The 72089-nt window shown below is 22.4% G+C and overlaps 5 protein-coding genes and 1 pseudogene across 7 annotated transcripts in view; 2 read left to right on the forward strand and 4 right to left on the reverse strand.

Moving 5' to 3' along the window:
* LOC105360821 (histone-lysine N-methyltransferase, H3 lysine-79 specific) overlaps positions 1-7238 on the reverse strand; it is a 76909-nt gene extending 69671 nt beyond the window's left edge. Inside the window, exon 1 of the mRNA XM_011497821.1 lies at positions 6858-7238. The gene's annotated coding sequence lies outside the window, so the exon portion shown is untranslated. The remainder of the gene's footprint in view (positions 1-6857) is intronic.
* Positions 7239-21614: 14376 nt separating this feature from the next.
* Positions 21615-23906, reverse strand: LOC105360822 (quinone oxidoreductase-like protein 2). The gene is made up of 9 exons (XM_011497823.1): positions 23663-23906; positions 23346-23579; positions 22747-22938; positions 22352-22533; positions 22205-22296; positions 22013-22139; positions 21826-21955; positions 21720-21753; positions 21615-21631 (listed from the first exon to the last, which is right to left on the reverse strand). Exons 1-9 carry the CDS (start codon positions 23882-23884, stop codon positions 21615-21617), a joined length of 1230 nt encoding a protein of 409 aa, XP_011496125.1. The 5' UTR covers positions 23885-23906.
* Positions 23907-26618: 2712 nt separating this feature from the next.
* On the reverse strand, positions 26619-27136 carry LOC105360823 (aldose 1-epimerase-like). Its single transcript, XM_011497824.1, has 2 exons — positions 26828-27136; positions 26619-26699 (listed from the first exon to the last, which is right to left on the reverse strand). Exons 1-2 carry the CDS (start codon positions 27134-27136, stop codon positions 26619-26621), a joined length of 390 nt encoding a protein of 129 aa, XP_011496126.1.
* Positions 27137-29461: 2325 nt separating this feature from the next.
* On the forward strand, positions 29462-30908 carry Mtp (microsomal triacylglycerol transfer protein). Its single transcript, XM_011497577.1, has 2 exons — positions 29462-30756; positions 30833-30908. The coding sequence occupies exons 1-2, from the start codon at positions 29533-29535 to the stop codon at positions 30839-30841; spliced, it is 1233 nt and encodes a 410-aa protein (XP_011495879.1). The 5' UTR covers positions 29462-29532; the 3' UTR covers positions 30842-30908.
* A 7604-nt stretch (positions 30909-38512) lies between these two features.
* Positions 38513-39854, reverse strand: LOC105360824 (aldose 1-epimerase pseudogene; annotated as a pseudogene).
* A 17397-nt stretch (positions 39855-57251) lies between these two features.
* LOC105360625 (choline/ethanolamine kinase) overlaps positions 57252-72089 on the forward strand; it is a 19555-nt gene continuing 4717 nt past the window's right edge. Inside the window, exons 1-5 of one of the 3 annotated variants that reach the window (XM_011497580.1) lie at positions 63597-63763; positions 68376-68488; positions 69592-70071; positions 70284-70530; positions 71902-72089. The exon at positions 71902-72089 is cut by the window's right edge and continues 13 nt beyond it. In XM_011497580.1, coding sequence (XP_011495882.1) covers positions 63692-63763; positions 68376-68488; positions 69592-70071; positions 70284-70530; positions 71902-72027 — 1038 coding nt within the window. In that variant the 5' untranslated portion in view covers positions 63597-63691 and the 3' untranslated portion in view covers positions 72028-72089. Of the gene's footprint in view, positions 58042-63596; positions 63764-68375; positions 68489-69591; positions 70072-70283; positions 70531-71901 lie in introns of those variants that run through there. The other 2 variants (XM_011497579.1, XM_011497578.1) reach the window with 2 other exon arrangements.

Raw genomic sequence — 72089 nt, forward strand, 5'->3', positions numbered from 1 at the left:
ATTGTTATATTTTAAAGACTCACAATTCAATTTTCAATGTGAATTGCATTTCTAAATATAATACATTTTAATTCAGCGCTTTATGCATAAATGAAAATTGTTAAGCGAAGAAAATTTACATTAAAAACTTTGTTTTTATTTTTACAATAAATTATTCATATTGATAAATATCAGAGATACACTTATATTTTAATTTAAAAATTAATATCATAATTGTTCTCGATTCATTAACCAAAATATGTGTAATATATGCCAATTATAACAAATTATACATATATATATAATAAATTATACTGTTATTGAATGAAATAAATTCATATCATAAATTTAGTAATGATTTTTACAAAAATTACTAAATCTAAATATATTTTTATATTAATAATCGCATTCATAAGTTAAACCTAATTAATCATACAGAATTTCTAATAGCAATGAAAATGAATATTCTGAATATTAATGTATAAATTATATAAATAACAAATATATAAAATATAAATAACCCGTATAAATTTTTATTAACTTTTACGGAATATTTAAGGCATACAATTTTAAAATAAATGTAATTATCAAATATAATCATTGTTTTTAATCAATACAACATTTTCATTAACTATACTACTATGTTATACAGATGAATATTATTCTATTAACATATATATATATTTTTTATTATATTATATAATATATATTTTTTTTTTAATTTTTAATATAAATTTAAAAAAAACATAATATTCAATATAATGTAATTATACAATATATAATGTATATTGTATATATATATATATATATTCAAAGTATTTTATGAAATAAATTGATTGTACTATATATATAAAACAAAATATTTATATGAATTATAAAAAACAAAATACTCAATACTTTATTTCTTTCTAGGAAAATATTATAGAAAAATTCAATGTATACAATATACAGGGAACACAAAATGAGAAAAACAGGAAAAATAAATTGTGTCGATCAGAATGTAAAGTGCTACTTATTAGTTCTCAGTCAGAATTGTAAGAATTTCTATAATAAATTTAGTACTTTAATAGCATAAATTTTCCCAACTTTCGAAGATTGAACTTAAATATCTAAAAGACCGAATAAAAACTGGATTTTCAACACATTCAATCTATATCAAATTGATTTGGGATTGGATAAGAGAAGAGTAAATCATTTTCTTTAATTACTTATCAAATGCATTCATTGGATCTATATGTATGTAAAAAAAAATTATTTAATTAAACGATTAATTTATTAGAACTTATATTCATAATTGATTTGAATGCATCTTTTTTCATTTTATAGGTATGATCCATATAAAATAAATATTACAAGTGAACATTAATATTCATCAAGAACTTTTATATAGTAAAAAGTATATATTGATAAATAATTGTTGCTTTATGCGTATAATAAAAAAATAAATATCAGAAAACAAAATATTATTTATTAGAATATCAGTTGTATTTACACTGTTACATATTCAGTAGATTCTTTATTCGTCTTTTAAATAATCAAATGGTAATACGATACACGAAAATAGAAGTTATCTATATACAAATTACACACTCTTTTATTATGAAATAAAAATTTATAATTGTTATGTTTAGAAAAAAATTGAGTTACAATTACAAAATAATTGCGTAATAAAGCTAAAATAGTGAACGCAACGTAAAAATATAGTCAAAAAAATTAATTAATAATAATTATTGTATTGTGCTAGAAGTCACGATTTTTATTGAATACAAAATTTGAAAGTGGATTTGTCTCACACTTAACATACCATAACTACACTTATTTATAATATTGCGAGCGTGCGCGTACACACACGCATACACCAATACACTCATATATCTATATATATATATATATATATATATATATATACATACATAGAACAACCATTTTTATCATGTAACATTAAAAAATTGTATCAGTGCATCAGCCAATACCACATATTAAAGTATGAGCAAATGAAAAACATATTGAATTACAATAGTCTTGTTAATATATTACTCATTTCAAAATATTTGATTGATAATTGCCTAATAAATTGAAGAATTCTCAATTCAACAACTATTGTTAGGATTGGAATTTCTTATTTGTTTATAATCTTATAAATTAAATTATATATTCTTTTTATCACTTAATTCTCTTTTGCATCAGAATGTGCAAAATTCATAGCTACTATTGCATGATTACAATAAATTTATATATCATCAAAAGATATAAATACGCTATTTATTAATTATTCTATTTAAAAGTAAATTAATCTTATATTTAAAGCTTAATAAATTTATTGAATATAATTGCAAAATGCAAAATGTAAATGTATAATGTATAAGTGCAAAATTTAAATTTTTCATTAATAATAATTGTGGAATTAATATTTATTCTGCAATTATTTTAATTCTTACAATTATTTTATTTTTCACTATATTTTGACCTCACGAAACAAATATTATCAATAATTGAGTATGAAAAAACTAATTTACAATTGTACTATTTTATTATATATTTGAATTAACTTCATATGCACATTTAATCGGTTTCTTATGACTTCTTTTACCGTTTATCTGAGTTAAACATGTACAGTTAAGAATTCGTCATCTCTAATAATAGTATTGATTTTATGTAAATTTAAAATAATATTTCTATTCCCTTTCTTTTGTAGAAGGTGATTATTCAATATTTCAAAATGTTAAATATTTGATTTCGGTAATTATGGATATTAACTATTTCTATACATACGTACGAATATATAGATAATGAAATATTTTACTATATAAGTACTAATATGAAATTTAAAAAATACAAGAAGAAAAGAACATTAAAATGATAAGAAAGGAACTGCGTCGCTGAAAAATGTTAGCATTTTCTTATTTTGCAACCTTCTTTTTTATAATTCTCTATTTTTTACCGTTGGTTGCATTTTCTGTAATTATCAAACAACATATTTTTCTCTCATAATTCGGTATTTGAATCTAAAGCATTATGCGAACTGTAACAGAAAAATGTTCAAGAACTCAGGTCGGTAACGTGTACCGAACAATTGTGGAGGCTGCATAGACCGTAAAAATAGACTGTTCGACAGGTAAGAACGGGCAAGAAAGATTTTTGCGTCGCTTTCTTGCGGTATTTACAGGTCGTTTACACCATATGTTTTCTTATTACTAATTTATTATTTACTTACGTAAATGTCTGTTCATGCACCTATATCTTTTTTTAATAAATAAACGAAATATTTACCCATTTAATAATAATTAAAAAAAAAAACTATTAAATCTATCATGTACCCAAATAAATATTCTTATTGAATGAAATTATAATATAAAAAAATAGAATGATTAGCAGTATAGCATAAAATATTAATAGAATAGGATAAACAGAAAGATATAGAAAATATTTCAATATGTGCTATATAAAAGTGTAAAAACTTACAATTGCATGATACATGTGTTCATATAAGGTTTTATTGTTTATAAATTTTAATTAAATTATAAATTATATATATAATTCAATATATATAATTCAATTATATATGGCATTATATTCGAACTTATCAATTATCTTAATCAATTGTTAAGTATTAGAATGGATGAGTTTTACTTTATAATATTGTACTTTACTAATTATTTGTGTAATTAAAAATATATATCTTGCTCTCAAGTTACCAAAAAAATTAATAAAAATTCATTTTAAAAAATTCTTTCAAAGCGCATATACACATTCATCGATACATAGATGTCTATCATAATAAGATATGACTGTCGTTAAAACGTGTATATCCTTCATGTGTAGAATGCAAAATATATGAGATAATCAAAAATAGATTGAGTGACTTCGCATTCTACCAAAAAGATTAATTGTACATAATATGAAATTTTCTGATAGCGATACAGTGTCTAAAGTAAAACACATATGTTACAATGCAAAACGAAAAAAGATGAATAGTAATTGTAGATACTACAATTTTTATTTTTAAGAACGTGTTTATTTATTTACTTTCTTTGCTAATTTATCTTATTCAAATTTCATAAATAAGAAAATGAAATTTTCAACAATATATTCATGCTATATATAATATATTACAAAGTTATCTAATTTGTGAATAGTAAATTCAGTTCAATAATTGACTTTTTTAAATTTTTTATAAATTTTTTATGGAGTTTTTAAATCATTATAATTTTTTAAATAAAAATTATGAGTTTTTATTTATAAATATTCGGCAAAAAGAATATGATTTTCTTTCTTTCAATGCTCTAGATTAAATTACAATTCTAAGGTAAGAAACTCAAAATGATTTGATATGCATGAGTTATATTAGAAAGACTAGTTGTTCAACAATTTCCTTGACAGTAATTGGTCAATAATATGCAATTATTCTGTCTTTCAATATAGAATAATAACAAAAAATTGAAAAAAAATCGTCTTAAATTCTTTTCTCTCACTTACATAAAATAAAAATGAAATTTAATTAATTTCTAAAAATTAATATTCCGTTTTTTTTGTATGAATATAATTTTTTATGGATACAATTGTAATATTTGTAAATTAAATTATTTTTATTCGAAAAATAAATTTTTTATTAAATAATTTTTTATGTAAATATACAAATAAAATGCTTAACTTTATACACATATGTTAACAATATTATATTGATATATAAAAAAGTTATATGTTTTTGAAACTTGAATCCTTTTTTTACAATTGAAACTTTTAATACAATGTAAATTAATGAAAGATATCGATATAAAGAAATTAAATAGCTTTTACTATGCGTTTTATTTTTCTTATTTATAAAAAATTTAAAATCTTTTTTGTATTAAAAATTGAAGTAGAGTAAAAATTAAATGATACTGTAAGTTGAAAGTAAAATAAAAAATCGGAAAGTGTACTCGAATAAAAATTAATTTTACGACGTTTATTACAAAGCACGTTCTTTGACTTGGGGAAAGTCCTAATGTTTTCTTATAAGGCCGTATTTCCGCATCACTGAGAAGAAGCAACAGGATCTCCGTAAATTTAAGATCTTTTGTCTTGTCATCGCCAAGGACACTGACACACAATTTTTTTTTAATTAAGATAGTGAATAGAAATTAAGAATAATAATTCAAATTTATTTGTATCTATAGTTCATTTACAAAAGAGGAAATGCCTGTTTAATTCTAATTCTATAATCACTTATGGATTTAATTGTCATTAAATATCAAAGAATACAATGATGTATTAATTATTATATAAATTCGTTTATTTTTTTAATTTAAAAATTTTTTCATCCATAATAATATTAAAGCTACGAAAGAATTGAGATTTTAATTTTTCTTTTTGATTTCGTTCCCTTTCATTGAAATATTTACTTTCATAGCATGTAGACGTAATTAAATTATCATTAAACTCATATACAAATCAACTTTATGTACTCGATTGTAAGAGTTGTATATTCTGAATAATTATTAGTAAGATAGAATTGAGCATCATAAGTAATTAGGATGTGATCACCTAACTTTAGATGAAATATATTTTCTTTCTCTTTTTTATTTTATTTTATCTCTTATTCTTATTACGATATATCAATATAGATACTTTGTAATATATTTAAGTTCATACAATATACGGACAACTTTTATTTGCTGAGTTCATACCAACCCGAAAAATATAATCAATATTCAAACCCTAATTTCTTAAAGTTTTGGAAATACTTTGAATTTGCAATAACGAATACTATATTTATTTTCCGAATTACAGTAAGCTTTGATAAAGTTGTTAAGACAATATAGTTTTTTTATTACTATAATATTGACATATTATTAATAAATGAAATTCTTAAAATAAAGTTTCTCAGAAGATATAAAAATAAAAATTGGAATAAAAATTTTTATAAAATGAAGAAAATGTTCAAATCTTAAAAAACTCAGCAATAATCAGCATATTATTTAAACTTACAGTTTAAACTTAAAAATGCATATTTTATATTAGATTAAATAATTAGATATAATTGTTTATTCATCTGAAAATATTAAAATTTTTTATCATCAAAAAAAAGTATCACGAAACAATTTTGTATAATACAATATATTTGCATCTAACATTTCCAATTGAAATATAATTTGTGCTTGAAAGAATTTTTATTTTATTGTTTTGCTTAAAATTGGAATATAAAAGTAATGTATGGTTTTATTTAATCCATGAATGATATAACTATAAATTTATATTCAAAATAATAATTTTTTTTTATTTTTTTATTATTAAATTGTACTTTAAAAAGTTTAACGTATATTAATAAATATTTAGAAAAGTCCTATCAATTTACATATTTCTATGCTTCAAGACATATATGTTTAATTAAATGATCATAGCAATACTTAATTTATAATTATTTTGCATAGCAAATGTACGCCCATTAAAATTAAGCAAAATATATTTGTAAAGATTTCTGCTTTTATTTTCAGCAGGCATGAACTAAAAATATGTTAGATCATCTTCATAAATTTTTATCGTTATATTATAAATGATCACTCCCTTGTATTCATGACACATAAATGAAAAACAAATAATATACATTTTAAAATGTTTATTTTTCCTATTAATGAACTAATTATAATTATATATTCATGAATTTAACAGAATATAATGCTAAGTACAAGTTTGGAATTTCAAAATGTTGTAATTTTATGAGCACTTTCCGAACCAAAGATGCGCAGATTTCAAAACTCAAAGTTTTACATCATCACGTATCGATCAGAGATTTTTGCGTACGCGCTATAAGTAGGAAACACTACCGCGTAATTATTTCCTGTTAAAAAGAAAAAAAGCAAAGCGAGCGTATCGATGTGCAGTTTTCGGCTTTCACTCACCCGCGTGCCACGGCGTCGTCGTCTACGTCGTCCTCTTGCCGCCGGCGTCGCCGCTGCTTCCGAACCTCCTCCACCTTTCTGCCGTCACTTTGCTTACTGATCCTTGACGGAAGGGTCGCGCTACAATTTCGTAATTCCGAACGTATGTTTATCTTCCACGTGCGATGCGCTGCTGGTTAGTGAAATGCATGTTTCCGACTTAACAGATTTGCTTCTCCTGGTCCTTGAACGTATCTACGATTTTCGTTTATGTTTCCTTTCCGTATATATTTTTTATTACGTATCGCTCACTTTCTACTCTCTTCTTGCACAACTTTTTACCATTATGTTAAGGTATTCATATAAGACGGTAAAATTAGATTATGCACCTATCCCCTAGAACATAGCATTATTCGAGCTTTAATTTATGCTGATTATTGTTTAGATTAATTTGTTATTAGTAAGGTAAGCTTATTCAATATCTTTAATGATCATAAAGTTATTTCAGATATTCGTATATTGATAGTCGAATACGATACACTTCTTATATTACACCAAAGTTGTCGGTGCATCTATGAATTAACCTATTTTTTATGTTTTTATCTTTTTAAGATATCCCCCCCCCCCTGGATATTTTTTTATTTCAATATTAAAAGCTACGTATATTTAACTGAAATACTTACTCGGAATTCGTTAAACCCTTATTGAATTATCTAGGAATTATAGTCGTAAAACGATTAATAAACGTGAACTCTCTTTTATCAATACCGCTTCATCCTTGCCAACACAATTAGCACTTTCCCTTCACTCGTGTAATACGATAAACAAAAAGAAAAGGAAATAAACACACGCGCACAAACTGAAAAATAGTATAAACGCAAATTCAGCTTGAGGCCAATTATTTAAATAACACTCATTGTTTTGCAATCATTGCCACTCCACGTTTCCAAAACAATCGAATTCCTTACGAAACTTAGTCATCGTGATAGTCGTCCTTGTTTAAATCGATATTCAGGGTCCAGTTGTACGTAGTCTATTGCGTACTATATAAGAAATTAAAAATCCACGGAGCAAATTGGTCGTACAGTGTGCGTATTGTACATGTATAAGCGCCTTCACTCTAACACGAAGTACTCTTTCTACTCACTCTCTCTCTCTCTCTCTCTCTCTCTTTCTCTCTTATCTCTCTTCCTCTCTCCCTGGTTCTTGGGTTCGCTAACCTTCCCGCAAGAAGGCGATCGTAAGACTGAAGACAGCAGCAGCCTTGCGAGTGCGAGTCGCCGAGACTGCGTCCCTCCAACGCCTGACCGGTGCACGTCTTTCTCTTCTTTCGCTCGATCTTCTTTGCCGCGGCGATCTCTACGTTCATGTAATTCTTCTTTTAATTCCTCCCTCTTCGACTACCCTTCCAATCATCATTATTTCTAGTGTAGTGACACCACTACTGTTCCACCCTTTATTTATCTTTCGATATTGCAGTGCAATAGGTAACTATTTTATATACAAGGTGTATGTAGTATTCATGAATCGAAGTATATTATAGTAATATACCATACTAACATCTAATAAAAAATATCAGGTGGAGCCGTCACAAACCATGCACTCCTACATTATTTTCACATTTGTAACTCGCTGGTTGCTTAAGTAAACTTAGCTGAATCTCTGATATCTAAAACTATGTATACAAAATTGTATTTTTTTCGTTACAAGCTGTTCTTGGTCAATATAGTAAGGAATAACTGCTTCATTTAATAAAATTTATTGGTTCAATTAAAAAAATCTACTGGCTAACAATGCCATTAATAATGTTAAACAATTCGTTGTTAAATAATATTTTCTGTAATTTTACACGTTATATATATATATTAACAAAATTTATTAAAATCATTAATTTTTAATTTTATTTAATTCACGCGTGCACACACATATTTACATATTGAGAAGAGTCTTGGGTAATTAATTCATTTTAATCTAACGTATTTAAATTAATTAAAATATTTTATATAATTACGATTTTATAAAATAAAAATATTACAGGCTATTTAAATGTGCAAGGAATTCTACTATTAAGTAACATTGTTTTTTTTAAATATGGTAAAAAAGAATTCTCAGTTGTCTATTAACATTAATATATTGTTGAGTTTTTCGAATCTGTATTAACTTGTATACAAATCCAACATAATGTTAGTATTGGTCTTACTATATTACTTGTGGCATAAAATTCATCTCTTGATGTTTATAATTATTAGCAGTTGCATGGGAAAACAAAATAAAAATTACGTGCTGGATCTCTAAGACAGCTAAAAAGCAAGCATTTGCATATTATATAATAAGAATCCAATCAGAATTAATTTAATGGTTAGATGGAGAGAGATGGGGATGGGATGAAGAATTAATGAAATAGGCGCGAATAACTAAATATATTCATGCTGTTCGTGTTTTCTCTCTTTGATATTCTACCTTCGTATTAAGATTTCGAATTCATTTTCTACTTACTTTTTACATCCAACTTCGAAAGTGACGATAATCCAAACATCCAACTGCATGAAAGATTGAAAAATTACTTTTAATATTTCAATTCAATCGAATAGTATAAACTGATTCAAAGTACTGAAGAATATTTTTTGTATTTATTATTATAAATTTTTAAACTTAAAAAATTTTTTTTAATGAATTATGTAAAATTTTTTTAAATTAAACCACAGCTGACTTGATAAAACATTAAATCTACAACATTTTAATTTAATGCTTCATTTTAATATCTAATATTAATTTTAAATTATGAATAATTAAGCAATATATCTACAATTACATTATATTTACACGATTAAAATTTGTAATTAAAAATTAACTATTTTATTTTATTCGTTATTGCAATGAAAAACTAAAATTTATTCTAAAATCTTACCTATTTTAAATCTATATGCTAGAAACTTTTTTTATAAAAGATGTCTTTAATTGAGTGTATGTCCGCGTGAATCGAAAATCATAGTGATCGAATAAGAAGATAATAGCATAAAAAAGTTGTGAAAGGTATAGGTAAGAGTATTAAAAAACTACCAATATATATGTTATAGATATATACAATATTATTACTTGTGAATATAAATTATATTAAAATAAATTATTTAAAAACAGAACAGTCTGCCGTTACATTTAAAAAATTTATTTATAGTTATTATGAATAACTTAAAAACTATGTTTTATAACTCATATTTCATGATATTATGAATAATTAATTTCATTAAGACTTACAATCATGTATATATAAACAACTTTGTAGAAAATTATATTTTTAAAATTCAAGATAAGATTTTATAAATACAATTTTGACATTGCATTTACTAAAACTATTAGATATTATTTCATTTCTTTTCCTCTTAATCTAATATCACTTTCCTAGTTTATTTGAATCGATTCGGTTGTGCATTATTTTTTTATGTTTTACTATATTATACGCATTCATTTCCTAATATTGTATTTATATTAAAAAATTGTAATATATAATAATTTGGATTTTAAATTCAGTTAAATATATGTTCTTCAACCCCATGGCTATGAATTTTTTCTATTATCTTATTACATTAATAATAGTTTAAATGTTTTAACGTTATTGTTTTTATATTATATAGAAACAGAACCTATATTTGAAAAGAGTTTTATTTGAATTCGTAAAAATTTGTATACCTAATATTGAATAAAAAATATGTTTCCACATTATTAAAAGTTTTATTAATTAATATTATCCAACTATATTTAGTCTCACAAATCTAAACTAGTAGTAAATATATTATTATTTATTTCTTGATATATTTTCAATTATATATTATCCTTGATTAATTTCATGTAGTATATATACACATTTCATGTGTAACGATATTTTATTTTTACAAAGTTAGTCTTATCTAAATCACTCTAGTTTTCGGTAGTATTTCGTAATATTATAAAATCTTTTGTACATTGAAGTTTTCATTGTAATATTTTAAGATAAAATATATGAATATGTTAAAATTAGAGCGAATAAACAATACGAATTTACTTAATAAACAGTATTGCATTATATGTTTAACTACACTAGACAGAATTTATTGAAAGAATTTATTGAAAAATTAAATTTCATAAATTAATGCTAAATAATTATAATAAAAACATCCTATTATCAATTTAAAATTTTATCAAATCATTAGATACGAATTTTTATCCAAGAAAAATAATAAAAAAAGCAATTTAGTTCAAGTTTTAATAGCAACCTTACTTCTTTCAACTCAGCCTTGAAAATCAATGCTCGCATTATAAAAAACTCATTGAAAGAAAGAAAGTGAAAGGTATCCTCTCGCAATAAATATCCCATCCGTGATCTTCGACGAACAATAGATTACAATAACGGAATCGCAACAACTGCCGTCGCCTCCTTTTAACCCTTCGCCGTTAAATTCACCACTGTTGCCGACGTCGGCGGCGTTATTGTCATCCCTATTATTATGGCAAGTATTAGGCAGGTTTTACCGAAATTGCCACGCTCTCACTTTCACACGATCACCGTAGATACGATATACTCTTGGCGGTACCGCCGACACAGATGTCTCTCCGGCTTAATTGGTCCGCTTAGATCGCTAAGAATCAGCGCCGTGTTGCTCAACGGTGTTAGTTTCATGTAAATACTTCTGTAGAAATGAGCCGGCAATTCCGTTTACTCTTTTATCTAGCTAAGAGTTCTGTTCATTTTTTTTTTAGAAAGTTTAAGTATCTGGAAGCAGCTAGTCTGTTTGTAAGGAAGTTCTTCAAAAGTGTGTAATCCGGGTAAATTTTGTTCGTAGTAAAAATAATACTTTGGAGGAAAACTATTAATTTTGTTCTTTAATTATCATCTACCAAAATTGTTCTACGCAGCATAATTTTTTGGTCTGATAAAAAAACGATTGTTGTAGTAATTTGCATGTATATGAACATCAACTCGTAAAAACGCCCGTTAGTACGCAAATGGGTGTGTATATAAATATATATATATATATATATATAATTTGAGCACAGTTAATATATTTATATTTTTTACATGAAATTCTCTAGGTTTAAAAGTAATTATCAAAATCTATTATCATGAATTCAAAATTTTAATTTCCTATAAATCAATTTTACATATAAAATATCTATTTACATAGATCCATTAAGTTGATCTCCACTAAAGGTCGAACATAAAAAAATATTTAAAACAAATTTTTAGCTATAAAAAATAAAATGAGAAATTACTAGACCATTACTGTATGTATAATCGATACATTAATATTACCAAAATGTATGACTTTCACGTATCCATAGTATATCTTTAAATTTCATCGTTTTATCTAAAATCAAACTCAACATATCTATATGAATATGATAAAACCGAATAATAAAACTTTTTTACAAATAATATACTGATGCCTTTTTATCACCTTCATGTTGTTCATATGATAATTACATATTCTACTTGATAGGTAACATCATACAATAAAAAGTAATGATTCTAATTTTGTAATTAAAAAGATTCTTCGTGTTTTGTGTTCAAATCTGGAATTAAAAAAAAAAACTAGGTATAATATATCAATACATGCTATATACATATAAAACTTGATAAAATAATTGCAACGATATTGAAAATCTTATTTATAAACAAACGTTTATTTAAAATTTATTTAATAAGAATATTTACTGACGAATGCTCTTACTTTTAAGAAAAATCTTTCATTTATACTTTTAATCTATTTATGTCTAATGTAATCAAATCTTTTATTCTTATAAATATATATAATATGTAGAAAACAATTCTAAATTAAAATTATAAATTTTTTTACAATTTTACAATGTAAAATTTTGCAATTATCAAATAATGTTGTAAGTTTATAAATGATATAATCTAATCACCCGAGAAAATATTTCAAGTTTCAAGTTGTATATTTTTTAAATTTAATACAATATTGAATTATGATTTTGCATTTATTATTTATACAATATGAAATATTATCTAATAATTATAAATAAATATATTTATAATTTATGATTACAATAAATGCGGCAGATGGTATAAAAAAGTAAATATTTTTAAAGTATCGATTACAAAATAATTTGTAAAAATTATAATAAAAATAATTAAATATACTCAATGTTAAATTAATTTATAAATATTACAAAAATTAAAACCGAGTAAATCGACAAATTTACTAACGTAATATTATAAATTGAAGCTTATTATTACTAGTAAACAAATATTTAATTTATTGTGTCTTATATTGTTTTTACTAAAATTGTTGAAATATACGTTTTAAAACTACAATTACGATTTTATGATTTTTGAATTTTTCCTATGTATATTATTAATTAAAATTATAAATTATATAAGTTGAATAGTATAAAATTATCTTTAAAAATATTTGAAACAATAATATTTCTTATTTACAATCAGATTTTAATTTATTAAAAAATTTAAAATCATGTACCATAATAAAATTTTATAAATATTTTATGTTTACTTTTTTTACTTTTTATCTAATGATTAGAATATTAATTATTTGGTATTATTTTAATATGAAAGAAAAATTTTTGTTAAATTATATTAAATTTTTATATAATAAATTATATAAAAAATTGAACACTCATATACTAAGTTTTAATATTCAAAACAAATTACTAGATGCCTATAACGTGGTTGAAGAATACTTTACAAAAGAAGTATAGATTGAAAAATGGAGGACATTGCCAATTGCTAAACACAAATACGATACAAAGAGTGAAATTTGAGAAATATAAAATATTTTAACGAAAATTAGATTTAATAAATACTCTATTATTCCTAATGGCATATTTTTAATTTATTCGATGAGATACTACGAACAATTTTGGAATAAGTGTAGTTTAAAAAACACAAACTAAATATAAAATAAATATTGTAATACATTACAAATAAAATGCATAGAATATGCAATACGTATGTGAGTTTTATTGGCATCAAATATTTGCATTCACACATATGTATGACTGAGTATTTCACAAATACTTTCATTTTTTAAAATGAAATTTATGTTTATTTATGTTATAATTTAATTTAAAATTATTTAAAGTTGTTAAGAAATAATAATTAAATTAATATACTTTTAAAAAATGAACAATAGTGGTATATATATATATATATATATATATATATAATGTAAGAATAAATAATATTTCCTTATTTAAATTACTATACTTATACTCAAAATAAAATTTGCTTTACGAAAATTGAATAAATATATTATTAATTAAATTTGAATTCTATTTGATGTACTTGCTAATACCATTTCTAGCTTGATTTCGATTAAACACATGTCTGACCAAATCTCGTTATTTTCTACTTCACAATTTAAAATCTTTTTAAAATTCAAAATCGATATTATACTATTACTTTTCGTTTTTTCACAAATTAAAATTATAGTTTTAATATGTAGAATAAAAATTAATCATGATTTTAAATCCATATAAAAATATAATAGATGAAATAGAGACAATATATAATACTAATATAATAATACTATAAAGACAAAAACAGAAGTAATATACTTAAAATGGCAATGAAATATAAAGTTCATCCAAGTTAATGATATGAGTTGTATTGCATAAATTATGAAATAATATATATTACAATTATAATGAATATATAAAAAATGGTTTCGGCTGAAATTCAGATATAAATTTAATATAAGCTATTTGCCCCATAGTAATTACTCATAAATATATTTATAATAAAGAAACTCCTTGCTTCATATGTAAAAAAAAAGACTTATGAATATATGTGAACATTTATTTATCTATTTCGTAATATACTTCAACAAGAATGCAGTTATACAGAAATAAATTATTCCGCGTACATATTTCAATAGAAAATTGAATACGTCTTATTAAGATTTTTTTATTAATAATCACTAAACATTGTACATTTTTTTAATTATTATCTCTGCACAAACATAATTGTTTAGAATATAAAAAAATTTATAAAACATAAACAAAAGCAGAAAATATTAAAAACAACATGCAGTATGATTATCGTCCATTAAAATACATTTGTTATATTGAGTGTTGCCATAAAGTGTCACATATACTAAATACAAGTATTCCATTATATACATCACTATAAATTCTTATAAATCACTATAAATTCTATATAAACAGCGATTAAGATATAGGATCATAATACAATAAATACCTCCTTTTTATATTTCATACATACATAGTCCAGTAAAAATGCATGTTTACGCAGTAACAAGTTTTGACCGCCTTTCTTTCTCTCTCACTCTGTCTCTTTCTTCATTTTTATATATTTATTCATACGTATGTAATGATTAATGTTTGACTGTATGTAATTGTATGTATTATATTATATATTATATAATATATTATATAAAACAAATTGTATGTAAAGGAATCTATTCAGTTTCAAGGAATCTTATAAACATTCAATGAATATTATTATATATATTAATATATATGTAAATATTAATTGCTTAATTATACCTAATAATAAATGTATAGAATAATTCAATTTAACAAAATCAATAACACTTTGGTATAAATTAATTATTATTGCCTTATAATTTTGTCGTTTTTGTATACATTATATACTTTTTATTGCATTCTTCATGCTTACACATCATTAGCTGCATATGTAATTTTAATCTATGAATTATTAATTTTATTATTGACCAAAAAGTATTTCTATAAAAAAATTATCTAAAATACAAAATTACAATCGTAAAACAAATATTATGAATATTGGAAAATTAAAAGAAGTACATTTCACTTCCTTGAAAATATAAAAGCATTTAAAACGGGAAAAATTAAAAATTTTAAAATGTGAACCTTACAATGTTTTTTTTATACTAAATGAGATTATTAATTTGATAAATTTTTATATACTAAAAACTTCAAGTATTTTATGTATAACTATATATGAAAATTAATAATATTTAAAAATAATCAAATTTGTTTAAATTTGTTTTCAATTTTTTATTATTTAATATATAGAATATATGGGATATAGTCCCTGCCAAACTTACACAAATCATAAAAATAATTGATGATAAAGCTTAAAAAAGAATATACTAATTTTTATACTAATACAGCCCACCAAGTTCTAGAAATAGAATGTTAATGGAACTCAGACATTAAAATTCTCGATTTTATTTTTTTATAATTGTTATAAACTCAAGGACTTGAATAAAATAAAAAATTTAATTACTTTAACGAGTAAAAATTTTAAGAATTATTAAGTTAAGTTAAATAATTTTTAGAAGAATATAATAAATAATACTTGTGACAAAAAACATTTATTATTTATAAATAATAAAACTGATTAAACTCAAACTTAATAAAACTGATCAAACTCAACATCAGTAAAAATTTTTTTTATAATATAAGATTATATTCGCAATCTATAATTGAAACAAGAAAAATTATGATAAAAAAATGTATAAAGCATATTTAACTCAAAATTGTTAATGCATTAGCTAGGGTAAATTTAGTTCATTCAAATTAAATTTTAATTTATTCAAAATAATATATTTCCATCATGAATATTGTTAATATATATTGTATATAAATAATGTGATTCAAGAATGATTGAAGAATATTTTATTGTTTTCTACATTATAGATGTAGATAGATAGATAGATATATTGATTATATGAAATTAAATATGATTTAAATTTTATAAGTGAATTAGAACTATCAATAAAATTATTAGAAAAATTAATACAATGGAGTTATGAAATTATTTCATAAAATATTTTAAGCCTATAAATTCAAAAATGTAAGTCCGTGATAAAAATTTTAAATAGGTACTGCCTCATATGACATATATTTAACATATGGTACCTAAAAACTGTTAATAACACATGTAAATTTCTAAAATTAAATCAGAGTAATTGCATTGTTAGTCTATTACATTCTAACTACTACCTCATACAAATCTTACCTACGAATCGACATATACCATGTACACATACAGATAAAAAAAATAGTCACTAATTAACTATACGGGCAACAAATGTAAGCATTTCATACCAATTGTAAGCAAGCTGAAGGATATTTAAAATATAGCGCAGTGGAAACGATGCAAAAATTCATTTTAACGAAAAATATTCTCTGTGCATGTTCATATTTAAACTTTTATCATTCAATAATATAAATGGATGCTATGTATATTTCTCAAACTTGTTCTTACAAAATTCTAAAATGATACTTTCAAGCATTAGTAATTCCTTTCACGGTGATCATTAATAAGAGAAAAAAACATATTGTTGAAGTTCTATAAAACAATATTGTCATACCTTTTAATTAAATTTTTTTGTTCAATTGTTTAAGCTTTGACATGATCATTCTTTAAGAAAGGTTTTTGATTTTCAATATTATAATATTGAATGTAATGATTCATTCATCTAAAATATGTGAATATAATAATATTAATCAATAATAATAAAAAATACATATGTACATTTTAAATTATTGTCAAATATGTTTATTAAAAAAATTTTTAAATGTAAACGTATAGTATTAAAATTTAATTCAGCAATTAGTATTTTACAAAAATATAATTTTTATATGATTTTATATTTATTTATACAAAAAAATAATATCTATACATAATTAGTTTTTATAAAAATATTTTTATTATATACAATTTTTAAAATTCAAATATATATATCGAGATATATATAAATATAAACTTTTATTAATTATAAAATCAAAGGATACCTACATTAAATATATGGTTGAACAATAGAAAAGATGCGTATGAATTGTGTTTTTTGATATTTCCCAATATTTCAACATTTATTATGATATATTTATCAATAATTTTTTCAATACTCGCATTATTTTTGGTATAATTATAAAAATTTATTTATTTTTACTACAAAATCACTGCTCATATAAAACTACTTAACCATTTTATATAAAATTTTTTTTAGAAACTTCTTTCATTCTATGATTTAACTTATTTAACGATAAAATGAAAAATTTATAAATAAATAAATAAATGGATTTTTGTAAAAAAATATCTAATTATTTAAGCAGTTATTAGACATACATGAGTAGATTTTTTGGTAATATAGTAATTCATAAATTAAATATAAATTCTGCATGCAAATTTTTTTTTCAACTATTTAGTAAAATTTTTATCAGATTATTTGATTTTAATTAATATTAAAAATTAAAATTTTTTATGAAAATATGTTGCTTTAATTTTTTCGTACCCGTTTTAGAAATATTTACAAAGCAATATTATCAAATTGTATAAAAAGATATTGAAATTTAAATAAATCGATTTTTTTAATATCTTTAAAATATTCATATATAATATGCAAACAAATATTATTTAACTATCAATACCAGAAAAAAAAGAAAAAAAAGAAAAAGAAAAGTTTTTTAATTCCTTTTAAAAAATTCTTCAAACTAATTATTTCAACTCCAATTGGTATAAATCTATGATTAACTCCACAAAATTCTGAATATTTCCCGAAAAGATACCTCATATCAATAAAAGATATATAGCTCCAAAAAATTCCTTATATACAGAACATTAATAAATTAATTGAAGCTTTTAATTATTTGAAACTCTTCTTTTAATAGTCAATCTCAGTGTACAATAATACAGGTTAATCAAATCTGACTAAATGGCTGAATTTATTAAAAGACCTGCATGATTTGAGAACTATTTTTAAAAAATTATTATTGACATGGGCACTATACAAAAAGTACGTTCAAAAGATTCAGTAACTTACATATTACATCACTTACAACTCAAACTCGATAATTCAATCAACTGTCAAATTGTCGTACTTAAGCATTACCATACGTCAACGTCACTTTTACTTCCTTTGTAGATTTTATATCTATGTTTACTACGTTTTATAAGTATTTTATTCGAAAAATATATATTTTCATAAATACCATTTTTTATTATATTTTTAATTTTAGGATACAAAACTTTAAATTAAGCATATTTTAAATTTATAAAAAATTTAAAACATTTATAATTATAAGTTGATTCATTTTATTATGTAAAAACTAATTTACATTTTATATTCTCTAAATAACTTTACAGTTTAAATTATTATAAATGTATGATTTCTTATTAATATAGAATAAAGATTTATTTTTTAATATAAAAAACATATTATCTTAAAATAAGAAAATTATTTAATACAATGTAAAAATTTTATTATTTGAATTGATTAATAAAAATTATATTCAAATTTTTGTTAAATTTAATTTAAAAAAAGTTTAATAAAATATCTGAAAAATGATGTAAAATACGTAAAATTATAAATTATAAAAATCTCTTTACATAATTTGTATTACTATAAATTTTAACAAATTTCTTTTATAAATTTATCTAACATGTATAAATTTACTTATTTTACAATTATTGTTATATATTTGAATATAATTTTCTAAATTCTCTTACCAAGTATTTATTATAAATCATTTTTATCTTATATACTAGAAATTATTTTATTTCGAAAAAATTTATTTCAAAATACAAAAAATTTCATAATTATTTTCATTATATAAGAACTTCGTAGTAAAATTAAAAAAAAGTATACTTTTAAGATCGATTAAAAATTCTGGAAACTTCAATCTCAAGTTTAGTTTATTTTTAACTTCAATTATTAAATCTTATGTCATTATTTAAAACCAATCAATATATTCCCATTGGCAATATTTATTAAATTTTCATGCACAGTACGAATACAACATATATTTTAATTTGTCATAGTTTTACTTTTATTTACGATTATGAAATGTTTAAAATTTATTTATTTATGTACTTAAATCAATATTGTTCGAAAAAAAATATAAAATTGTAATAATTTTTGTCAGTTTATATATTTATAATAGTTGTTTTAAATATTAAATTCTATTATAATATCAGATTAATTCTAAATCGGTATAATAATGAATCTTTCATTTCGGCATATATTTTATATTTTGAAACCGTTTATTTCTTATCATTATCTATGCGTATATAAATTTAATTTATTATAAATGCCTTTAGTAATCTGTACTTTTTATCAATCGTAAAATTATTGATAAAATTTGTTTTATCTACATTCATTTTCTTACAATAATGATTATTACAATGGAAGTTTTCATGATTGTATAACTAATACGTGTATATGATTAATTTATATAATTTATTATTTATAGACTGATTATTTTACGCAACACATACAGCTAGCTTTCGATTATTTAGCAATTGATTTTCATAATGTACTAAATCATTTCATGTAGAACTTATGTAATGAAATTAAAACTAAATTAAATTGGCTAAGAAAATAGAATTTTTTACTAAAAAAACTACTAATAATTATTACATAATAATTCAATTCCATTTAATAATTGTAAAAAATTAAATATTAAATATAAATATATTTTATATTTTAGTAATACATACATATTTTAATGGATTATTTTATTGATAAATATTGTAAGATTTAAAATATAGATGAATATATTTCTAATTTAATAATTATTTTGAGAACTTAGTAATTTAAGATACAATTATTAAAAATTGTATTTTAAATTAATTAATTAATTAAAGTTCGACTACATTTCTTATGTCAAATATATAAAATATTTTATTTTTAAATATATGTATAATTAGTGCTGTACGATCGTTATGAATGGTGCAACTATTAAATGGCAGAAATTTCGTCAGTTAACTGCTTATTATGCTTTCTATACCAACATTAAATGGTATTCACATTTATGTATTATTCATTCATCTTTCAATTTAAATCAATGATTATGTTATGTCATTAATGAATGAATACACGATTTGTAGTATGGTATGGATATGTGTATGGACAAATAAAATTGTAATTAATTAACATAACCGTTATCTCACTGAGTATCCGAAGATTATTATCATATTCTTTATTCTGCTTGATATCCACAAGTTTTCTTACTTTAATATATAAAGATTAAATTGTTAATCATATAAAAATTAAAAGATTAACTGATTTAAAAATATAATCGTCTATTATTTTGTTTTTTATGCAAAATTATTTATTATAGCACATGTAATAATAATATTATTATTTATTAATATTTACTAATAGTTATTTCTTGTTTTATTAATTATCTACAGCAGGTATACATTTTTACTTTAACATTCCAAATATACTATTAAATAAAGTAATAAAAACGAATGAATTCTTATAAAATTTGATAACTTTATAATGCAAAATATATATTTTATTTTACAATGCATTGTTAATATAATAAATTATAATACAATAAATAAATGATACTTACTGTTTTATTAGTAGCAATTTCATCAAATGGAAACCATATAAATATTTTAATTCATATATTAATAGTGTTAATTTTTTCTAAATAGAATATTTCAATTAATATTAATTTATATAAAGTTTGTTTATAAAATATTATTTAAGCAGTATTACATTAACAGAATCGTAATTGTCTAATAATGTAAAATATTAAAATTGTGAAATAGTATACATTTAATTTAAGTATTCAAGTTATATGTTTTTATAAATTATATATTATTTTATTACATAACGATTAGAAAAAGTATTAAATATTAGTATTAAAAACTATAGCACTGAATATTTAAAAATATTAATATTAATACCATTAATATTATAATAAAATTGAATATATTTATTAAAAATTATTATATAAATAGCTTCGTAATATTTGTAATATTTTTAAAATATAATTTTCTCTTCAGTAAATAAAACAGTCTTATCTCGCTTGCATGTCTATGCCCATTATTCATTAAAGATAATTTATCATTTTTAAATCTGAATCATTAATAATTTAATACCGTAAACATGTATTATGTAATTGTTTCTGCTTCTTTATTTTTCATATCAATAACAACCTGAAAATTAAATAATATATTCTAATATTATCATTTTACATACAAATAAAAGTATTAGTATACTTTACACACTTTTCCACAAGCTTTCATGTCATAAATGAATTTTTTCGCTTCGTTTACTTTGTAAAAACCAGTAACCAATGAAGGTTTTGGCTTAATAAGACCTTCTTCGAAAAATGATATTACATCATCGCCAGTTTGTCTATTATTATAACAAAAGATAAAATAAGCGTAATTGATTACAGAAATAAATTCTTACCGATAAAAATCGTGTTTTCTTTTTTTATAATCCCTAAGATTGACACCAGTAATGACAAATGCATTATCGTTTTCTTTTCCATTTATTTTCAAATTTACGTCGGCTACTCCGGCAATTATAATTCTACCTTTTTAATATAAACACTAAATCAATTAATATTTTACAATAATTTTATTATTTAAAATTATATACCTTCATAAGATAGATGTTGAACAACCACTCCAAAATTATCATCTCGTAATATGCTTTTAGAAGGAGTTTTCGATTTATACACATTCATGAAACTTAAAACAATTACGAATTAAAAAGTAATTGAAGACATATTATCATATATATTACCTATTAAGAACTTTCTTAAAATTCTCACCACTATCACCTTCAAAAATATTTTTGATATCACGTTCTTGTGCAATATTTTTTATTTCATTTATTAGCTTTTTCTCCTTGTAAGTAAAAGCATGAAATGCACCTCTATTTCTTATTTCATCAGCTCTATCTTCTGAAAATCCTACTCCAAGTACCTAACAAGAAACTTTTTATAAATTTTATATCATATTTTAATAAAATAACTTAAATTAGGGACACATTTCTTACATTTTATTAATTATTGTACATTAATCACATGGAGAGACATAAATTAATTAGAAATTAAGATTATTTCAAATAATTAACAATTTTAAAAATAAAAAAGCTTATTTGAGTATATAAATATAAATGAAAAGTATAATATTTACTTTAGCTTTGAAGATATTTGCAGCAATATCAACTGCTGACAGTCCAATTCCACCAATACCTACATTGACAAGAACCATATCATTTTCTGAAATACATCCAAATTGTTCTAATCCAATTAATGCTGTCATATAGTTTTCTAACAGACACACAGCATCAACTGATTTAATAGAGGTAGATATTTTCCAAACATCCTACAGATTTATATCATTATTCAATTTAACAAAAAAATTAGACATATACCCAGTTACTCATTTTCAGATCAAATCCAATAATTGGATTTTATAAAAATAAAATATTTATATACTTTTTTCTGGAAACTACTTATTATATTTATAATATTTTTTAATTATTTTATAATTTTTCAAGAATATTGTCAAAATCAAATGCAAACAAAATAATTACGATATAAACACTATGATATCGAATTAAAATTTATAAATATAGAAATTTTTTTTGTAAATAATAGGAATATAAATGTTTTTTATATAATAAAAATTATACGATAAAACCTTGAACTTCAAATGCTTATAAGCAAAAAATAGTGCAATAAAATTGTTAATTACAAAAATATAATAGTTTACAATATTATTTTATTTACGCTCATTTCTGCAACACATCGTTCAGCTAATCCACCAAATCGTTTTTTATTTAGTGCAACAACTTTATCCCCTACATTATAACCTGCTTTTCCAGCTTTTTCACCAACTTCAATTAATTTACCAGCTATTTCATACCCAGGTATAAATGGTAAATTTTGTTCATATGAATATAGGTTTTCACAGAGAAGTACATCCAACCCATTTAATGCACAATAATTTACATCAATAATAACCTACAAAAAAAATTTAGTAACTATATCAAAATACTTTTAAATAATAGTTTCTGTAATAAAATTAATAAATACTATTATTTAACCTCTTCAGAATGTGATATTTTTGGAAAATCAACACGTTCAATTTCTAGTGACTCGGAAAACTTGTTAAGAACAGCAATTTCCATTTTTGTTGATTTTTCTTTGTCGCTCTCTTTTTTATCTGAATATGTTTTTAATCTTACATTGTAAAGGTATTTGATAAATCGATTATTATTGTTATTAAATACGCGTGAAAATAATTGGCGACTTGATAAAAATAACATTTTTAATATTTTCAGAAAACTTTTTAAATGTTTTTAAACACTATACCATACACGTGTGGAATACCAAAACCACAAATAAATTTGTATTTATATCAAATTGTCAATAGATGGCACTTAAATGGTATAGTTTTTTACTTATCATGACTTGTATAAAAAATCTGGCCGATTTAATATTAACAATTACTATAAATCATACAAAATTTTTATATTAATATTTTTTATAAAATTATTTATTGAATATGCATTTTCAATGTTCTAGTACATATCATATATTTAATATTATTCTTTACATTATTATCGTCAAATTAAAATATTATTAGTAAATTTATTTATACGTAATGATATACCTAGAAATGTACTTTTTCTAAAAAATTATTAATGTTCCTATGCTTTTTTATTAAAATACCTAATTTTCCTATATTAAACTGAAATCGATTATTAATTATATTTATAAAATATATGAAATTACCGCTCTTTCTTTCGTTGGCTTTATAATGTTAAAATTTTGTTTTGAAATATAATCTTATATCACTCGTTGAATAAAATATTTATCACTTGGGTAATCATTAATAAATTATAGAATATATATATATGTTAATAATAATAGTTGACCTTAATAATGCATTTAAATTTAAATTCATGTTTTATACATTAAATGCCAATCTATATTTTCAATTTAATAAATTAAAGTCTAACATATATTTTATGAAATTTATTACTGATTTTTCATAGAATATTTTATCATTATTTTGTATAAATTCTGAAAAAGATATTCGATAAAAATATATTTAGAACTTGTTTATTAGGCTTTATTACATATATTTCATTTTATCTAAGCACGTAATAACATACATTAAAATCAACAAAAAATTTGTTATATACACAATTTTTCATTTTCTTCTATTTCCTTTGAAAAATTTCAGCTAGATTTTTTATTTGTAAAAACTTATAAACTAAGATAAAATTTTATTATTAAATAATATTAACAATTCTGCCGCCCCGAGTTAACTTATTGGATTTGCTAGTTTTGTTAATAAAATAAAATTACAATTGTATATAAGATCCTGCTTTACCAAATATGAATAATTGAGGATTATATATTAGTCCTGATATTTTCATTCCATTTGTGTAAAACATTTATTATATTGTAAAACACATAAAAATATAAAGATCTTATAATAATTTCTACACTTCTTACTATTCACTGCAAATTGTTGCGCTCTCGCTGACCCATTCCATCTTCCTAACCTACAAATCACTAAATCATTTAATTTAATAAAATTTAAATCTTTTTAATTTACTTTTTCTATAGGTCTTTTTAAAGATATACACTTTTTAAAGGTGCATTAAATTATATAAATATCTTATATAAGATATATAAATATTAACAAATAATTTACGTGAAATACTATATACTTAGAACTTTCCAATTGCAGAATATTAAATAATTGAACTTCAAATATTTAAGTTAAATTCACATTAATTTATTAGCAACTTTTTATTCTGTGAACATCATTTATCACATAAAAATTACTTTGACAATGTAATCAATTATCAGAATAATGTCGATCTATATCGCAATGAACAAAAAAAATTTTCAATTAAACCGCCAAAGGCTTGTGTGATCTGATAATCATAGCAAATAAATTCTGTAGTCTGACAAATAAGTTTAGGCCTTAAAATTGTATAATTATCGACTATAAATTAACAAGTATAGTAAGTATTTTAATTAAATTAATTTTTTATAAAAACAAACGAATATTTAATTATGTTAGTAAATTTTTTATAATATTCGGATTTGAATTTAGGTTAGTAATAAAATTATTTACTTTGATTATATGATACATATAATAGTTACATAAATCCTAATGAAATGTAATAAAAATATTTATATCTATAAATTTATTTATATATATATTCTACAACAAAATAATACTTATTTAATTAGTCTTTTGGAATAACAATAAAAAATAAAGGAAAAATATAGATCAAAAGTTTTATACATAATATGTAATATTAGAATATTATAGAGAAAATGTGGCTCATCGTACAAAAATTTTTATTAAAAAATACGCGATTCATCAGTCTACCAATTGCTGGAATTTTTGGATTTATTGGATATCATTTAGAAGGTTATATATCTGACAGACATACACCATCATTCGATTCAGTAATAAAAAAACGTCAAGATAGATTATTAAATAACGATACAAATACAACAAGCAAGAATCATAATCCTTTGGATGTGAATTTGTCACCATCTTTATCTTCATAATTCATTGTGAGATAATAAACTAAATGACTGTGAAACAAAAAATATATTTATAAATATATATTTATATATATATATATATTTATTTATTTGTTCATTTATGCGTAAACAGAAAGATACAAATTTATATATATATATATATATATATATATATATGTGTGTGTGTATTTGAGTATATGTGATATATGTATATATATCGGATAAAATTGGTATAGTTTAATAAAATAGATATCAGAAATTTTTTGTAAATGATTTAATGTATAACAATTTTAAAAAATGTATAAATCATTCACAATATACATTGAGCTTCTGTATAAACTACATTAAAATAAAATAATGAAGGTACATAAACTAAAATATAATAAATTCTTAATAATCACCATAGTGAAGGTAATTTATTAGATTATTAATTATACATTGTTAATGATAATAAAATAATAGTGTTTTAATTATTCATTTGATTTAAGCTTGTACTCCAAATTTATAAGTTACAATATGGTAATACAAATGGTGAGGTCGTAAAATGCTATCTGGAAAATGTTTCTGTAAATAAAATAATATTTATTATTCTTTAGATAAATAATACAAAAATTCAAATGTCTTATAAATTAATTCTATTTCATAGTATTAAAATTTTAAACAAAATTTAATTTTTATTTTAAAATATTTACATGATTTATGGCATCTGGGAAATTTTGTGTTTCCAAACAAAATGCTCCATGTTTAAAGTATGTTATTCCATGTTTTCCTATAATACCTCTATTATCTGTTCCCGATAAGTTATTTGCGGTATAAAATTGAACTCCTGGCTGATTTGTAAATATCTCTAAAATTCTTCCAGTTTGTGGATGAACAACTTTTGCAACAAATTTTTCTGAAGTTGTATCAATATAATCAGTTATACAAAAATTATTATCATAGCCACCTCCTGGAACATCTAGAATAACATCACCAAGGACTGTTGGTTTTCTTAAATCCATAATGCTATTATTAACAGAGCGAATTTCTCCAGTTGGAATTCTATTTGCATCTGTAACTGTCCAATGATCTGCATTTATAGTAATTTCATGTTTATAAATTTCCACAGCATGAGTACCCTTAAAATATAATAATTGAATTAATTTCAATAAATTAAATAATACAATATATTTAGATTTTTACAATATCAAGATTAATTAATAAATTACTTATAAAAAATAAATGATAATTTTACTTGAAATAATGTAGGAAAATTAATTTTTTATTTTTATTAAATGTCAAAAAAATTAATTTCACTTATCCTTCATTCACATCAACTTTAAATATAAATTGATATACCAATATTAAGAGAATATAATATTACTAATGCATTTATATGCAAGTTTACATTGTAATTTATAGTCCTGATTGCATATGTATATTGTGATTTTTGTTATTTTATTCTTTAAAAAATTATTAAACAATAGTAGGTATTATTTATAAATATTTTTACCTACCAAGGCTAATAGACAAAGTTTTATTAAATAATTAAATAATATAAAATGTTTTACATAAAATTTGTTTTAATAATGGTACATTTTCCATATCTATTCATTTTGTTTCAATTTATAATTAACAAGCAATATTATTCCTGTTTAAACTGCCGGGACAAAAAATGCCGATGACCTCAAGAATCGTTTGTACGGAAGTACCGTACTAGTCAACAAAGATGTACAATTTTCACACGTGTTCAAAGGCCGATTCCATGGAAAGTCGCTCATTCCGTGTGAGGCTGTGCATGAGAGCGTTTCGAGAGATAAGTGGTTAAGATAAAGAGAGAGAAGCGAGCGAAACAAAGATCGAAAATTATGTATTCTGAATTTTTATACTCTTATTGAGGGTGTAGTTCTTTTATTAACAAGAATAATCAAATTAATCGGTGAGTTGTAACTTTACTATTGTGCCGTTTATCCGGTTTAAGTTTTTTTTACGCGTGCTCGTTGCTTTCAGGTGTTGTGTGTGTGTGGGTGTTAATTTAGCTTGCATTTGAACCTTGAATTTTCTTATATTTCATAATATACATATAGAAGCATTTCTCAAATTCGTCTAAACAATTTGCTTATTTGATTGCGTTGTTCTGCGGTTTGAACGCCATTTAGTGCGTCGGCGCAATCAAATATTGAGAAATCGACACGTGTAAAATCATTTGGCAGTTCCAGTTCCAATGACAAAGTTTACATTGTACGGCTACTTTGTATTTTAATTCTGATTTTGTAGTTGTTTTACATAATTATAAATATATAATTGTAAGTTAATTAATTTTTTCAGAAAAATTTTACAAACAATTTATTTTGTATAAATTTATTTTGATTATTTATATACTCTATTCGTAAATGAATAAGTAACTAACTCAAAAAATAAATTTTAAACAAAAACGCAAGTACCAACTCACACAAACATAAACTAAAAATAGTATTGACAACCTTTCTCCGTTTTATTTGTGCCATCAAAATTGCTAAATTAATGTCCTGAAACAGGTATAACTTAAAGGAAATTTCTTTTCAGTAGCCGAATTTTTTTTATTTTGCATGGTATACGTATTTAATCATTGTAATTTATTTTATTTTTGCATTATCTCTTTGCGTAATTGTGAGTACTTTTGTTTTAGACACATTTTGTAATGAAGCTTAACTCCCTCTGCTTTTTTTGCACTATAAATTAAAGTTAACAAAGCTCCTAAAGTTATAAATGTTGAGAACTAATATAAAAATGTTGAAGCATTGAGATTAATTATTTAAATATAAAAGTTAGATTTTTTATATTAGTTTTTAGAAATATAAAATGCTGAGTAATAAATAATGTTATTTATACCTTTGATAAAAATAATTTCATTTAATAGTGATAACAACCACATAATTGATTATCCAAACCAATCTTCGTTTGTCATATCTTTAAGTTTTATTATCATACGTTTTAAGATTATTGTTCGTTTTGTTTACGCCATTGAGTGCGCACTGGATCCATAATAATCTTTACATAGCAAATGCATAAAACATTTATAATACTTAACTAAACCGATAAGAAACTATAGGTGATAATAAATACGAGTAATCAACATTAATTGTAATTAATATTTCAATAATTTTTTTAATTGATATAAGTGGCGTAAATAATTATATTCGCATATTTATAAAATAAACAGATTTTTTTTAACGATTTAAATATATAATTTGTTAATTTATTTAGTTCATTTTAAATTTATTGGGCGTATAAAATTTATTTTATATCTGTTTTTATTTCTGATTGAAAGTAAACAAAATTCATGATGTTCATAGTAGTAAAAAGTTTTATTTTTTTACTTTTTATTTCACTTGTATCTTCGAAAGGTTGGGATATTGGTTCAGAGTTTACTTATGATATGAAAGCAAGTATTTTGCTCGGAGAAATTCGTCAATTCCAATCGAAAAATGGCAGTACTGGTGATGTGGGTTTTCAACTAACTGCTAAACTTAAAGTCTTGCCATTATGGAAAAATCCTAACAATCCCTTAACTATTCTTATATCTATAAAAATGGTTTCGCCCCAATTATGGATTAAATCGAGAAAGGCCCCAAAACCTGAAGGCTTCATAGAACATAGCTCTCGATTAGTTGATATTCCAAAAGATCCAATTTTAATATTGTGGAACAATGGTCAAATTTTGAATACCTTTGCTATTTCTACAGAAAGTGTATCATCTTTAAATTTAAAACGCGGAATAGTAAGTATTTTTCAGTATAAAACTGTTGAAGGAGTATTTCAAGAAAAAGATGCGAGTGGCTTATGTAACGTAACATATAATTCGTTAAAACCAAGATTATTTAAAAAAGTTAAATTTTCTTGTAAAAAAAATAAGAATAAACATCCGAATCTGTTTTTAGGTGTGAAACGAAACAGTATTTATACAATTACATATGATTTAACAGAAGCTTTACTACCTAAAGAAATTTTGGAAAATGAAAAGCACGAAACAAGCTTAACTGCCAGGCCAGAAGCCGGTACATCAATTACTGCCCATAGAATTTTCCTATTACTTCCAGGTGTTTCTAAAGAAAATCGAATAATTGCATCAACTTATACAGAAGCTATGCATAAACTTGATTCTCGCTATGTAGAGATCCCGATTGAAGCTCAAAATGAATATGTTTTTTGTCCCGAATCAGGATGCCTTACTCTAGATGCTGTTTTAGATAATAGTCGTAGTGCTTTAGAAGAATCTGCTTTAGGTACAACTAAATCTGCTTCTGCATTCTTAAAACTCGTACCTTTAATCAGAGATGCTTCTGTTGACAGTCTTATAAAAATTTTAAAAAGCCCACGTAACCATGATATTTTACCGCAATTGTGTGATTTATATGGCTCTGCATCGACTGTTGCTGCACATCAAGCAGCGATGAAAATTCTCAAACAAGATGAAATTGGAGATAATACTGAAAGGTATTTATGGGCGCTTTCGATATCACCTTATCAAAATACAGATATTATAAAAGACATTGTAAGACGCTCCGAAGAAACAATCCAAAATAATAAAATTTCTGAAACATTAGCACTTACTGCAGCAATTATGGCAAAACGACATGGCACACCTACTCTTATTGAAAAGGTAAAACAAAGTTTAGAACTTGGCCTTTACAGTTGTACTGGAGAAGAATGTAAAATAAAATTTTTACGCTCTTTAGGAAACTTAGGGAATAAAAATGTTATTCCAATTTTACTGAAATATGCTACAAACAGTAGTCGTGCAATGAGCGTTGTTGTGTGGAAAGTTATAGGCTCCTTTTCTAGTGATTATATAACAGTTGAAATAAAAACTTTAGCTCTGAAAACATTTCTTCAACTGAATGGCCAAAGAGTAGATAGTACCGTTAGAACATTGGCATTGAATATAATTTTAGAAAATAACCCTTCGGTTGAAAATTTGCAACAATTATTATTATACCTTACTGATGAAGATCCAATTTACGAAGTAAAAAAGTATTTGGTTCAAAGATTGCAGCAATTAATTAGTACTAATTTACAATTTCACGAAAAATTCAAAGAAGCGGCAAAAAAAGAATTTATAAAATTTGTCAATTATAATACTTTTTCACAACGAGGTTTGAGCACAGCATTTACAAGAAGTTTTCTTCAATCTGCTGGAAGTAATGGTTCACTTGTTACAATTCAAGAAATTAGTTCTGGTCTTTTAAAGCGTGGAGTTGTCGATGTAGTGCTAGAAAATGAGTCATCCAAATACACATTTTTTTCTCTTGGATTATTCGCAGGAGGGCTTAATAATTTCGTAAATACAAATGATCAAGAAGAGAATGATAGTTTTGTTGAAAATGAAGTAGCCACGGCTGGTATGGAAATTTCTTTTTTAGATGTCAATATTCGTCCATTTGTTTTTTTTTCCGGTCAAGGAGAATTAATGGGACATATTTGGTCCGGAACAGCTTCAGAGCGTACACCAGCCTTCCAGACTATTGTTAACCTTCATCGTCACCATGAAATTATTGCCCTGGGTTCAGGATTTATAGCAGAAACACATATAGAGGGAGCAATTAGTGTAGATTTAGCAGGTCAAATTCAATTAAGCCTTTGGTCAAGAAATGCTCAATCTCTCGTTGAGATAGAAGCTGGAATAGCCATACAAGGTAATACTAAAATAATAACAAATTTTGTACAAAGTCGAATCGAATTTACATTAACATTAGAGCCAAAACTTGAATTAGCAACAAACGTTGATTTTTCTGGACCTATATCACTGTGTATGAGACTAGGACAACCACAAAATATGATTAAACATAACATTTATAAAGTAGAAAGAATACCTGGCAGTCGACACAAATTAAGAAAAACGAGAAGAATTACAATACTGTCAACAAATCGATCTTACCTCCTTAATACAAAAAATAATGAAATGTGTTCGAAAATTTTTAACTAAGAAATTTTAATAACCTATTGAATTACATATTTTATGAGTCATAGATGGACACTGAAATATTTCTCTTTAAATGCATAATTTATTCATACATAAATTATTAATTCTTTTTCCTACTTTTACTTAATACTACATAATTTGAAATGCTTTATGTATAATGAGAATAGATCATTAATAAATACTTTATAAACGTTGGTATTGTTCACGTCATATTGAAATTATTTTCCATAACTATTTAGTAAATATTTTGTATTAATTATGCAGTTTGTAAATATTAAATCATCAATTCTACTTAGATGCATAAATTTGTATTATCCGATAGACTTTATTTTATTGTTACAGGCAGCCTTTCATGATTTTATTTTAATACTCACTATAAGATAATAAATATATTTGTGCTCATCAAAATAAATTATAATTTTATATTTTCGTAAAAATAGTTAATAAATTTTCATGATAATTACCAATTTTATACAAATATTATAACAGAATTATAGTTATCCTTCCGTTGTAGATTCTGTCAGGTTACAAAATCCAATATTCATTATAAATTCTAACTTTCTTAATTTAAAATTCTTCTTTACATTCTATTTATGTACATAAGCGAAAGCATAGATATTTGTATAATAATCAAAATTATATTCAATTTGATATAAAACATATTTTTTCCTTACAAGTAGTTACAAAACAAGTATCTATTGAAATTAACTTTTATTTATGTGTTAAAATCTTTAAACAAAGTAAGGTAAGTTGCCAATTTCCTTTCGTCGCACTTTTTCTGATATTAAATGCAATTAATAAATATGATAATTATACTGTTCTCGTATTGCTTCAATATAAGTATGAAAGATAAATTTAAACAATTTTCCTTTTATTGTTCATGTTTTTCTTTAAGTATTAATAAAGAAACTAAGTATTTTTATTCCAGATGGACATAGATATTTATTGGTATATTTCTTTAGTCATATTTTAATTTACTAGTTATGTATAAATTGAAGAATTTTTTTAAAGATAGTTGCTTTTAATTATAATATAGTTTGTCATATTCAATGTTTTATCCTTCAATACAATTTTAAAAAATTTTTTAAAATTTAAACTTTTGGGAGCATAAGCTAAATTAATACCTCTTTTTCTAAATTTTGTATCAATTTGTTTTCATCAGTTTTATTGTACTTTTTGTTTGACTCTACTATTAACTGAATATTAGAATTTTTTATATACAATTTTATGCATCTAATCATGCTCTTATAAAAAAAATTATGTGTTTATTTTGTAATTTCAGTAATTTCTAAAACTTTCATATTCTAAAGAATATTGAATGCTTAATTTTTCTTCACCAAATATAAAATTAATTAGATTTTCAATAATATGTCCATTTCTATGTACAATAACATTTCCAATTGCATGTTTTATAGCTTCAACAAAGATATTTTAACAATATATAATTTACATAAATTTCTACCAAAAGCTATATATTATATATTATATATTATATATATATACTATATATATTATATATTGTATATATATATATATATACTATACATATATTATATTCCACTATGACATGGTTGGTATATTTCACCAAGTTTGAATGTATATTACGTATTACCATAACGTACTATACAATACGCCGATTGAAAAATGGAAGGCCTTATCTGTAGATACATTTTGATATTTCTTAAATGTGTTTTATTTCGTATGTACCACCAAATATTTAAATAAGCTATCCTTATTAGCTTTAATGTAGCTTTTTACAATAATGAATTCATCTCTGAATTAAGACAGCCACATACGAAAGTGCCCTTGCAATTTTGTATACGGAGGTAAATTGATCTCAATTTTTACACTTTTAGCTTTATTTAAATTTCATATTTACATTTGCATACACAAAGATACCAATAGCACTTTCATAAACCAGTTAAAAATTATAAGGGTATATGTCTACAAATAAATAATCCAATTAATGATTAAGAAATTATTTATATCATGAAGATTTTCTGCTATATTGAAAACACTTTGAACCTCTAAGTTTCTATCTGCATATCTCTTTTTAAGAGAAAAGGATAATAATGATCTAATATCAAATAAATTTAAGGGTTTTACTGTTAATTTTCTGTTTTTCATTAAAGTAAATAATTGTTACCTTGTTTAAAATATAATATATATCTTATAAATTTAATTACGGCTTAATATATATAACTTGCTGTAAATTTTTATTATATTATATTACTTTTTAATGTTAAATTTAACTTAATACAATATAAAATAACTTAATACAATAAAATTTGGATTTTAGTGTCAATTAGTATATATAATTAAAATGTAATGTTATAATAAATATATACTGTTTTTATATGTACCTCATAAGGGTTATGAAAGTTCAATATTTAGCTTAAATACAATTTTGTGATGCTCAACATTGATTTACTTAAAATCAATTATAATTGATTAATACTACATATATGCATTTTTTTGAGTCAAAACACAAAATGATAAAATATTGTTATTTTAAGAATATTAAATAATAAATTTAATAATCATTTTTAATTTTAATATAGTAGATATTGTAATGAAATTTTAAATAGAGTTAAAATTAAAATAATTATTTTAAAATAATATAAATGTATATATGCAATGTTTATAATCATTTTATTAATTATATATTTACGTTTACTATTGTGTAAGATTAATTATAGATAAAAATTATACAGGATAAATATTTTCGAAATTAATATATACATTCAAGAATTAATTACTTGGATTTGAGATCTTCTTATACAAATATTGATTATGCAATATTATTTAATTCCAATGATATTTTTAATAGATTATAGATAATTCTATAACTTAGTAATTAATTTATAAAAATATATTAAAATAACTATACTGATAAATAAATAATTGATAATCTGCAACAAAAAGTTTTAAAGTATATGAATTTGCATTAGTCTGACAGTGTATATATCACTATTTACTATAATTACTTTTAAAAGGTTCTAAATAGTTATATTATATAAATGCTCTATCGTAATAGTCATTTTTATATTTTATAGCCTAAGATGTTTTTAAGAATTCAATTATTTTCATTAGTTTAATGAGAAAAATTCATGGGTTAATACACCAAATTAAAATCGTTTAATCTTATTACATCTTTAACTACAGCATAATTATGTAAAATAAACTTGATATATTATAGTATTGTTTAAATAGCCTTTATTTGAATAAATGTATTGAAAAAATTATACAATTTACCGCCTGAACATGATTTTCATTTAGATTATTAGAAAATGTTACATTATTAAAAATTTTATATTCATTTGTTTTTTATTTTGTTTTGCAACTTTATCGTTTTCTGCTTTATTAAAATGATCTGAGTAGTATGTGATTATAACTTAACATTGTATTTTTTACTTGTGTAATTCAATAGATTTTAGTGTTATTTTTTAATGAAATCACTTGAATCTGTGATTGTATCTTATCTATTTTAGTTTTAAAACCATTTGGTAAAATTGTTTAAAAAAAATTTTAAATTAGGATACAATACAAATAATTATCAAATAACAACATTTTCTGAAAATTTACTATTAAAAAAAGTTTTTAATTTAATAACTTTGTATCAATTAATACTGAACACTAGTATAAAAATATCAACTAAGTAACATGAAACCGAATAAATAAAAACTTGTGATAATTCAGATGAAAAAGGAGAAACCTATTATTAATTATTTTGATTCAAGCTTGCTGGCTATAGATAAATATAAATACGAACATAAATGTAGCGTATACGTGCGCATGTGTTTGTAAACAAACATGTCGCAGTTCGATTCATAATTACAAGCAATGGAGTTAAAGTTCAATACCGTAACTTTTAATATGTCAAAAAAAGAAAAAAAATACTCGCAATATGATCATTGAGAGATCATGCATAAAAATGGAAATAAATTTTTCTGTTCAAACAGAGTCGCTTTAACGTAGAAGTTCCTTTCTAGTTTATAAAATAATAATAGAGTAAGTATGTTATATTACTGTCGAAGGCATTTATATATTTTACAAATAATTACGATAAAATACTTTTTTAGCTGCAGTAATACGGCACAAAGGTAATCCAACTCATATTTTTAAGTATAAATGAAAAAATAATATATTGCAAATTTGTAAAAACATCTGTTGCGAACTACATAAAATGCTCTTTTACCATTACAAATATTTAGTCATAATAAGTAGATTCTAAGTTATATATACTCGTTCATGTTAAGTACTAAGCTAAGCAATTATAAATAATCAATAAATAATTAAAGAACTGATAACTTGAAATAATTTATATTTTTATTTTATAAACCAAAAAGTGCAATTTTTATTTACATTCAATCTATTTGTTATTCAACTTTTCAAACAAATAGTAATCCGTTTGTATTTATAACAATTTTGTGAAATAAAACTTCTAGTTAGAGAGTAAACTGTAGAAAAAAAATAATTGTAAAAACTATAATGAAATAATTATGTAATCATCGATAATATAAAACTTACTTTTTTTTATTTTGTGAAATTGAAACAATAATTGAGAGCAAATCTCTATAATAGAAAAATTACTTAAAATGAAATTAGATTTACAAAATCTTTTTTAACAATAAAATTTTATTTAATAATAGATTACATTTATAATACTCTAGATATTTAAAAAATCATGTATAATTTTATGAAAATTTTATTACATTACAATTGCGAAAATTTGGAATCATTTTTTCATGGGTTATAAAAAAAACAATTATTATTATTATACAATTCGATAAAAGAATGCGAATATATTGATTTATGTTTTAAGAATGTTTGATTTAATAATATATTATAATATAATGTAACCTAAGAATATATTGTAACTATGAATATTCTATTATGTTGAACACCAACAACAAAAAAATAATAAAATCGAAATTTGTAGTAAGCTCTCTAATTAATATAATTATTCTAAAATGTTGTAAGCGTATCAAACATGCATAGAAGCCTCACACGGAGAAATATAATATCTATAAATTTCATTCTACATTTAACTAAACTTCCGACCGGTCACTCGTGTAATTAAAAATTTGATGTAATTTTTCTTACTTTCCAAAAATTTAATTCTTTTAAGACAAAATATTTTTAAAATCCAAAACCTAGTCAACCATCATAGTTCTTCATAAATTACAATTACATCTTGGACGTTTGTCATATTTATTTGTTTACCAATGGCTTTTAATTTTGTCCTTTGGAAAACTTAAAGTAAACCGATGATTGTTCAAGATGATGAATACTATAATGTGGTGTCAACAAGAACAAACAATTTTACGGAATTACTTTAAATCTGCAGAAATAATCTACTTGAGATGCTACTATTCGGAAATAATAATGAACAGCATTGAAACTATTTTTAATTTATCAAATATATACAGAGTATATAAAATTAACGAATTTGAGATCGAAATGAAAACAACAAATTCGGCAACCATCAATGTACATGAAGCATCTACATGTATCTACTAAAGAAGAATATACTTTCCATTTTCTACTTCAAGTTTCTAACGCATTCATGTAGATTATATTCAGTTTAACAAGCAACATGAGAAGTTTACGTAGTGTTATTTGACAAAACTATCGCAGTAACTATAAAGTTTATACATTTTGTTTAATAAGTGCAAATTATCTCATTTGTATAATTCCCAGCATTATTGTAATTTATAAAAACCAAGTGACTTACATGTATATGAATAATCAGCGTATACTAGTACAGATCAGTATAAAAATGTACAGATATATGTTAATACCTATTCAATTTAAATTAAACTGTTTATTTCTTCCTTATCCTATTTTTTCCTAATCCTATTTTTCCGTTGTTCTTGTAAAATATCACTTAAAAATGTATTTTTCACGAGTGGCCACTAGTGATTTATATAATTATATAAAAATTAGGTGTGTGTAGATGGGTGTGTATGTGTGTACGTATAGTGTTACATTGAATGCATAAATCGTTGATACCATGAGACATTTATCATTGTTATACATCTATCTTTATACTGATTAAATTTATCTATAATTAATTTTAATTTGTAAAACGCATTTAATTTTATTTCCCATTTATTTATTCTTGGTATAAAATTGTATTTTTATATAGGTTAATCATTGTTAATAATATTTTTTTAATAATATTTTAAATTTAGGTAACTATTATTGAGATATGTTCGAAGCTTTTAGAACTTTATATTATTTCTGATAAATATTGATAACGCAAATTATTTTAAATGAATATAATTATTTATTTAATGAATACAATTTAATTATTTATTTATTAATACGATTTATTTAATTATTATTAATATTTTAAAATACTCTTGAAAATTTATATTCATTATTTATCATTATTGAAATAATAAATCAAGAAACGCGCTATAAAACATATTTTAAAAATTGAATGATAAATTATTTAATTGATTTAGAATAACTTATATTACCAATAAACGAATGTAGACTACCGATTGTAATTTAAATGTAAATAATTAAAAAAATCTGTTACGTGTCCTGCAAGATTGAAGTAACTATGGTTAGTTAAATTGATGGGAGTAGCCTTCGTAGTTGTAGACTTCATCTCAATGATCAACTTCCCGTCATCAGTCAACTGGAATGCAACGGAAGCTAATACGGTGCCAGGAAAACCTTCATCTCCGTCTTCACTCAAAAGTGTCATTATAACAGTATTATTTTCAATAGTAGATTCCCAAATCTTTGAATTCCAGCCGTTGAATCCACCATGTAGTGTATTGTTCCCAATATTTTGTGATACTTTATATTGTATATCATCAACTTTGAATTGACTATTAGAAATTCGATTTGCTACTCTACCAACAGTTGCTCCAAAATATGAATTAAGGTTTAATTGATATCCTAAATGTAAATAAAAAATGTAATAAGTCCTGTACATTATTTCATAATTTTATGAATCAATATAACAGTATCATTATTATATTATTATATTATTATAACACAAAAATAATAGAATGACATTTTTCAGTGGATAATATTTTTCATATTCTAAAATTTAAAATAACGATGTAATATAAAATTTATGGATTTTGTACAGATAAGATCTATAATATATAATATATATTATTACACATAGTTCTTACGAAATTTCTAAATAAATTTAAATTTATGTACAAACGAAAACATTAAGAATTCTTTAAAAATACTTTTCTATTAGAATATCAATCTTTTATTATAATCTGTCGAATTATTAAGTAAACTAATGTGTAAAACATTAACTTAATTCATTCATTAATTGCATAAAACTATGATAACGTATTGAATTAAAATATGAATACTTTAAGAGACAAGGAAAGCTTATCGATTTTGATAAAATATTATATAAAATTCATTTTATTTTTCAATTAATAACTGTATAAATGCAATATGTACAATAATTTAAATTAACTTCACGCCTTAAGTTTAAATAAATGTAACATGATTATTTACATGTATATTGATATTATAATTTAAATAAAATTAGCTTTACCTAACATTATTTATATAATTTATATTTTACCTTTAATGTAGTCAAAGCCACAAACAATATCATCAATTTTACCAAATTTATCAAATAGTCGTATAGCTGTAATAGTTGCTCCATATGTAACAATGTCTACTTCTTGATTTTTTTCATTATGCAGCGTAAATTTCTTAATCACTTTTTCATCAACTGTACCCCAAGGTTGTACCGATATATGGTTTTTCTTAGCTGATGTCATAATGCTGTTAATAAAAAAATATTTTTATTCTAAAAAAATGTTTATTTATGAATATAATTTTTATAATCTTTAATAACTTAGGTAAGTAATTTAAATTTTATTTTGTATTTACATTAAAAAATATTAATTTATTATATAAAGTATTTTAATTTTTTTTTAATATAAAATGCTATATTACACAATTGTCTGTTAATCATTTTTCAAGTGATCGAGATTTTAATATATAATTAAAATTTTTTATCTATTTCAATACCAATTTTACAATAAATAAAAGAAGAAAACTTAACCTTGTTATCGATATTATTAATAAATAAAAATTTAATAAAAATATTTATATTTTTTACTTTCTTATAATAAATATCATTAAAACTATCACTAAATATGTCATTATAAAAAGGAAGTTTTGAAAATTATTTTGTACGTTAAAATACTGGAATATATCTAATATTTATGTATCATTAATCTACCATTTCTCATTGCTTATCTATAACCCAGTCAAACCATATGAAAATCAAAACATAACTATTGTAAATAAAACCAATTTAAAATAAATTTTAATAAAAAAATTTAACAGAGTTTTGAAGTGATGTGGAAATAATTAATATTGTGAGAACTGCATTTAAAGCACCTTATTGTTTAAAAAATTTGTCGAAATTTAAAATGAGTGCATTAGAAGTTAAGTTCTAAACCTCGATTATCACCTTTTAAAAAAACAGATACTTTAGAGTATAAGCAGTCAAAGTTTTAAAATAATTCACTTAAAAAGATCTTTAAAATTTCTAATGTTTTTCCTTTCTTACCATGCATATATAAATAAATATACACAAGTAAAGTGAAGTTGTAAATTTCTTTTATAAAATACAATTTATATTAAATTTATATAAAAGATTTTTATGTATCCAAGAATTATATGCAATGACATGTTTATTATCAGTATATGATGTAATTTACATGTGTTGACTATATAAAACTACAATAACTCAATTTACAAAATTTTGTTTTATTTAAAAATTTAAAGATAAGTTTTTCCATAATAATAATAGGTCATCATAATTTTGATTTTCTTGATTAGAATTTAATTTGAATTTCATTAACAAATAAAAATATTTAAATAAAAATTTGATTTTTGAATAAAATATTATATGGAACATACCGAATTTTAGTTTTTATAATATTAATTAATAGAAAATTATTTTGACAAGTCTATGTTTACATATATAAAAAAGTAATCGTGAAAAATATAAAACTATGCAGAGATATGATAAGATAATAGTGATAATTTTTATTGATTCGAATTCTTCGTTTCACCGTTGCTTTCACTGTACATTTGAAGATATAATAGTGCGAACACTTGAATTTACTTAAAAGGAATAACTATAATCTAATTTTGTAAGTAAAAGTAAATAATATTTTATTACAATAGAATTAGTGAAATAATACCATTAGAATGTAATGAATACTAAGAATAAGATAAAATTATGAACATACTATTAAATACTTTCTATTGCAATTTAAAATGAATGAGTATATTATGGATAAGTATATTAGTCTGTATATTCTAGAGACAGTTATATAATTTTACAAATAAAAAGATACTACTATTTACATTTGAATTATAAAATAGAATTTTTACAATATTAGATATAAATTACTATAAAAATAAATAACAAAATACAATGTAAAAATAAAAAAGAAGTAAATATATGTAATATACTATAAAATTAATTAATTGGAGATTCGTATAATAAAAATACTGAAATCATGTATAAAAACAACTTGAAATTTTTAAATTATATAAAATATGAAGTATAGTAAAAATGTCGCTAAAATAAAATAAAAAATAATTTGGTATTCAATTAGAAATAGTCTTTTATAAAATACAAGTAGAATGTAATCAGTTGTATAATTTAAAACGTCATAATCTCGATTTCTTATTATAACATTACATTTATTTTTTATTGATAGTATAAAATACATAATTATAGATGCTTCATAATATTAGCATGAATATTCTTGTAAGATTGTTTAAATATTTTTCGTTTATTCATGTTAATGTTTATATATTCATTTATCTTGTACTATCAGAGCAATCCTATACAATTATTTTCAGATATAGCTAGACTAAACACTGAATATTTTCAATTATTCATAAAATATTTTACTGTGCAGTATATATTTTTTTACTCGTTACATTTACATTATTGGCTAAACTAATAAAACTTATTATTCTGTGATTTTTTTAATACTTGAATTATGTAAATAATACAGATTATTTAACTCGACTCTTTAAATTATCGTAATACGTAATTAATAGTTATAATAATAAAAGGTATTGTGAATTATAAAGATTTGAAAATATTCATTTAATTAATTAACACAACAGACACAATATGATAAACAAATATATATATTTATTATATTAACTTCCAAGTTAATACATGAGAATTTTATTAAAATTTAATTATAGAAATGTATTGATATTAAATATTAAATTATTTAAATATATACACTGTTGAGAAGATTTAAATACATATTTTATATAAATCCAAGTTAACGATTAACTAAAAGGTAGAAAACAAATTCTACAAATCTTTAAATTAATAACAATATAGTAATCTAATTATTTATGTACTAGGTAATAAATATTTGAAATATTTTCGACTTATATTTAAATTGAAATTTTTATTTTCACTTAAATTCAAACCTTTAACACCGTCATAATTTTTTAATAATTTACTTATTTTATTATAAACAGATACTTAAGTATGATTTTAAGAATTTAACAATAAAGTTGTACATTTTTTAGAATATTCTAAATAATTTTATTTTATATTATTTTATAAATATAATATGACCATAAAACGCATATATTTGTAAAGTGATACGTTAATACTTTATAAAGTCATTGATTATCTAAACTATTAAAGATGATAAGATGGGTCATTAAGTAATACATTGTACTATATATAGTTTGAATAAGAACAAAATTTTTCAATTGGTTATATATTACGCTTTTTATAACCAGTGTGTAATTTAAAGAATTATCATGTATATGCATTATATATATAGAATTATATAAAGAATTTAAAGAATCGTTATGTAGATTACCATATAAAATTATCATTTAGCTTAATATACTTTGTGTAACTTACTTACGATGAGTGGAAATAATAAATAGTAAAAATTATTTTGGAAACTAAGTTAAAAAATAATAAATGATCTTACTATGGTGAACCAGATTAGACTGAAATATAGATTACCGCTTGAATCATTATAAAGCAAAATATACTCTGTCTATATATATATATATATATATATATATGGATAAGAGAGCGAGGTTATACTATAAAAAACAAAATAGAGTTAGTGGCAGTAAGAAAGAGTAAAGTTTAGTTAATCTAATCAAACTTTACGTGCTTGCTTAAGATGAATTTAATCGTTCTCTTTTTAGTAATGGAATTTTTCAAACTTTTAACTGGTAAATTATTCAAAGATAGTAATTTACATATTAATCATATTATTTAAATTACAATGAAATATAAAATAATTATTACTTTGCAGTGCATATGACTCAATAGTCAAATATATATTATTAATTCCAATTTTACTTATTATTCTATTATACATTTTATAATCTTAATAGTATACTATTGATAGTATCAAAATAGTATATTAAGGTATATTAATGTACAATTAATGCATAGCTACCATATGTATAATATTTTTTCAATGATATGACATTGTAATCTAAAATAGTAGGATTAAACCATCATATTTTTCTTTGTTATTAAAATAAACAAATATGTGTAAGGATTATGAGAGAATCCTTTGTATTTATAAATCATATAAAATTTAAGTGAAAATATGTAGGAATATAAGTAATTATATTTATTTACATATATTTATACATAACCGAATATTTTATGGTAAAATCGTTGTTTTTAAATCTTAAGAACATGAACATTAGTTGAAATTGCAATAAAAGCCTTGAATCAACTGTAAATTTTGTAAATTTGAAATACTAAATGAAAACATAATTAAAATAATTTTCGAACTTGAATTAATTTAGTAAAATTTGAAGAATATTAAATAATGTTAGAAATTGAATATTATATAACAAATGACAGCGTTTATTAGACCTTTTAAAAATTTACGTTGTATTTACTAAATTGTTACATTGGAACTGAATTTCAAAATAGAATATAAATAGAAAAAAAGGGTTTCATATAAATTCATGATTAATATATAATAATTAATAACATAATTACATAATTAATAAATTAAAGGATTTAAAAAATATATTTGGTTATCTTGACAGTTAAATTTAAGAGCTAATTCTTTTACTAATATATGTTTTTCTAATATCATTTTTAATACATGATGCATAGAATTTGCATTCGTTTAATAGATTAATTATTGCTTATTTTAACGATTATTAATTATTATTAACGATTATTAACGACCATTAACCGATAATAATGCTTGAAATGAAATTTCAAGAAGCGTTTTCGTATTCGCGTTTTAAATTCTACTTTCCTTACTTAGGAAATCCTACTAATATTTTCCTATTATAATATCGGTATTTTTTGTAATTTTTTGAAAGCTTAGCAATATAATTGAAATATAATAGTTATATATTAAAAGCAAGTAAACAATTTTGACTTATGTGACTTGAATGTGACTTATAAATCTCTAAAGAGCATGATTTGTTTAAAAATTAAAAATTATAAATTCCTTTCTTGATCTATTTTATGTAATGCATAATATAAATATTATTGCATCAAAAATATTAAAAGTTCTAGAAAAAATAGCATTGTTTTCAATTGATTAAAAATAATTTTTTTATTGCTAGTTAATGAAATAAGAAAGTTTAGAGATTAATATGATAACGTTATTCATATTTATTTTTATCTATATTTTATTTTATATTATTTATTTTTTATACAATTATTTTTTACTAATACGGCAATTGTTAGTTTAGTCAAATTCTATGTTTACTTATATAATCCGATCAGAATTACTTTTTTATTAATTATAGTTAATCACAGCTATTAAAATCATTAAATTATTAAATTAAAACTATATATAATAGAAAACAGTTTTAATAATGCAATATTTGAATATTTTTCTTCCTATCATAATAATTATAATAGTCTAGCTAAATTAAAGTAACTAGTGGTGACAAAATCAAGAACATGAGTTTTGGTGAATTGAAATAGATATATGTATATAAATAATTTTATATAAATAATTGTATATAAATAACAAAAAATTTTAATTTTTTATAAATAAAGACGATCTATATTTCAATATAAATATTATAACTAAAGAAATTCGGTGGAAGTGTGAAACGATTTGCAAATTGAAGGTAAAATTTAATATTTTTCATGCCACCATTTGAACGACATAAATTAGAAGAATAATAATAACATATCTTGAATATTTTTTTTTAAATGGAAAACAGGAAAGAGAAAAATTGTAATAGGTAAAGTGTCCGAGTAGAGTTACCTAGATTTCTTGACAAAATATTCAGACAAACAGACATTCTTAAAGCTGTCGTTCTTCTATTTTTCAAAGTAATTGGTTTAGAAATACAGCTATAAATGAAGACTCGACGGCCTACTTTGAAGTAAAATAGAAAAAGATCTCATTAATGTTGCACAAATGTTACCTTAAAGAATATAACATTAATAATCAAACACAATATAATTAAATGAATATAACATTAAATCAGCGAATAATTTTGCAAAAGTAAATGATAATAGATAAGCCAAAAGAATTTTCATTAGCCCTCTTATTATTTATCCCTATACGTTTAATAAATAATTTAATTTTATGTCATGAAATGATAATTAAAATATATATGTGAATATATATACAAATGGCTGAGTGATAAATTACCTGCAATGAATCGATTATTTTTACGCACATTACATTTCTTTTAATTCTGAATTATCAATACACAATTACTTTTCATGATAGTATCTAATTCAATTTCATTTTAAAAATAATTATAATTTTCGATTAGTAATAAATTATAAATTTAATTGTATGAAGAATCTTTTAATTATGCAATACAAATATCATCTTTCGATACTTCATATTTTAAACAATTCCATATCTACATTTATCTTAAGTTAATAATACATACTAAACTTTTATTTCCTGCAAAGTAACAAAAATATGATCTTTTCTATTATTGATCCTTAATAATACTTTGTAAGATATAGATACATAGATACATAGATACATAGATAGATACATATATAAATATAAATAATTTAGTAAAATTTTTAATTTTATTTAAAATATAACTTTAATTTAAAAATTGGAATATAATAGGTAAAGTTGATAAATGACTAGATTAAAACTTATGAAAGAAAACTTATTTCAATAATAATAAAATTAAAAATATTAAATTATATTATTGTACATTATAAAACTGCCGGAGACAAAAACTTGATTCTCCTTCTTACTTTCAATCTTCAAATTGTAAAACTAGATTTCCTCTTATATAATAAGAACATTTTTAGGACGATTCATGTTAAAGTTCTCAATAATAATTTTTTAATTGCTTTTATTTTTTATAATTTAATTTATTATATTGTAATTGTGTATTGTGTATTGAAAAATAAATGAATACGTTACATACATGAAGAATGCGTATTAAAAAATCCGTATAACAGTGACAAAAATTATAGAATATTTTCTTTACTTGAAACTTGTTATCACAAAATACATTCGCAGTAAAATTCAATATATAAGCACAATTATATTATTTCAGAATATTTATTTTATGTAACATATTTTATATATAATCTTTATGTATATTATTTATATATAATATATTGGGTATAAAAAATGTAGGATAAATTACTTAAAATAATTAGACTAGTTAATTTTTTTTCAATAAGTTTTTTAACAACGATGTAAAAAATATATGCACAAAAGGGATGTTTAAATCATATTACAATTAAGTAATTATAGAAATTTATAAGACAATCTACATTTCAATTCTAACATAGTATTTATATTTCAAAGTACGTAAAAGAATTTTCATTTAATTGATAAATTTTCGTTTAATAAGAGACCACATAATATTAAATTTATTTTTAAATTATTTAAAAAATATAAAAATTATTTTTTATTATTAATTGTTTCAACTAACATGAATTTTTAATGCCGATTTTTCTTATAACGCATTTTTATTTTAATAATATATGCTCAATGAATAGTTTTAAAGTAAAAATTTATTTTGAGCTACAGTATTAGAACGTTATTAATAATATTCATCTCTCACCTCAAACTAGCTAAAACGACCAATCGTAAGTTCATTATGTTGTTTTAATTGATTGAATTTTATTGAAAATCGCACTACTTTGCTTTACGAATGTAAAATACTTCACTATTTATTCACGACTGCCTCAATAAAGAATCTGTGTTCTACGTTTATAAGTTAAAGACAAATACTAAATAAATGGAATAATTTATCGATTTTTTTCTTTTCAATTAGGTCGTGCGACAAGACATTGTAACAGCTTGAATTAATATTACAACATTATTTATAAGTACAATATAAAAAGTTTTACTCGTTACGCCTCACGTTTTTTACATTTTATTGAAATGAGTAATATCCTGCTCTCGAAGATAATATTTTAAATTATTATAAGTTAATTAATTTTAATTATTTAACGTATATAAACTGCAAAAGTATATAATGACTAACAGAATACATGATTAATATAAAATTTTATTAATAAATATTTATTTATTCTCTTGTATTATGTACGATTAAATTACAGAAGAATAGAATTAATTATGCAACTTACAATATTTTACTACAAAAATTTTTACGATCAATATGTTTGCTTTTATTTTACTTTTATCAGATAATTTTTAATAATATTTCAATAACAATTTTTAATACATTTTTTTCAAACGTATATATATATATATATAATATACGTTTCATATAAGTCTGCATAAAATAGGTATTATATTAATATATTTCTGATTTTAATTAAAACTATATTACTTTTTTGAAAAAAAAAATAATATAAAAAATATGTAAATATTAATATAATATCATCATGTAATAAGTGATAGAATTAATTAAATAATATATCGAATATGTTAAATATTTAAATAATCAAACATTACTAAAATTTTTACATTACAATAAAAAGATAATACATATAAAACTATTTCCTATCAGTTCAAAAAAATTTGTTTCACAATATTTAGAAGATTTAGATAAAATATTTGCATATATTATACCTTTGGCAATCAAAGAAACATGTATTTAATATCTACATTTTCTACCTCTGAATCTTGTGAAATTGAAATATATATTAAATTAAATTATTTAAGCTCTTTCATAACTTTAAGGTGTTTAAGTAATTTTTCCTAACTCAAGTTTGTCAGTGCAATAAAGCATTCTTATAACTTCAAGAAATTACTAAATTTTTTTTGGACAATTCTTAAGATATAATTAAATTAAATACTCATAACTTTTTTTTCTCTTATGTAAATTTCTGTTTAACTTAATTTATATATTTATTTTTTAATAAAAATATCCGTGCATATTTCAAATAAATTATACAATTATAACATAAATTATTATTTATAAGTATAAACTCTTGTAAATTACAATTTTATGAACTCTATATTTATTTCATTAATATATCTTTTTAATGGTATGAAGATATATTTCGAGATTGTTAAGTAAGATAAGTATTTAAGCATAATTTTTGATAAATATAAAAGTACTCATATTTACAGAATTATTAAAATATTCAATTTCAACTTATGTATATATATATATATATATATATATATATAACTGAAATAAAATTAAAAAATAAATCAATATATATTTTATGTTATCATTTTAAGTAACTAATATAATGAAATGCTTATATACCTTTTTTTTAGTTGAATCTTCTGCAAAAGATAAAAGCTTCTCAAATATAGTTTTAAAATTTAAATTTAGTACATGTAATTTCCCAAAGTTAACCATATAATACGAAAATTTAAATTGGAAAATTATTTCTTTATAATGTCATTAAAAAATTAATATACAAAATATTTTTTAATTCGACAATATTGTTCATATTTGATTACTTGATCCTTTATCAAAAAATCCAATGCATCTTGTAATAAGAATGAAACAGTAAAGCCATTTATATTTCGAAACCAATTTCTAATTTATCATTCATAAATTATTCTACTAAAATATTGATATTAGTGATTAATTAAAAAGAAATTTATTATATATAAAAAAATAAAAAAAATTATTTGTATATAAATCATTATCAGTATACATCAAAAACCGGAAATTACAAATATATACACTTTAAAATTGAATTAAAAATGTTAGTGAAATATATAGAACTCCTTACAATGAATCTCGTACATGAATTAACATTTGTGAATATTTGTGAATAAGGAAGTATTCAATATAATCTCATATATATTTTAATTTTATATATTAATTTTATAAAATAATGAAAAACCATCTTTAAAAGCACCTTGATAGATTTGAGTGCATTATTAAATGTAAAATTATTACTCCACGAGGAAAATTATATTGTTTTAGATTTACCATAAATTGATATAGTTACTGATATTTCATTGATGTAGTTACTGTTGTAGTAGAAAATATATTTATATACTTTTACACATATGATATACATTTTTCGGTTGCTATTAAATATAATATAAAGTCATTTAAATAATAATTTTCTATAACAGTTAATTTTTAATAGTTTTTATAAAATTAAGATTTAAAATTTTACAATTATAATATTTTTTATTTTTTACTTTTTTATTTTTTATTTTTTTACTTTTAAACTTAATCTTGTATTGAATTAATTATTAATTAATTGAATGACATTTTACTAATACTCTAAAGAAATTTTAATAATTTCTATAATTTTTATTCAACAAAAATATTTTATTAATACATTTGTATTAAAAATTTTAATTTGGTTATATATATAAATAGGAAATTTGTAAAATCTTAATTAAATGTAAATTTTAATTCAATATTTTCATGTATTACTATATTTAAAAATTACATATTTATGAATCTTATTGGTAATCGAGTATTAATAAATACAAACACGAGGGATTAAAATTACTGAATAATTGCACAATTACTTTAGTGGTATTACCTAAGATATTACCTTATTGTTTATCCCATTTTTGTATATCGAAGTAAGATTAAAATTATAAACAAATTTAAATACAAAATATAATAAGTTACTACAACAAGGAAAACAGCTTTATCGATACTTTATAGTACTCTTTTACTTTTAACAAATATAATACATGGTAAAATTATATTTTAATACATACAGTGTCGAATTCTGAATATATATTGTCAATATATAATAGTGAAATGAATTAATAAACTTACATAAATTATATATGATTGTTTATTAGGAGATATTGTGTAGAATGCGATTAAATAATATCTTTTACGTACGTTAACGAAGGGATTAAAAACCATTAATTGCATTTTTTTAAATGCAAATAACAATTTTTTTAATCGTTGATATTAGTTACGAGTCAGTCATTGATAATTTAATGGAAATACAAATAGTTCATAGATTATAAGATAAATTTATAAATGTTTAAGTTCTTGGAATAAATCCTATTACGTAACAATCAAAATAAAACAATTTATATTCCATTTTCTGTGTATATAGAGAAAATTTTTAATTTTAATGTTTATGAAGTGATAAAGTGTTCATAAATATCATATCATGATAAACTATAACTGTAGCATTTTAATTTATAATTCTAAAATAATCGAATAATTGCCAAACTAATAAAGAAGATTATAGTAAAACAAAATAATTATAATTTTATTAAGAAATATGAAATGAAATATTTAGTCAAATATCAGTATGTTCACAAGAAAATATATTATTACAATTAAAAACAAAATAAATTACATTTTATATTTGCATTTATGAAAGAGTCTATTCATCTATAAATTACGTATATAGTTTAGAAATTTAATTTATTAAAAAAAATAAAAAATTTAATTTGAATCTAACGTAATTAACTAATTGTAACTACTAAAAATATTCAATAATGATATTATGAATGTGCTTTATTGAAAAAATCTATTGAAAAATCATGTGATTAATATTATTAAGTTAAAAATTATATAAAAACTATATAACTAATCATGTATATTGAGGAAGTAATTATAAAAATTAAAACTCAATAAATAATATTTTTTACCATTTTTTATCAACTTTGATTTTAAATGATGATTTTTTTTCAAAGTATTGATTATTAATATATTAATATTTATTAGAATTACTCTTGGCTAACGAAATAATAATGGCTATAAATTCAATGTAAAGAGCAAAAATTTTTAATTTTAATAAAAATATAATATAAATTTTATTTAAATTTAATTTATGACAATTACAAAACACGAACAATTTGCAAAAATTCATAAAATAATTTTCAATAATTATCTTGAATTCACGTCAATCATTTGTAATTGTAATGAATTAATTAATGATTCAAAAGACGACTTTTCAAACATTCAAAAAGAATTTTATTAAATATTTTTAAATTTTTTTTAATGATTTTGATAAATTATGCTTAAGTGCAATTATTTAAAATTATAATTTTATGTACACAATCAATCATGAAAAGAGACAACAAAATATTGAAATATTTATAAAATTATCATAAATACAAAGGATATTTAATATAAAATTTCGATTTAACAATTTAATGATAGAAACTTAATATTACTTACTATTTTTATTGTACTTTGTTTAAGATATGTTGTTTAACGTATAACTTTCATTGAACTATATCTTTCTAATTATTTATAACTATTTTTATTAATATATTATACAAATGATTGTCCAGAGGTTTTCCCTCTAATATTAAAATAATTTCATAAAAAATTAATTTTTTTAAATATCCAGACCTTTATACAATGAAATAGAAATAAAATTTTTTAGTAAATAATGCTCTTATTAGTAACTTCATGTAATTATATTTAATAAATACCATAAATTTTAACAATGATTACTTTCAAATTCTTTTATTAAAATTTAATCTTTTGTTTTTATGAAATTTTTAAAATTGTTTAAAATTTTAGTTTGATTAAATATATGTGCAATAAAAGAAAATTCTGTTCATAAAAAATTCGGTTTACAATTTGCTGTATTAAATTTTTTTTAATTAAAATAACTAATTGAATAACTTTTTCAAAAATAAAAGTTTAATCATAATGCTTTCATTTTACTAATAATATATTGTATTATTATTCAATTAAGTAAATCAATAAACTCTGATATGCATGAAAAAATCTCAACTAGTAGTAGTAAATAGTATATAAATAAATTATATACATTACCAATTATTGACGTGAAATCATTAAATTTAAAATTTTTAAAAATCATATTAAATATAGCTATATAAATAAACCTTTAAAATAATTTTTCATTTAAACAATTAATAAAAATTTTATTCAAATATAGTAAATTAAAATAAAATAATAATTTTTAAAATATTATATAAAAAATTATTAATGTAAAATTTAATAAATGCAGGCTTACTATTACTATTATTATATTATATGGTAACACTATATTATAAAATTATTAAAAATTTTTAGCGAAAATACTTCTTATTTACTATTTAATATTTATTTATTAATACTTTTAATCTTGATATAATCGAAGGATATAAAATTATTAATCGGTATGAAATCTGAAAAGATCTAGTACCACACGCGAAAATATTTTCTCAGAACAAATTTATACAAAGTAATACCAATGACTCATCATAATATTACTGAAGGTATTATGCAAATAAGTGATTCGAGGGAATATACCGCCATTCTCATATACAATTTTTCATTCAATTTTCTATTACGCAATGAGGTGATAATTTATAACTTAAACGTAAATTAGATTTTATGAATCGTAGATGTGAATCTATTAGCTATTTAAATTTTAAATAAATTTTTTATTTTGAATATATTAATAAATTATAAGTCTCAATATTTGTATCGTAATTTATTTTATTTTACTCTACTTTATATTATTATTTGTAAGTTTCAAAAGTTTTTGAATAATATATGTAGATTTTGTGCACGCTACACTTGCATACGCGCGCATACTCAGGCACATATATTAAAAAATATATGGAAAAACGTTCATTATTTGTAAATATTGAATCGTAAACAAATTAAAAAATTCAATTTAATAATTAGAATATAATAATTATTATATTATATTATCAATTTAAGCACTTAAATACAATATTTTAGTACAATATTTGTAGTAAAAAGAACATATCGTAATTAAGTATAAATTTATGATGCTAACATAAATACTTCATTAATTTGAACGTTTTTTATTAATGTAGTCTTTAGTTTTTTGTAGCTTGTCATGCATGATAATGAATTATGAAGCAAGATTTGTTCATTCATCAAATATACTTACTTTTCTAAATAACAAATGCAAATAATAAATCTTCAAATAAAAATTGCCCTATTATATGATAATTTAAACCTTAATAAACTTTTTAATATATATTTTATATGATGGATCTATTACATAACTTGTAAACTACATCATCACATAATTTTAGATATCAGAAAATATTGATATATTGAAATTTATTTTTATATTTATATTTTAAATATTTAATCAAATATTAAATATTTATATATTTTTCGAAAGTTAATTTCATTGCTATTTATAGATCAGTAAACCTACTATCATTTAACTATTATTTATGAAAAGTCGAATTAGTGTTTCATATTTTAAAAATATTTTTCCATGTTTGAATTCATAAGTATATCTGACGAAAAATTGAGTATTTTATCCGTATGATTTTATTAAATCTTAATAGAATATATTATTATTATTAAGAATAACTTACAATCCTTAAAAGGTAAAAAATATGAAATCAATAATATACGCATTACTAAATGTGTAATTACTTTTGTCTTGAAACATAGGAAACAAACAAAATGAAATTAACTATGAAATTTTTTAATTTAAATGTATAAATATTCTGTTTTTTAGATATTTATTAAAAAGAATTTAATCTTTATTTCTTAAAATTACACATTTATATATTTTCATAAATTCTCTAATGTATGTAACTTAAAATGTATATAAAATAGGTTTTTTTACAATTATATCAGTCAGTTTTTATAGATTAAAAAAAATTTTCATCTTATTATAATAATATTTTAATAAGAAAAGAATTTTTATAAGAAACTATACATGTATTTTTCATTAAAATAATAAATTTGCAAACATACTAAATAATAATTTTCTTCGACTAATAGTATAGTCATTATAAATAGTGATTATAAATGAAGAAGATGCTTTAAATATTAATCAAATTATATTTTCTATTATACAATAATAACTTTCTTTGTAATTCTTATAATAATCAGTCATATTTATAATTAATTGTAAATATTCTGAATTAACCGAATTACTTGGATGAAATAGAGTTATTTGAAGAATATTTAACGAATTTAAATATTTTTTGTATGGTATGTCTTTATTATTATAACTTATCGATTATTTCAATGATAATTTCACTTTAAACCGCTTTTTCCTTTTATTTAATGATACCAGTCTCGTTTACTCTTTTTAAACTTTGTTTGATAGTAGTGTTGAATTTAAACTACTCCTATTTTTGGTAAGTACCATCAATTACAATGTGATTATGATTACCAAATTTTTCATTATTGTTAAAAGTAGAAAAAAACTTCCATTATGAATAAGAGTAATATAGAAACATTTTAATTTGATTTTTCAGTAGAATAAATAAAGCGTTCTGAATCTCATTATTGAAGTACCTTCTATTTGTTAATCTTTTTTTGCCTTAATCTTTTTTCTGCGAAAGTAGTAATTTATGAAGTTTATAAGATCTGCAATATTTTAAATTTATTTCAACTATTAATAATATTTCATAATTATATAATCTTTACTTGTTTACGTAAAATTCTATTTTTTTTTTAACACTAAACTCATAGATAATTCCTTTATCAATGGATTCTATTTTCTTATTCCCTACTTTAATGTGCTTGTAGCTCTTGAAATCCTTTTTACGATAGTATGCGGAAAATTCATAAATATACAAATTTTTTTGTACCATAAAAATTTCAGTTTTAAAATCGCATTATGAATGTAAATAGTAATTAATTTCGTATGCATTTTTAATGAATTAATAAATAGAGTTTTCATTTCTGTTTTACTAACCGCAAATAATAATTAGTAATTTTAATAAAAATAAAAATCATATTGTTTCCGTATTTTTTGTAAATACTTACTTAATAAATACTAGGCATTGATTCCTTAAAGAGATAAAGAAATATTTTCGTACTCTCTTTTCTTGACAAATTACTTAAAAATAAATTTCTAATATGAAACAAAATCAATAAGTACAAAAATTTTAGTATGCAATAACCAATGATAATTTAAATAATGTGACTTAATAAATTATCTGGATAATACAGAAAAGTATCTTAAAAATAATTAAATATATTTAATAATAACGATGGAAGTGATTCAAGTGCCATCAAACTGACTTTGGCTCCACGTAGACTTTGGTTATTAGCGTAATTTGTAATTATTAACCATGCTTCCTCACTTTCGAAAATGATTCTAAATGTTGTAAGGAAGAAGGGTATAAGTCACTATATAAACAACAATCAGTTTTTAATAAAGGTTTACAATATATAATACAGATTGGAAACAGACAATTATAATTAGAATCAATAATTTTATATTCATAGGATTAAAAAAATGTATTATTATGTTAAATTTAATTTAGATTTTACATTAATTTTAAAAAATTCAGATTTTATCATCATCTGAAAGTGCAAATCTATCATAATAGTTGTGGAAATATAATTACAATCCCATTGAACAAATATTAAGCATAGTCAAAGAAAAAGAAAACTGAAAGTCGAGAACCGAATTTGTTACGATTATGTTGGTATTTTTCCTTTTTACTTTTACGTGCTTTTTACTTGCAAAGCATCATAACCGCTATCATAACCATATCATGCGTATTAGAAACGCGAAAAACCGCTTGTAAAACAACGACGAAGCATCATTCTATTAAATTGACATAGCTATTTTTTTATGATGTTTTAATATGCAAATTTAATTATTAAAATCAATTTACGACTGCAGATAGTCTTTTCTTTGAAGCAGTAACTGAATATACCTGAAGGCGAAAACATCTTCTGATTTGCCATGCGCTTCATGGATTTTCCGCGAATAAATACGAATACTTAACATGAATTAAAAAATGTATTTAATAATATTATTTATTTGTAACATCATATAATAAAACTTAATATATTAGATTTTTTTTCTTCTTCCTTTTTCTTTTTATTAAATAATTGTTAACAAAATAAAGACATGTTAAATTCTTATTCTATTTTGAAACAATTGTATACATCTATAAGCTTATATTATTTACATTCATTGCATATATTTATAGATATTACGTGTTTCCTTTTTCGATATTTTTGATATTGTCGATAAAAATTGTATCTATATTAATACAAGAGAAAGTATTGAATTATATTATATTCAAAATAAATTAATTCTTATAAACATGATCACAATTAATCTAAGTTTTTTATTATCTTGTTCGTTTCATTGAATAATACACCTTATAACACAAATATATTGATATATATATATATAATATATATTTAATTATATATAATTAATTAATAAATAAAAATAAATGAATATATATAATTATTATAATATAATAATAAACATTTATATGCAAAATTTATTAAAATATTTCTACATTTCATTCTATAAAATTTGACGTACAAAATTACATTTAAATATCTAAATTATGTATTAAATATTATTATATCTATAAAATTATAGTAGGGAAATTATGTTTTAAAGTTAATGTATAAGGAATAATAATTTTTTTTTATATTTTATTTTACTTTATATTTTAGCGCAACTGTTATTTTTCTTATTATTGAATACATATAAAATATAAAAAATGCATTACAGGTAGCGATGCTTTCGAATTAGTGATAGAGAAAAACTAATTCTATAATTTTCTATTTAAACAATTCAAAATTGTATATTACGGCAATTATTGTTTAAGGCATTATGTGAATTTATTAAGATGTTATATATATTTAGTTTCATTCTATATATATATATATATATATATATATATATATATATATTGCTATGCACTTACAGTCTGAAATCCCTAATATATTTATTATTAAACATTTTATAAATTTGAAGTTATAATAACTTTACAATAAGATGTTAATCACAGTTAATAAAAGTTTATAAAAAACTTTGTAGGTCACTAAAGTATCAGTATTCAAGGACGATTCGACAATCCACAAACCGATTGGGTTATTCATTAAGGTTTAAACAATTTTTTACTGTATATTTGATTGAATTTTAGGCCTATAGGTAATGTTGAGAAAAATATCATGGCTAAACAAATAACATAACACTAAAATAGTTGTCAAGCACAATAGTAATTACGAACGGCATTTGTAAGCTCCAATTGTATAAAAACTTTGCTACTCATCGCTTTTATTTCTTTTCCGCTTGGTCGCTGTCTCCTGCTGTTTTTTTCGTACCTACATACGCGTATGTTACCTCAAGTTTTGCCTTTTGGCGTTACCCCCACTCTGACGCTCTCGTCGCGCATTTACACCCTCCTGCCCCGCACCTGTGACTCCACGCCCTTCAGCAATCCCACTCAAACACTACATATGTGAGTTTGCAACTAGTCGGGATTCCCATCGGCATCGGGTATTTTCCCCGCTCCGCGCATTCCCAACGATCTACCACGCTCTCACTTACTCTCTCTTTCTCTCTTTCTCCCTCGCGTCCTCGTCCGGACTTGCCATCTTTCTTCAATATCTGTCACTGTCTTTGTCGCAACGACGACCTCGGTAGGCAAGAGTGACAAGGACGAGGCAATGAAAGCTTGATCTCTCAGCTGCGTCGCACTCCTCATTGGCGTAAATCGCCCACACGGGGGCACGACGCTACGCCTTTTACCCATTCGCATTCCTGTTTACGTCGCAGTGGCATTAAAGCCAGTGACTGCTCATCCCATATACGACATTGCTAATCTGTGCACGACGTCTCCTCTCGTTGTAGGTAGACGACACGCCTTCTCTCTCCTGCTCATCAACCATTAATCACATTTGCCGCTCGTACGTTTGTCATCTTCCATCTCGCTCTTATTAATTCTCCCTACTTTTCTCCGTCATTCGGCTCCCCACTCTTGCGACTCGGATATATTCTGCCGAAATCACTTAGCGTTTATAATGTACCTGGCGAAAATCTAGTCTACAGTCTACACGCCCGAGCGCTCCGAGTTGAACGTTTTCGTATTATAGCGTTTATATATCGGCGGCCCCCTAGTATCCTAACCGTACTTTTATTTATAAATCTTATCCAATATTTCAATTCTTCTCCTTGTAAATACAATTTGAGTGCGTGTTAAGCGAAGAGTCCGAAGAATATTGCAGCAGTGCTTTTAGTCGTGAAAAGGTCGCTTATTCCTTTTTTACGGCACTCACACCGTTCTCACCGGCAACAAATCAGTCTTTTACAATTGGTTCTTTGCTCGAGGAGCGACTTCGCTTCCACAATGGGTGTTAGCAACAAGGTACGTACCTTTCCTTTTCACATCGAAATACGGACGAACGGACGGACGGATTGCTGCCTCGGCTATTACGTAAAATCCAACGATTTAATATATGGCTACGCGCTCATCCCGTGCGTGTCCGTATACCGATACGCCTGAATTCTGTTCTGTGTTCGCAAGCCTGTGAATGCGTGCGCGCGTGCGTTACTGGCACGGACAGTGATGCTCCGAGGTAAGAGTCGACGACAACGACGACGACGACGATGACGAAGACAACGACGACAACGGCGATGACGACGTGTCTACGCGGCACCTTTAAAATGGCGCTGTATCATGCGTTGGCATGTTGCTTGCTTGTTTCCTCGCGCTAGTTGCGGTATAGGCATTGCGGTATAGGCATTGCGGGAAGGGAGGGTGGGAACGCCAGAGTGCCGATAATGCGGACACGGAATCTTTCTCTAACTCCAATAAAATTGGTTTTATCGGTACGGAATTGCTGCATAAATGCACAATGTACCTCCTTTATTAAATAGGTGAGCAATGCCATAACGATTCATTCGTATTCACTCATTTACTCAATTACAACAATACTATTATAATAAAAATATCATTGAATACAATAATTATTATGTTATGATATTCCTGTACGAGTATTTATTAATACTAGAAGGAAAACTTGTTTATCTAATTTGCAGTCGGTTTGTTCAGAATATTTTAATGTTTAACTGCTGCTGGGCAGAACAGAGTTGATATTTGCTACGAACAACATAGTTATTTAGATAATGATTTTATAGTTGATCGAAAAAATTATGCTTTCAGATACTGATAATATATATATAAATTAGGACTGCCTAACGGATCGACAGATAGCGAGAACATATTAGATGGCTTTATTTAAAGTAATGTTACACATCGATAATAAGTAGTTGCTTAGATATCAGGATAATGTCGATGTTAAGTTGAATGAATCGAGTATTATACCAATTACCGACTTACAGGTAATCGAGTAATTTCCTCCTTACATATTAAGCTTACTACAATTTAAAATCAATATAACAATAAAATATTAATTGATAAAGATATATATATATATATATATATATATATATATATATATATATATATATATTTGAATATTCACCATTTTCAAAGTTAGAGTCGATCGCTCAACCAAATGAATTATTACAATGGAAAATTACACGATTCTACAAACTATTAATTTGTGCCCTAATCTTCGATTAGCCTATATACCTAGAAAAATGTATGCCATTGCAATTATCAACTCAATTCTTTTGCAATCAACCGTTAAAGGTCAAAAATCTATATTATAAAAGTGTATTGTACTGAAAAATTTTAAGGGTATCTTAATCCGTTACGGTTATGTTGTCTTCAACGATCTCTCCATGAATATCTAAGAATCTCGTCGGTAAAGCTTCTCGAAATGTAAATGACGCTATGGATACGGCAATAAACGCCCGATATATTAACATCTTAAATTTATTAAAATGATAGCACCATTAAATAAAAATTGTTTATTCTTATTGATATTGGCTTTAAACGAAAAGAATGTACGAACTTTTACAATTCACTAATTCAAATTGTATAAATTTGGATAATCCATTTTAATAACTCATTGATAAAAAATTTTTTTGAACACCTTTTTTTTTAATTCTATGCGAAAATGGAAAATATGTCATTAAACAATGGCTAACAATATATATAGGTATGTTTACATAAAACATTAATGATTACATATACGATTATTTTTAAATACAAAAAATTATTAATTCTTTTTATGAAATAAAAGTGTTGTTATTTAATAAATTTAATGTACGATTTATTTATATGTCAAGATGAATGTAAATATTGTTTATCTAAATAATTTATAATTATTATGGATCTTTTACTATTTACTTACAAATAATTATTTTGAAATATTCAAGTTACCAATATCAGTTTACTTTTCTGAATGATATGATTTTCTGAATACGGATGATTTTCACTGTGTTACAAGTTAAGGAAAAGAACAAATTGTGTATAATATAAATTCATCTCTCTCTCTCTCTCTCTCTCTCTCTCTCTATATATATATATATATATATATATATATATCTCGCACACCCAGACTCTCACTCTCACTCTCACTCTCACTCTCATACTTATTCTCCCTCTTTCTATTAGTCTGTATTTGTCAGTTTCTCCTATAGAAAATTGACCTGATAATACCTGAGCTTATATTTTTGTACTCGGCAATAGTGAATCACTTACTAGTTCAGGATATAATTGAATATCAACTATATAGATATTTAAATGACATTGAATTCATGAGCATTAATGTTTAATAAATTTGTATAAATATACTTTAATTTTTTAAGCCTTTTGACACTAATTCTTTATGAATAAAATTCAATCTTAAATTAATATTTAAATTTTAAAGTAAATATATATAGGATCAACTAAAAATATATATATTCAATTCAAAATATTTTGTAATAAATGTTTAATTAAATTGTCCGTTTTTATGAAAAAGGTCTATTAACACTACCATTCAAGCTTTCGTATAAATTCATTAATTTTATAAAAACCGTTGAAATTATATCAAAATTAGTTTTGCATTAATGAATACTAATGTCAATCATTTAAGGTGTGTAACATAACCAGGAAATAATTAATATTTTTCTTAAAAAAATTTTAATTAATTTTAATATGAAAATATTCATGTTTAGTTATAAACGATATATTAATGAATTATTGTAAAACAAATAATTGAAAATGTTATAAAAAACCATAAAATATTATTTTTCTATCTTATATTATTAAGTAAGTTTCTAAGCAATGAACTTATTAAAGATTATTCACAATTACTGCTTTGTACATACCATTGGATTATAAGCAATTTCATGCTTAAAAATTATTAAATTCTGTTTCAAATTAATAACAGTTTAAATACTATAAAGTACATTAAAATTAAATCAATTTTGCAACGCATTTCTGAAATGTTAAAATAATGTTGAATTGAATTTAAGTATAAGCAACTAGTCAAGGAAGCCAATAGTAAATTTAATATAAGTTATTGTATTAATCGGTGTAGGTTAACTTTCCACCGCATTTTAATGCAATACTGTATATAATTTATCAGTCATGCCGACAACGGTTATCACTTTATAAATACATCCATTGTAGGTGTAGAAGCGCATATATAAAGTACACGAATGTATCGTCAGTGATGACTTTTTTTACTTAAAATCTCAAATCATTAAAAATTTATTTAAATTTCATATTTATATGGTTTACAACTTGCCACTTTTTAAATTGATTAATAAATAAAAAATATTAACTGAGATAAAGAGATTTGTTTGAAGTATTTTTTAGTTATAAGTAATTGCTTCATTATCAAAAGAATGTTATCATAACAATTAATATTGATAAAGTGCAAAATTTTCCACTATATGTAATTTATTTATTTTCAAATTAACAACATAATTTTTTTATTAAATATTTTTATTTAATATTTCTTAAATTTCTTGATAAACTTAATGCATATGATGTTAAAAATACGAATTCATAAAAAAAAAGATTCAATGAGTTGGCTAATTACGAACATGTAATTTAAATTTAAAGTATTACAATTATTATTGTAAATATTGATATCTCAATATAAGAAAAATAAAATCGATTTCAAACGAGTTAATTTCTTCTATAAATGTCTTGTTAATTTCTTGTACATATTTTCAAAAGAAATAAAATAATGACTATTCAACTGAATCCCATTTCTTTGTAAATTTAAAATATAAATTATTACTTGACAAAAATATCTTATTATCTTTTCTATCATATTAAATGCACATTTTTTAATATGTAGAAAATAAACTCATCTGTAAAATATTGAAAGATTTTTTAAAATTTGTATGAACTGAATTAATACGTAATCTCTTAATAAGACTAACTAATTATGACTTATTTAAAATACTTAAAATATTTGATGAACAGAAATAAGTTAATTTTTGTATACAGCAAATATTTTAAATTAAAATTGATACTAAACATTGTTGAGTACTGTGAATACAATTTAAATGTTAATAAAATATCAATAATTTATTATTCTCAAGAAGACAAAAATAAAAATCCTTTAATATAATTATACTTCAAGCAAGACAACACTTGGATTAAGGTCATTTCTTAATCGAGGCCACAATCAATTTTTTACTTGATATTTGAAAGACTACAGGGATATCGTACAATCGTGAATACGCAGAAACTATGTGTTGGTATATCTATATTTACATTCACATAAAATAGCCGCAATGTAAATTCTATGGTTTTGAATTAAATCACCTTTCTATTATGTTATAAGCCATAATTAAGTCATATAATTGTTTTAATTTTAATTTGTATCAGGTTTTAAAGTTAATCGTTTAATTTATAAAAGTTCTTACATAGAAATCTAATCAAATCCCCCGCAAATATATATTTTGAATATTTCATTGTCTAATTATAAATATTAAAAATATTGAGGTTCTTTATTTATCTTTATTATTATTTATTCTTTATTATTATTTAAGTAAAAAGTAAATTAATTAATTTTATTTTTAACAAAAGAAAAATAAAATGTATTAATTAATTTTTTTAATTCATTAAATTAATACATTACCATATGTATCTTTAACAAAATTCATGTAGCTTTAACAAAATTCATGTAGTTTTAACAAAACACATGTAGTTTTTATAAAACACATGTATTACGCATTGGACAATAAATTAAATGGTGGATAATTATTCAATCAATATATTCACTAAAAATTACTTAACTTGAATGTCTGCAATTTTCATTTCTTTGTTAAATATGCTCAAGAACGAGTATTTTTTCTTAGCTCTTGAAAAGCGATGAGAAGAGTGGCCGGAGGAGGCAATGCGACGATTACGCAATTCTATTTTTAGCGGGACATTCGAATATATTTATGAAAAGGCCGGGTAAGGGGTCGATTTTCAAGCAGTTTGCAACTGCATCGGTCGTTCGTTTACACTGCCATTGAGGACGTGAAATTGCACTTCTTAGTGGTATCTAAAGAATTAATCGCTAATCTTTTATTTTTTTCTTACTCGTACATTTCAAGTGTTCATTTCAAGCATAAAAGACCAATAAAATATTGTTCATGAGACTCATAGCGATTATACGAATAGTTGTGGCGGATTGTTTGAAGGAGAAACACAAACATCTATTAAAAGTAATTATTAAAATTATTTATTACAATATATTTTAAAATAAATGTGTATTTCGATGAATTATTCATGGATTATTCATAATATATGTCTAATTATCCGTAATATTAATTATTTAAAATTATGCTATTTTTAACAAAATGTAGTATTAATGTAATATATAAATGTAAAAATTTACGTATATAAAAGAATTTTTTCTCCCTGAATTGCATAATTAAATTTTTCAAAGACTAATTTTATTACGTTGCTATATTTTACGATTTGTTATTTCTAATAAAGTGCCTTTTTATCATTTTAAGAAAAATTTTATGAATGTAATAGAAAGATAATACAATTGTCAACGCTACAATTTTATTGATAATTTGCTAATTTTAACATAAAAAAACTAATAATGTAGATTAATAGTGTCAGATAGAAAATATTGATTAAAGTATTTGAATAAGTGCCTTTAAATACATTTTCTTCCATTGAAAAAAAATAGTTATATTATAAAATAAAAAGCTTTACTAAATAAAATAATAAACTTTATGATTAAATTTAATTAAGTCTTTAGTATTTGGAATTAATAGCAGCAAGTGATTACAGTAAACAAATTGTAAATTATCTTTTCAATGTGAATATAAAAATATCTTCATGTACTTTTTTTTTAGATAAGAACATAAACAATCAACAATTAATTATATAATTTTATCGTATTTGTGATTGAGTTTCTATAAGATAATTTTTAAGTTGTGTACTATATAATTTGATAAATAGATTCATTAATGATCATTTTCCTTGATATTATCATCAGCTCTTCTAGTGTAATCTTACAAAAAAGACTGACAGTAATGCGTGGCATTAGCATGAGTAGAATAGTCATTATAACAATATTATATTGCTATTATAAAACAGACAGTTTTATAAACGTTTGTACATCATAATTAAAAGTAATAATTTCTTTAAATGATAATTATTAATAAATAACTTAATGAAAAAACGGATTCATCGAAAATTAGATAGAACAACTATGATATGTATTACACTGCAAAATGAAAGTTATTAGTAGTTAGAATTTTTTTATTATTAGTAGGAACAGTAATTTAGTTTCGAAGCTTCTTTGTTTTAAATCTAATTTTTTGTATAAATATTTACTTCGATGAAAAATTCTATAAAAGCTAATTGAAATCAATATAAAATATATTTTGCAAAAAACATAACTATACCAATATAATAAATTATTATTGTTCATATTAATATTATAAAGGATTTTATTAAAGTTTATTTATGAAATGGTATTAAGTTTAAATTACAATTCTTCAAGATATTTGCAATTTTATAATCTTTGCAATAAAGGAAATTTTTAACACAATAAATGTTTATTTTTTACATATTTACAACTAAAAAAAAATTGTTTACGATTAAAAAAAAGGAAATATATATATATAATATTTGTATAAAACCACAAGAATTTTGTTTATAATTTAATTAATACTATAACTATCAATTCTTTTAAATATCAAATTAATTATACAAAATGTATCAAAGATATCTTATGAATAAGTTGAAAAATTTTTTTTATAAAAATGATTAATACATAGAACGGTATACATATATATCTTCACAAGTACATAATTTTTGTTGTCAATAATAAGAAATTATCGCAAATTAAAAAAATGATGAATAAAAAATATTTTAATTATGTATGAGAATTAATATATTAATAATTTTATAATAAATTGAAGCGAAGATTCATTGTAGTGAAAACTCATGGCGCAATAAAAATGAATAAAAACTATCTCACTTCAGGCAAGTGTAATTGCTAATGAAAGTATTTTTCTAATTTTTTAATAATTAATATTGTGTATATAATTGATATTATATTATAAAAATGGAATAAATACTGAATGATGTACTATATGCACTAGAGGCATAAATTAGAAATTTTAATTACATATATATGATAAATCAATATAACTAAAACAGTTATTTAACGATGATTAGATTCTTGTATTATTTTCCCATTGGAAACAGCCCAAGTTTTTTATTTTATTAAAGCACACTATTGTATACAATATATAAATTTTTATATTCTTTTTATTAATATTATCATCCACAACGTATTTAACATTTATCTAAATTAATTTTAACTTGCTAAATATTGTTAATAAAAGTAATTAATATAAAAATAATAAATATATATATATATTCATAATGAATATCATTTTAAAATTATAATCATATCTTGTAATTGTAATGAATATTATTATACTTCAGAACTTGTGGACATTTCTCATAATCTTTATTTTTATTTAAATTATACAACGTATTAATTTTATATGTAAGAATTGGAAAATTTCAGTAAAACATAAAATATGAAATTAAATCTTTCAGATATCAATTCAAATAAAATATAAATATATTTATATTTTTATATAGAATAATTTTAATATATCATTACATAATAAAATATATATACGACACTTCAAATATAAATTATTTTTTAAATGATTTCATTTGAAAGTGAAGTAGATTTCTCAAAAAATAATAACAAAAATAATTTTGATAAAATTGACAAAAAATTATTGAATTCACATTTAAGTAAAACAGTTATTTGCTTTTTAAGAACAATTTTAATTCTTTGTAAAATTGCTTTATATTATTAATTTTGAAATTTTTATAAATGCTTATATAATTTCAATTTAAAAATTCAGATGTTTCTTTACAATTTTTCGCGCGTCTCAATGAAAGATATAACGTACATAAGACTAAATTTATTGATCACTTTTTCTGTGCTATGCGCAAACTCCGTTTGCCCATTTTTGGGGGTACGTGCAGGCTTGCAGACTTCCATTAGTTGTGAACGCTTGTGTTTTAAGATGAAGTTAAGAGTCGATATCATTCGAATAATTGCGTGAAAAAAACACTTAGAAAGTGCAAATATTGGTAATTTTGAATATTGCTTTTTTTTTGGTCCAGATGAAAGTTACAAATAACGTATGTTTTCGTCGAATTCCGCGTGAATAGATGTGATTATTTTAAAAGTGATGACTATAAATATAAGAGATCCGTAATTATTGACATTATTGAATTTAAGATTACTTAATATTTTAATTCAATTATATATTTTTTTAGGGACAAAATTGAAATGTTAATTTTTACGTATCAGAAAAGAATGAATATTAATGGCTTAACTCATACTTTGATATATCGATTTTATATTTGTGCTAAGAGATTTAACAAATCTGTACAATAAAAGTGTATCAGTAAAATTGAAGACAATAAAATATATGCAAATTTAGTCTTAAAAGCGAATAAAATTTATTAAATTTTCATTCTTATAAATTGATTTATTAAATTCGAAGAGTGTAATTCATTTTATTGTGAATTAATTTATTACTGAAAGCATATATAATAAATATATGTTGCTAAATATAATTGTTAAAAGGTTTTTATTATTTTTATTTTTAAAGTTTGTAAATATTTTTGATAGATAATTTACGTTTAATATTTCCTATATTTCTATATTTCAATAAATCAAGCTAAATTATTTACAAATGTTTGTAAACATTTTTATTAATTTTTTAATTATAGTTTTAGTTATTTTAAGTAATGCAATCAATATTTATGTAAAAATTATGCCATAAAAGTAACGATTTTAAAAAATTATAAAAATTTGTTTAATTAAATTCCTTCATTTACTTTTATATATACCTTTATTTATAATAATAATAATCGATATTGTATATATTGTATATTTATTACTAAATATGACATCTTATGTTAGACCTAACCAATTTTATAATGTCAATAACAATATTATAACAATGTATTCTATTATCATATTTTAAGAAACAATGTTTTACATCATATTATAATATCAAATGCCAAATACGTATAATGCACTTGACCTTGTCTTTTTGCATATACAAATCAATATCTTGGCTATCTAACAGAATGAATATTCATGATAATCAAAATTTAATTTATATAAATGACAAATATTTATTATAATTTTTTTCATCAAATTGTCAAATTAAATTGGTATTTATTCATTCTTATATATCTTTGAATGAATTAGTAAACGATATACTTAATTGTTGAATATTAATAATTTAGAAAATCACATGTAATCGGATAATATAAGAAAAATAAAATCATTATTATAATTTAAAACTAATATTACACAAATATTATTTGAATTTTGTAATAGTTTAATATAGATATATTTATTATTTTTCTATTAATCAATACAAATTTGGATAAATTTTATTTAATTACAATTATAAACATCATGTAATTGTAAAAATAAGAAAAGTTACTTATAATTTATAAATTTTTTATATTCTATATATTATGAAAATAATATTTTTATTTATAAACAAATAATTAAAATATGCATTCATTATATCTCAATATGGCTCATTCTTTTACATAACTTGCACATTTCATGATTGAAATAAGAGTTTAATTTTTAAATCACATTATATTTATTATTTCATTATTGATATATTTCTAATAATAATATATATTTATTTATGTAAATAATATATAAATAGTAACTTTGACGAATAATTCATTTAGTGACCTTATTAATTGAATTATATAATTTATAAGGAAAAATATTTTAATTTATAGATGTCCGAGCACAATCCAGAAATGAGAGCTACAGCGGCACGAATTTGCCGTGATTATTTGCACGGAGTATGGAAACATGTTACGCCAGAGAATATTGTACTAAAAAGAATAAGGTTATTACATTTATTAAGCTTATAATTCTATTGTATTTCATTAAATAATATAATTGTATAAAAGTAGATATTTAGTACAAATCAACCATTAACTACAGCTTTCTGTTATTTATTTATACTTCTATATTTATATAAATTTACGGTAGTTTTTAATATTGCTACAGTGTTAAGATTTTATTGCAAAAAGAAATAGGTTAAATGTACAGTAAAATATAGTAATGAATAATGACTTCATTCTCATAATCGTAGAATATTAAATTGGTATTATTTGTTTTTTATGATTTCTTTTTTAAATTTGTCATTGATTGAAAAATCAATGTTTTTAATTTAAATATATGGAATTTAATATTTTCAAATACTTAACTTGGCACATATATTTTTTTTGTGTATCGAATTTCAAATCATTTGCTTAGAAAATAGCACTCTTAATTATACTAAAATATTTAATAGAAATAAATATATACCAATATATATTTTTAATTATAATTTTATAAATTTTAAATAATATAATTTATTAAAAAATTAAAAAATATATTTTTACCTTGTTTATATTATATTACAAATTAATATTTAATTACATAATATTTTTTGCAAATGTATAATTTGAATATAATCATTTGAAATTGAGAAATAATCCTTTTCATCCTTAAATATATATTTAAAAATTTTCGTTGTCTTATTTATGTACGAAGAAATTTATACAATAATTTCATAGAGGTAGATTATTATGCATTACTGATTATTCAGTAATTTCCGTAATTAAGATATGCTGTTTTAAGTAAAAATTTATGTAGCTTAAATGATAACTGATAAATTACAATACAGTTTAATGCTAAAGTAGGTGTATTCAACTGTATATTAATATAATAATATATTAATATATTAATATATTAATTAAATTAATATGATATATTAATTTTTAAGTAATGAGCAGTATTAAATATTTTACAAAGCAATTCAAAGGCATGTAAATTAAAAAGAATTTGTCCAATTAGGTGATTTATCATGGTTAAACTTTATAAAATAATTTTTAATTAAATATAAGATTTAAAATAGTTTAAGTTAGAGAGTCTGTGTCCTAAGCTAGAAAATTTTTATTTTAGCGGTGGCCTGAGCAATTGGTTGTACAACGTGCAATTACCGGAAGGAGCAATACCAATACGTGGCGAGCCAAGGCAGGTTCTACTGCGACTCTATGGTCAAGTTCATGGCGAACGAGCACTTGAGGGCTTAATCACCGAATCCGTCATCTTCACCCTTCTTTCAGAAAGGCGACTGGGTCCAAAACTTCATGGAATATTTCCCGGTGGAAGGATCGAGGAGTACATACCCGCTCGTCCTCTCCTTACGAAAGAATTGGCCGATCCATGCCTAAGTTCTCTCATAGCTGAGAAAATGGCACAAATACATAAAATGCAGGTACCGATCAGTAAAGAACCTACCTGGCTGTGGGACACTATGGATAAGTGGTTGGGCACGGCCAATGATATTTTGGAAAATGTGGAAGATATCGATAGTAGGCATCTTGATAACGTTGCCTTTATCAAAACCGTAGATCTTGAACATGAAATTTCCTGGTTTAAGTAAGAAGCTTACATATATTCATATAAATTGCATTAACATTTTAGTATTAATAATATTATTATTAAATAAAAGCATTGATAATTTCATGTAAAATTTATAAAACCTTATATATAATACTTTATTTATAAAGCCTTTATTTATTATAAACTCAAATTTGACTGTCATAAAATGTTTAAATTTTAATTAAATCGCATGAAATTTTTATTCGTAGATCTCTAGTCAAACAACATAAGCATCCGGTTGTCTTCTGTCATAATGATATGCAGGAGGGCAATATACTGTTGCGTCAAAATTCACAAAAGCAAGAACTGGTAGTGATTGATTTTGAATACTGTTCGTATAATTATCAAGGATTCGATGTTGCGAACCATTTCCTTGAGTGGCAATACGATTATACGGCAGCAAACTATCCCTTCTTCACCGAGCGATCGGGTTCAGGGCCGACCAAAGAGCAAAAGGTAAGACGCACCTTGGGGGCTGGGGGGAGTTGAGAATCGACGGAATTTGGGTAAGAGATCCGATTCAAACTTATATCTCCATTGTTTACGAGTCGACATTTCCTTTTTATATACTTAGCTTCGAGCTATTATTATTTATGAGATTCCAGTTTAATTTTTATCACTCATCTTGAACTTCCGAAAAATTGAATGTATACTTTTTTCAAATTTTTGCTAATTAAGATATTTATCGTTACATTGAGGCATTTCAAACATATATTATGAAGGAAAATAGTAAACATACTTTATGCTTGATATGATTAAATTTTTGTCATTTTACATTAAATTTTTATTTATTATTCCAAACTTATATATCACGTACAAAGTTTGTTCTTAAAAGTGATACCTCGTGTATTGCATTACTGGTATAATTTACTTATTTTAGAGATATCAGTATTTTAGCCTTTTGTACGCAAAATATTATGACTAAGACAATAAAACACTGTTAAAAACATTATTATCATCTATCAATTACTTTGACTTTTTATACGTGCATGCATAATTATACTTATATACAATAAAAAACACACTACAATAATTCAATTATATTTTAAATGTAGATTATTAATTGATAATGTAATCAATCTATAAGATATATATTTTAATTTGTCCTAATAATGATAATTTGACAGTGGTTTATTTCTTTATAGATAGTTATCATTTAAAGAACATATATATTCTTCAAATTATTAAATTTCGTATTCGGTTATTAGTAATGAATAAATCATTACATTTTTAAACGCTTAATACATAACTGACGATATACGATGTAGGAACAGATAAATAGAATTTGTTTTGTGAAAGAAAATTGTTTTGTCAATTTTTGTCATCCATTAAAATATAATAGAATCAATTCTTACATTTTACGATATCTTTTGAGTATAAATATCATAAATGCAAGTAATTCCAAATTTTGGAGAGAGAGTTGGTGTAATATTTAATCAATACTTAAATAACAATCAGTCTTTTTTTAACTTGCGCTCTGATGTGCAATTAAAAGCAAATTAGTATCTACATTTTGTTTCTGCATACTTGTTACTAGTTATGATTACATTTTTATTTTGTCAAATGAAATTGAACCACTGAAATTGCACCTCATGTAGTTTGTCAAACAATTTGTTCAATACAAACTACAAGAACTCATAAGTATATTTCATGCTGTGTATCAAAACCATCTATTACTGTCAAACTTAAAAGCCGACGAAACAGAAAAAAAATTTTAATGCAAATAGAAACATTACAAATATTTGATTAGAGTAGGTGAAGTTAAGAAAAGTATAAGCAAGAGCAGCGATAGGACACCTTGGCGTGTGTTGCGTGTGTATGTATTAGTTTCACAGGACCGCAAATCGCACTGAGAGAGAGGCATGGCTATGGCGTTGCCTTCGCAAACGTCACCCACAATATGGGGGGCACAATATGAGAGAATGCCGCCATTGTGCTCAGACAGAGACATGATCAATGATGAGATGTTCGGAGATGAGATGATGGATTCCAGGACTTCCAGGAACCTGCATGGC

This window comes from Ceratosolen solmsi, unplaced genomic scaffold, assembly GCF_000503995.2.
Source record: "Ceratosolen solmsi marchali unplaced genomic scaffold, CerSol_1.0 scaffold47, whole genome shotgun sequence".
NCBI lineage: Eukaryota > Metazoa > Arthropoda > Insecta > Hymenoptera > Agaonidae > Ceratosolen > Ceratosolen solmsi.

Coding starts and splice junctions, on each gene's coding strand:
- LOC105360823 (XM_011497824.1), bottom strand. CDS start 27,136: ATGGATTTAAGAAAACCAACAGTCCTTGGTGATGTTATTCTAGATGTT. Junction 26,700..26,827: donor TCCCAGATGCCATAAATCAT/GTAAATATTTTA, acceptor TTTTATTTACAG/AAACATTTTCCAGATAGCAT.
- Mtp (XM_011497577.1), top strand. CDS start 29,533: ATGAAAGCAAGTATTTTGCTCGGAGAAATTCGTCAATTCCAATCGAAA.
- LOC105360822 (XM_011497823.1), bottom strand. CDS start 23,884: ATGTTATTTTTATCAAGTCGCCAATTATTTTCACGCGTATTTAATAAC. Junction 23,580..23,662: donor AAATATCACATTCTGAAGAG/GTTAAATAATAG, acceptor TTTTTTTTGTAG/GTTATTATTGATGTAAATTA. Junction 22,140..22,204: donor TCAACATCTATCTTATGAAG/GTATATAATTTT, acceptor TATATTAAAAAG/GTAGAATTATAATTGCCGGA.